The sequence below is a fragment of the Microcaecilia unicolor genome, chromosome 3 (genome assembly GCF_901765095.1).
Source record: "Microcaecilia unicolor chromosome 3, aMicUni1.1, whole genome shotgun sequence".
NCBI classification, from domain to species: domain Eukaryota; kingdom Metazoa; phylum Chordata; class Amphibia; order Gymnophiona; family Siphonopidae; genus Microcaecilia; species Microcaecilia unicolor.
In genome coordinates, this window is record NC_044033.1 from 256,548,410 (window position 1) to 256,608,173 (window position 59,764).

Consider the following 59,764-nt stretch of genomic DNA (forward strand, 5'->3'; position numbering starts at 1 on the left):
CTCGGACTGCCTTGTGGCGAACCACCGACGGAATGGCCCGAGTTTCCAGCTGGTTGATGGACCACTCTGCTTCTGCCCGAGACCACCGGCCTTGAGCTACCTGACCGAGACAATGTGCCCCCCAACCTTGCAGACTGGCATCCTTGACCATTACCAGCCACTGTGGGGACTCCAACGGCATTCCTTTTCCCAAAAAGCGCGGGTTGAGCCACCAACGGAGACTGAGACGAGGGGCCACCGACAGCGGACAACACATCTCCAAGTCCTGCGACAGAGGGGACCAACGACTGAGCAGAGCTGACTGTACCTGACGCATGTGTGCTCTGGCCCACGGAACTACCTCTATGGTCGCCGCCATCAGGCCCAGGACCTGACGATAAGTACGGGCCGTCGGCACCTTCTCTGCAAGGAACCGACAAATCGGACCCTGCAACTTGGAAATAAAAGGCCGCACGAAGGAAAGTGAAGATAAGCTTCCGTCAAATCCAGGGAAGTGAGAAACTCTCCTTTCCGGACCACACCAGTGACCGACCGCAACGTCTCCATCCGGAAAGAGGGCACCTTGAGTGCCGCATTGACCCTTTAGAGATCTAAAATGGGACGAAAAGTGTCCTCTTTCTTGTGGACCACAAAATAGATCAAATAGCACCCCGAGCGTTGCTGATCTGAAGGAACAGGAACCACGGCTCCCAACGCGAGCAGCCACCGCAGAGTGTCCCTCACTGCTGCCCTCTTGCTCCAAGACCGACAGAGGGATTCCAGAAACACTTCGGGAGAACAGCTTTCGAATTCCAGCGCACATCCGCCTCGAAACACCTCGAGAACCCACTGATCTGACCTGATTTGGGCCCAGCTCTGGTAAACCAGACTCAGCCGAGCCCCAACATGCACCAGAGCCTGAGCCCGCACACCTTCATTGGGAATTGCGGCCTGAATACTAACCTCCAGCGGAAAAGCCACGCCCTCCGCGACGACTCTCACGAAAGAACTGTGTGCGCTGGAAAAACCGACCCCTAGAGGTCCTACTACTACTACTACTATTAAACATTTCTATAGCGCTACTAGACTTACGCAGCGCTGTACAAATTAACATGAAAAGACAGTCCCTGCTCAACAGAGCTTACAATCTAAATTGGACAGACGAACAGACAGCTAGGGGTAGGCCCCACTCGATCTGCCCGCCCTATACTGCTGAGCCTCCCTAAACCGTCCCCGAGCGGAACTAGTTCTGGCCCCTGCCTTGAACCGAAAATCTGGAAGCCATAGAACCTTGGTATCACTAAGACCTCACACTAACTTGTCCAAATCTTCTCCAAAGAGCATAGCTTCCTTAAGTGGCAGAGACCCACAACCATAGCCATATTTTTTGTCTGAAGTACGCAACAAATCATAAAATGCCTCAGACAAAAAGGATGAACCCATGTCCAAGTTGGCTAACTCCTGACCCCCAGAAGAACCAACATCTACCGAAACATCCAGGAGCTTCTCGGCCCAACGAAAACATGCCCGAGCTACCAGACCCCCACAAACCGAGGCCTGCAGGGCTAGAGCCGACAAAACAAAACTGCGCTTGAGAAAAGATCCCAACCTCCTATCCTGAGGATCATGGAGGGCCGTTCCTCCATCAACCGGTATAGCCGTAGCTATAATTACTGCCATCACTACTGCATCTACCGTGGGAGCCTTAAAGGAATCCCTATCGCCCTGAGGGAGGGGATAAGGCCTCGCCATTGCCTTTGCCACCTTACACGGCAAATCCCATTCCTGACAAATCATCTCCCGGAGATCCTTGTTCATAGGGAAGGATCACGCCTGACGCTGAATGCCCTTCACCAACGGATCCTGGGCAGTTTCCCCCAAAGCCACCTCAGGACCAAACTGAAGGGTGGACGACACCCGATCTATGAGTTCTGACAGCTCATCTCTATAGAAAATCCGCACTACTGAAGGATCCTCTCCAGGAATCCAACAATCCTGCTCCTGAGAGCCGTCAATTCCATCTGACTCCCCCAGATCACTAAGCGCAGCTTCTGCCGCTACAGGATAAAAACATTGCCTGTCCTCTGACCACTCTAACCGTGGTCTCTCAGCCAGCCAAGACGGAAACAGCCCCCTATTCCAATTGGGGGGGGGGGGGGGGTCCCGATCTCCAGGCCTGATACTGCATCCAGACAAAATCTGGAGGAAAGCCCTTTTGTGCCAAAAAACGGAGGCCGCAGGCCCAAAAACAGCTGGCTCCACGGGCCGCGTCAGACTCAAGATGGCGGCCGTTCCCGCCGAAACTGTTCCCGCTGACAGCGGCCCTGCCTACGCTCCCGCTGACCCGGAGACTCCCACCATCAATCCCTCCGCGGTCAAATCGGGGGGAGTCGCAGCCACCATTATAGGCGCACCGCAAAGCTACACTGAGCGCCCGGCGCCTCTACCCCTCGCCATGAGCACGCGCAACATCGGAGGAGCTGGGCCGCCATAAACCACGAGGGAAGGGAAAAGCTGTTCTGCAAACGCGCCAAACCAAAAACTCACTCACACTGCAAAAGCACTGAAGAAAGCGCTGCTCCCTCGTTCCAGCAAGGAATCGAAACCCCCGTTCGGTCTGCTGAAAATAAAGAAATAAATGCCCTTAAAGGCACAGTACTCCAACTCTGGCAGCTGGAAATTGTAAGGTACTCAAGGCTACAATACTGAGAAAGCAGCCGAGGCAAAAAGCTGCCAAGCAAAACGAAATAGAATAACTGACCTTAAAGGCACAGTACTCTAATTCTGGCATCTGGAAATTGTAAGGCACTCAAGGCTACAATACTGAGAAAGCAGCCGAGGCACAAAGCTGGCAAGCAAAATGAAATAGCATAACTGACCTTAAAGGCACAGTACTCTAACTCTGGCATCTGGAAATTGTAAGGCACTCAAGGCTACAATACTGAGAAAGCAGCCGAGGCACAAAGCTGCCAAGCAAACAGAAATAGAGAGCAGCACAGGGGGAGGGACCCAAACATAGGTGTAACACCCCAGGGGGAAAAACTGGGCCCCACCGGACCCAGGGCCCCAAAGCACTTTTTTTTTTTTTTTTTACACACACGTACAGGGTACTGCAACAGAATAAAGTTTGGAAGGAAAAAATCCTACGACCCAATGACAAACTACCTCACCAGACTATTGGAGACCGCACAGGCTGTCAACTGCTACCTCTGCTGAGACTGAGAAAATACTGGCTAGTGGAGGTTCTGCACAGGTTATATATACAGGCTTCAAAAGCTTAGTGTTTTCTCAGTCTCCCTCTGCTGGTAGGAGGACATAACCCACACGTCTTGACCGGTCTGGAGGGTCGCTGAGGAAGGCCCGTTTCTCAAAGAAATGAAACATAGTAACATAGTAGATGACGGCAGAAAAAGACCTGCACGGTCCATCCAGTCTGCCCAACAAGACAAACCCACATGTGCTACTTTCCGTGTATACCTCACCTTGATTTGTACCTGTCCTTTTCAGGGCACAGACCGTATAAGTCTGCCCAGCACTATCCCCGCCTCCCAACCACTAGCCCCGCCTCCCACCACCGGTTCTGGCACAGACCATATAAGTCTGCCCAGCACTATCCCCGCCTACCACCACCGGCTCTGGCACAGACCGTATAAGTCTGCCCAGCACCATCCTCACCTCCCAACCACCAGTCCCGCCTCCCACCACCGGCTCTGGCACAGACCGTATAACGGGCACTAGCAAGGTTTTCCTCGGAGTGTGTATGTTTGAGAGAGTGTGTGTGAGAGTGACTGTGTGAGAGAGAGAGAGAGAGAGTGAATGTGCAAGTGTGTGCGTGTGACAGTGAGACTGTCTGTGAGAGAGAGAAGAGTGTATGTGAGATTGAGAGTGTGTGCCAGGGTCCCCCTCCCTCCCTCCCAGTTCCAATGTCCCCCCTCCCTCCGTGTTCCAGGGTCGTCGTCCCCCCTTCCTCCGACTTCCAGGGTCGTCCCCCCTCCCTCCGACTTCCAGGGTCGTCCCTCTGACTTCCAGGGTCGTCCCCCTCCCAGTTTCAGGGTCCCCCCTTCTTCCCAGTTCTAGGGTCATCGTCCCTCCCTTCCAGTTCCAGGTCCCCTCCCTCCGATTTTTAAAAGTTATCTTCACTTACTAAGGGTTACGGCGGCCAGCAGCAGCGGTAAAACGCGTGCAGGCTCGGCCCTTCTCTCTCTTTCTCAGCTTTTGTCCCGCCCTTGCGGAAACAGGAAATGAGGACGGGACCACAGCTGAGAGAGATGGGCCGAGCCTGCATGCGTTTTACTGCTGCTGCCGGCCGCCGTAACCCTGACTTGGTAAGTGAAGATGACTTTTAAAAATCGGAGGGAGATGGCCTGGAACTGGAAGGGAGGGACGACGGCACCCTCATGCATGTGATGAGCCCTTCCCTCTTAATGTTCCGCCCTCAATGTCATCACATTTTGACACAAGGATGGGACAGAGAGAGATGATGACAGCAAGCACGAACCCTACAAACCCTTCACTGCCACGGAGTCAGCTTCAGAACGTTGGAGGTGCTTTCTATTATAGTAGATGTGTATTTCTCTGGTTTGGCCAGCAGGTGGTGCATAAGAAATGACTGTTCCTTCTGTAGTTTAACACAAAGTGGAAGTAACCTGCAGTGATGTGGCCAGCTACTTTTTAAAAATGTTGTTCTGGGCTCTGATTGGCCCAGGAGCTCAAATTCAGTATGGAAATACTGGATTTTTCTCCAGTCTCAGTTTGGAAGTAGAGAAAGACCACTTTACTGAGACCCTGTGAGCAGCTATATTTCATGTACTTTCCAGACACTATCCAGGTAGTGATAAAATGTTTAGTTTTTTTAATTGATCCTTATTTGCCATCTGTTTTTATAGCTCACTGTTCAATAATTTTATGACAATAAATTTTTGTTTATTGACTCTGCTTGTCTGGACTAAGAATGCTGCTGGTTTGTGTGTGGGGTCTGTGGGTGCTTTCTAGGAACTGTGGAACCACTGGGAGTGTGGCCCCAGTAACCTAGAAATCACTGGGGATAACTTAAGAGTGGGAGACTCGCCCAGAAGCGGTTATGACCCAGTTGGTGGGAGGAGGGTGCTAGTGTAGAGCACATGCGTAGGTGCAGGTGGGCCTGAGCTGTGCTGGGGATAGACCCTCTAAGTGGCTGCAGGGTTAGCCCCAGGCGAGTAGCTAGGCATTTCATGACATTGATCTTAGGGATTCTATGAACAGGTCTGGTGCAGCTTCTAATAGAAAACTAGGGCAGGAATCCAGTACAGTTAGAAAATGAATATTTCAACAGAAAAGATTTCACCACGGAGAATGAAGAGGGAGAGAATGATGACCAAAATCTATCAGTTTTGATACCAGTGAGGTTATGTGTCAGTTCGGTCATGAATATCATAGGGTCTCCTCTAAACATTATAATGTTATCACTTAATTTTTATGATTTTCTGCTCAAAATATATAGCTGATTGGGTAGCAGATGGCGCAGATTCATTGGAGTTAGTAATAGCCTGGGTATCTACGAGGGTTTAGACTATATTGAAATTATATTTGGTATTGAAAGGATCAGTTGATTAATTATTAGATTTCCATAGTACTTTATTTTCATCTTTTTTATTGTATATTTGTAGAGTCTTAGAGCTGATTTCCATGAATACTTGACTGCCAACTGACTATGGAATGTCAGATAAACAATTTGAGTAAAAAGATCTATTCTAAGCTATGACAACTGAAAGCAATTACATCTCTTTTTCCATTCACATTTTTGTTTTAGTGCAAATGATAATTTTGTCTCAAATAGGTTATTGCAGTGTTTTATATGTAGGAATACATCAAAAGCTAATAAATAGATTACAATTTATGCAGAATACTGCAGCAAAGCTGATATTTAAAGGCAAGAAATTTGGTCGGACAGTCCTTCTACTAAAAGATTTCCATTGGTTGCCGATGAGCACTTGTATCAAGTTTAAGGTGGCATATCTTGGTTTTAAGATCATTAATGGTTGTTTTCTATATTCCCACCTCCAGTTGCTCACTGTTCCTTCTTTTAGATTCTCAACTTATTTTTGCTTTTTATTGAAATTGGGTTTTCTGACTGTTAAAGATGTTCAACTTAAGCACTTTCATGATTGCTCATTTGTTATCAACCTAGTAGGCTATGGAACGTGTTACCAATTCATATTTGGACAGCATTCAATTATCTATCATTTCATAAAGTTTTGAAGACTCACCTTTTTAACAAATATTTTCTCTCTATTTTATAAGAATTTTAATTTAGCTTATGTTGTTCTTATTATAACTGGAGATAAGGGATTATCAATCCATGTGCTATGTAACCCGCTTTGATTGTACAGCTAATATAAGTGGGATATAGATGCTGGAATGGAATTTAAAAGGTGGAACACACTAGATCTGGTGGATGCAGGTGACTGGGTAAAAGCCAGATCCTCAGGATTTAAAGATGGCTAATCTGTTTTTGTTTTGTTTTTCTAAACCAGTCCCACAGAATGGGCCAGGTGCACCTTGCTTTGTAATTGGGAAAAGGATAAAACAGAAAATGTACTCCACCTAGAGGTATGTTTGGATTATCATTCGTCCTTCACTATTATTATTTACAAATTCTTCAGCAATCCTCCAGACCGTTCAAGACGCTTGGGTTATGCACTCCTACCAGCAGAGGGAGACTGAGAACACTAAAACTTCTTATACAAGTAGCCTGTGCAGACCTTCTAACCAGTATTTTCTCAGTCTCAGCAGAGGGTAGATGTGTGCAGCCTGTGCAGTGTACTCAGTCTGGTAGGCCCGTTTGGGGTTTCTAGGTTGGGTTGTAAATGTTAGAGAACCTACACTTGGATCTCTATTACAGGGTGTAAGTCCTAAGGGGCTTCTTATTCCCTGTGGGGTGTCACACCTGGGTGCCCGGATCCCTCCCCCTGTGCTCTTCCTCTGGAGGACTGCTTGACCTCGGCTACAGACCTCGTTCTGTACCCTTGAGGCGTTTAGGCATCAGCAACAAGGTTTAAATAAATAAATAAATAAAGGCGGCTATTTTGGTCGTTCTTGTGGCAATCCAGAGATAAAACGTCTTCAAGGGTGTTCTTGCCTTAGGCGGTTTTGCCTATTAGTCTGTCAGAGCACAAAGCAACTGTTTGTTTTTATTGTGTCTGCAGCCATTATGTCTAAGCCGGCGAGGTGTCGGTTTTGCGCGAAGCGCGGCGTTGAAGTGAAAGGTGGCCAATGTAAATTTTGTGGGGAGCCTACGTTGTCACCGCTCTTGCCCCCCATGCTTTCTTTCCCCTGAGTCGGCGGTGTTGGGCGGCGATTTGACCGCACATTCCGGGCTGGCAACGGCAGGGCCGGTTTTGGCGGGAAACACGGCCATTTTGGCTGCGCATCCCGGGTCAGCCTCGACGGAGCCTTTTTTGGCGGGAAGCGCGGCCCTTTTGGCCGCGCATTCCGTACCAGCACCGGGGGACCCGTGTTTGGCGGGAAGCGCGCCTAGTTTAGCTGCGGATCACGCGATGGACCTGCCACCTCGTGAGCGAGGGGGATCCGTCGCGGAAACTGCGGGTAGTGTTGTTGAGGCTTCAGCAGCATCGGGGGGGGGGGGGGTCTGGTTTCTCCCCTGAGTTTGTTTGGTCTCTGTATAATGCCTGGAGAGCTGGCCCCTCTCAGGCTGTTTGTTCCCCAGAGGCTGCTAGCTCAGTGGGAGTTAAGTGCCCGCGGGTGGATATTTCGGAGCCTACGGAGATACTTTCTCTGCCTGGAGGTTTGGAGTGACCCAGGAGAGGAGGATCTCTTAGATGAGTCTGAGGATCAGAATGGGCTAAGGCCTGGGGAAATTCTTCAGTGGTTCGCATTTTTCATAAGGAGGAGTTGTTAGAGCTCATTGATCAAATGATCTCTACTTTGAAGTTTGCTCCGGCGGCCACTCCCTCTGCAGAGGGACCCCGGGTAGATCCCTTGGTTAAGGGGATTCGGAGAGTCTCCCATTCCTTTCCCATGAATTCAGACATTAGAGACATGGTTTTTTCAGTAATGGTCTGTGCCGGAGGCTGCCTGTAAGGTGTCTAGGGCTATGGTGTGGCTGTATCCCTTGCCTCCGGAAGATTTGGCCCTGCTGAAACCACCTACTGTGGATGCGGTGGTTACGGCGGTTACTAAGGCTATGGCCATTCTGGTGGATGGCAGTACAGCCTTACGGGATCCTCAGGATAGGAAGCTAGAATCCTTTCTGAAGCACAGCTTTGATTTGTCGGCTTTGGCCTTGCAAGCCTCTGTGTGTGGGGGCTTGGTAGCCAGAGCTTATTTCCATTGGGCGGAGAAGCTCTTGGATGAGCTTGCGTTAGATAGGACTGGTTTGGTTCAGGACCTGGCCAAATTGGAGATGGGGTCTTCGTTTTTGGCGGACACCCTTTATGATTTGCTAAGGGCTTCGGCTAAGAATATAGCTCTGGCGGTGATGGCTCGCAGGGCTCTTTGGCTTAGGGGCTGGGTGGCAGATGCGGCCTCTAAAGCAAAGTTGTGTTCTCTACCTTTCAAAGGTTTTATGTTGTTTGGAGAGGACTTGGATAAACTGATGAGTGGTCTTGGGGATACCAAGGTCTCACGGTTGCCGGAGTTACGGCCTAAGGCGGCTAGTCGAGGTGGTTCGGCTAGAGGTCGGTTTAAGGACGCAAGGCGGTATAGGCCGTGCAGATTTGTATCTCCTTCTAAAAGCTGGTTTTTCCAGCGGACGCAGTCCTTTCGAGGGGGTCGTCGAGGAGGTCGGGACTCCTGCGGAGGTGCTAGAAATAGTAATAAGTCCTCCTTATGAAGATGTGCGGGTCCAGCCTCTGGTGAAGGTCGGGGCGTGACTTTGTCTGTTTTATCAGGGGTGGACCCAAATTACTTCAGATCAGTGGGTGCTGGAGGTCGTTCGCGACGGTTATGCGCTCGAGTTCGAGCACCTGCTGCCGGATCCGTTTCTTCCCTCTCCTTGTAACTCTCGAGTCAAGTTAAAGGCTATTCAAGAGACTCTGGGTCGCTTAATCCAGTTCAGAGCTGTGGTACCCATTCCTCGGCACGAGCAGGGAATGGGTTGTTATTCCATTTACTTTGTGGTGCCGAAGAAGGAGGACCAGTTTCGACCCATTTTAGATCTCAAGAGGGTCAGTGGGGCGCTCAAGGTGCCATCCTTCCACATGGAGACTCTGCGCTCGGTCATAGTGGCTGTTCGTCAGGGACAATTTCTCACGTCACTGGATCTCACGGAAGCGTATCTGCATGTGCCGATTCGAGAGGTCCATCAGCGTTTCCTTCGTTTTGCTGTTTTAGGGAGGCACTTTCAGTTCTGTGCTCTGCCTTTTGGTCTGGCACTGGCTCCATGCACCTTCTCCAAGATAATGGTGGTGGTAGCAGCGGCTTTGCGGAGGCAGGGAATTCTGGTGCATCCGTATCTGGACGACTGGTTGATCCGGGCAAAGTCTCGGGCTCACAGTGTTGCGGCGATGGCTCAGGTGGTCGCGTTTCTGGAATCGCTCAGATGGGTAGTGAATGTAGTCAAAAGTCAGTTGATCCCATCGCAGAGTTTGGAGTACTTGGGAGTGCGGTTTGACACGGCATTGGGTCGTGTTTTTCTGCCGGATTCTCGGATCGCCTCTCTTCAGCAGCAGGTCCAGCTGTTAATGTCCGTTCAGAGTCTGACGGTTCGAATGTACCTTCGGGTTCTGGGCCTCAAGGCAGCAACAATAGAGGTAGTACCTTGGGCCAGGACACATATTCGTCAGCTTCAGGCGGCTCTGTTGTCCCAGTGGTCTCCCCAGGTACACAGTTCGGAGTTACGGTTGCCATTGAGGGGGGCTTCTCGGCGCAGTCTCCAGTGGTGGCTGTGCTCGGCCCATCTGAAAAAGGGCATGCCGTTGGAACCTCCTCAGTGGGTGATTCTGGTAACGGATGCCAGTCTGCTGGGCTGGGAAGCTCAGTGTCTCGGTCGGTTCGCGCAGGGGCGGTGGTCGACAGAGGAAGCTCAGTGGTCTATCAACCGGTTGGAGACAAGGGCGATTCGGCTAGCTCTGTTGGCGTTTCGCTCAAGTGTGGTCGGAAAGGCGGTACAAAGAGTCCGCGGTTGGCAATTGAGATGGCTCTGCTCATGAGTTGGGCGGAAAGGCATCTAGTGCAGATTTTGGTGGCGCACGTGGCCGGGGTGGACAATGTGAACGCGGATTTTCTAAGCAGACACATGTGGACCCCGGAGAATGGTCTCTGCACCGGTCGGTGTTCGACCAGATAGTTCTAAAGTGGGGAATGCCAGTAGTGGATGTCATGGCGTTGGCACAGAATGCTCAGGTTCCTCGGTATTTCAGTTGGCGTCGGGATCCGCGAGTGGAAGGGATCGATGCGTTGGTCCTTCCGTGGCCTCAGCGAGTGTTGCTGTACGTGTTTCCCCCGTGGCCCTTGATAGGTCGAGTCCTACAGAGGGTAGAATGTCATGCGGGTCCGGTGTTGTTGGTGGCTCCGAATTGGCCGCGTCGGCCGTGGTTCGGGGATCTGATGCGCTTGTTAGAAGGCGAGCCTCTGCGGCTGGGGGGCTCGGTGCTGTTGTGTCAGGGTCCAATTGTCATGCCGGATCCGGCTCGGTTCTCTCTTACGATGTGGCCCTTGAGAGGGAACGGTTGAGAAGGAAAGGGTTTTCCCCTCAGGTGATTCAGACGATGCTGCAGTCTCGCAAACGTGCGACGTCTTTGGCCTATGTGTTTGTGTGGCGCATATTTGAAGATTGGTGTGGGGGCCGGGCGTGTGTCCCTTCGACAGCTTCTGTGTTGTGCATTTTAGATTTCTTGCAGGATGGTTTTGAGAAGGGCCTTTCATTGTCATCTTTGAAGGTGCAGCTGGCTGCCTTGGCATGTTTTCGGGGTAAGGTGCAGGGCAGGTCGGTTGCGTCTTTCCCGGATGTGGTCTGTTTTTTGAGGGGGTGAAGTTGCTTCGTCCTCCTCAGCGGCCGGTAGTACCTCAGTTGGATCTTAATATCGTTCTTGACTCTTTGGCGGGTTCTCCTTTTGAGCCCTTGGAGTCTTGTTCGATAAAAGACCTTACTGTGACGGTGGTCTTTTTGGTAGCTATATCGTCGGCTCGCAGGATTTCGGAACGTCAGGCTCTTTCATGTAGGCCTCCATTTGGTTTTCTAAGGAAAACTGGACTGCGTCCAGTCCCTTCGTTTTTGCCTAAGGTGGTATCCTCCTTTAATGTCAATCAGGTGATTTCATTGCCGGTTTTGGGGGACCGGACGGGGGATGCTTCTCAGCGTCGTTTGGCGAAATTGGATGTGCGCAGAGTGTTGAAGGTTTACTTGCGCAGGTCGGAGGAATTCAGGTCTTCGGACAGGTTATTTGTCCTTCATGGGGGGCCCAAGAAGGGAGCGGCTGCTTCTAAGGCATCTATAGCTCGGTGGTTGAAGGATGCCAGCTGTTCGGCTTACATATTGCATGGCCGTACGGTGCCGGTGCGACTCAAGGCACATTCCACTAGGGGGATGGCGGCTTCTTGGGCAGAGAGTAGTTTTGTTCCACCGGTGGACATTTGTAGAGTGGCGGTGTAGTCCTCCCTGCATTCTTTTGTCAAACATTACAGAGTGGATGTACAGGCAAGGGAGGATGCCAGTTTTGGAGCTGCAGTCCTGTCCTCTGGGCTTCGCAGGTCCCACCCTTAGATGTGTTTACTGCTTTGGTACGTCCCAAGCATCTTGAATGGTCTGGAGGATTGCTGAGGAAGGTGAAATTAGGCCTTACCTGCTAATTTTCTTTCCTCTAGATCCTCCAGACCGTTCAAGAACCCACCCAGTGTATTGGACAGTTCAGTATGAGATTTTCTTTAGACTTCAGTTGCTGGTATTTCTAGTAGCTCCTGTGATTTGGGTCCTGGAGTTTTACTAAGGGCAGTTTGTGGTACCGTTTGTGCCCATCTGCAGTTGAATTCCCCCGTCTTAAGGGGAGGAGATCTGAGTGTGGATTCAGTGGTTTTGTTTAGGTGGAGGTGTTTTGTTCATCTGCTTTGTTACTGTTTTACTGGTTAGTAGAAGGTCTGCACAGGCTACTTGTATAAGAAGTTTTAGTGTTCTCAGTCTCCCTCTGCTGGTAGGAGTGCATAACCCAAGCGTCTTGAATGGTCTGGAGGATCTAGAGGAAAGAAAATAAGCAGGTAAGGCCTAATTTCACCTTATTAGATGTATAAATGACTGGCATGCTTGTGAAAATAGGGAGGGTGAGATATCCTTACCCATGTTTAATGACACAGAACTGGAACCTTAAACATGGTGAACAGTACAAAAATAAACTGTGTAAACAATCTTTTTCCCTGAGAGGTTGGCTGTAAGTAAAACAGTCTCCACGGTAGGAGTGAGCGCCACAGATTCTCACAGCCATAGTGGCATCACTCCAGAGCCCATTCCTAGCAGCACCATCCCTCTAAGAGGTTTCCTTATTCCTCCACCATTGGACAGCACGGCAGAGACGGCTCAGGCTTGATCAGATATTGACGAGGTAAAGAAGTTAATTACTGGCAATGTTCATCTCTTCAAGAACCTCTGTGATTAATCAATCTCGAAGTTCAGGATGTCCTCTGCAGAAATGATGTTCTCCTGGTGCATAAAACAAAGAACAAAGTACTCAGACAAGAGGGAACTATCCGAGAGTAGATTATTCATTCTAGCAGCTGTTTAGCCCCCTTTTTGAATCTGGTGGCCCTGCCTATGGAGCCAATACTTACCCAGCCTCCTTGCTGCTGCAGCCAGGGGATGAACGTGTCCATATACTGCAGACTATAGCCCATCAGTGTCTGTACGGCATGACTGCTGAATCCTGCCACCTTCCTGGTCAGCTCCATGGTCAGTGCAATTTTCATTAGTTTGGGGCTGACAGCATCTCCTGCCCTGTTTTCTGGTATGTCTGCTTGGCTGGTGAAGGCTTCAGCAAGCCTGCTAAAGCTTCGGTAGGACATTCTGTTCAAAGTATTCCTCAGCAGCGGATTCTCACTGATCTAAACACAGGTACAAACATCATATAATCAATCTGCCTCACGCTCCCAGGCCTTGCCATGGCTTCTAAAGGGAGAGGAGAAGACTCAGTGGTGACGAGGAATCCCAGTCACAGCCCAAGTGGATGGAGATTCATTGTCCCAACAAGGAAAGGAGTTCCAGTACACAAAATGAGAATGAGGGCCCGGAGCAGGAAATCCCAAACCTGTCCTGGGGGAACCCCAGACAGTCAGGTTTTCAGAATATCCAGAATAAATATGCATGAGATAGATTTGCATACCAAGGACGCAGTGTATGCAAATCAACCCATGAGGACCAAGCCATGACCCTCTTTACAATTTTGCTCAACCATTGTATTCTTCTTGTTATATGATTCTTGGTTCGTTTGAAATTTGCATAAAGAAATTTGCATATATATTTTGCTCAAAATGCACCTTGCTTTCTTTGAAATAAGATCTCTTTCAAGTACTAGCTGCGCTGTCTACAGGATCCCTGAGAAATAGCTGAAACATGGCCCATGTTGGGTCATTTGTACCAACGCATCCTGTTTTTACCATTGAAGAATAAATTTTTTTATCTCGATCTGACACAGAGAATCAGTGCAATCTTGATCCATCAACAATGCCAGTTGAATCATGTGCATAAGCCGCCAAAGGCCCAGCTAAATATTAATCCAGCTTCAGCAGCGATTGGGAAAAGCCAGATTAAAACTCAACTTTGCACTGCTAAGCAGGTGTTCACTCCACAAGGCCGTACACTCCTGCTGCCTCTTACCTGCTCATTGATGACTGCAGCCTGCTCCTGCAAAAGCACTACCAGCTTGCGGATAACTTCCTCCTTCGCCTGGGTGCTGCCTTCCGCTGCCACATTATTATTTTCTGCCAACATGGGGGTTGGGGAAAGAAATAAGATTTACACGCATGACTCCAAAAAAACCAAAACAAGACAAAACTGGGTTCACCTGAAAGAATTGAAGGATAAAGCAAACTGTGCAGACCCGGGGCATAAAGCCCTGGGGTGCCAACATTTCCCAGTAGATGTACCCTAGTAACCATTTCATGACCTCCTTGGGACAATGACATATCTCCCAGTAGGCGTGCCCCCTACCCTTTCTATGATCCCCTTATCTACTAACTTCAAAGGCTGCAAGAGGATCCATTAATCAGCTCCAGGATCCTTGTTTATTTTACTCAGACTGCATTTGTCCACACCCTCCCAGCTTACCCTTTTCAGGAAGAGTTTCTCTTTAGCTAGCTAGTGGGGTCTGTGCCACCCCTCATTCTGAATTTCCTTTTACTGCCAGGAAAGGTACAGGTTGGAGGAATTCAACCAGAGCAGGCCCAATCCAAAGACTGAAGGAGAACGAGTGAAGTGGGGACCGTGAGATGTTGAGCACTGGGTGGAGGCGACTGCTAGTTAGCTCACACTGACATCTCTGCTGAGAGGCTGTGGCTCCTCCTGACTCACTACGCAGATCCCCTGAAAGCACAGGGAACTTACTGGACTGAGGAAAGTAGAGCGCGAACTGCATGTTTTAAGAGTTTCTGCCACAATATCAGGGAATGCACAGGGGCAAAAGTGGAACAAGGGCTGGATTCTTTCTCTTCTTCCCAGGGACAAGCCTCTAGGACTGTTCCTGAATTTGCTCCTTGCTTTTCTGGAACTAATGAAGTAGCAGGAGAGACCCCAGTCCAGAACAATTTTTAGAACACCTCTGAATAGTCTCTTTGTGGTTATAAGTGACTTAGGGGGAAGGGTGTTAAGATGAGCGTTAGACTGAGATCTGCTCTCAAGTTTACAAAGCAAGTTTATTTGCATGTGCAGAAAACATGCACCCACATGGCGAATCTCTTCAGAAAGGTGGTTAATATATCCCAATAAATAAAGAATTAAATTCTGGAGACTGCGTTTCCTGGAGCTCCCCTGCCTTTTTCCTTATAATTTGAGCACTTACCAAGCTCGATGTTTTCGCTGGAGGCCACATGGAGCAGACTGTTGGAGGTCACAGGAGACTTCTGCCTCTGCTGCTTTATAAGCGTATCCAGCTTCTTTGCTGCTAAGAAGTAGATCTCCTGATCATTAGGCTCTACCTTCAACCCTAAAGAAAAGGAGTCCTGTGTAACTATCAAAGCCAGCAAAAATAAGCAAGGACCAGCCCTATATCATTAGCAGAGCCCTGCACCCTCTTACCTGGCACTTCTAAGCTGTCGTGGGAGTAGCAAGGAGTCAAAGGCAAGCTGCTGGGCCTCTGAGAGAACAGACACTGGTCTGGATCTCCGTGACATTCCTGTTCCTTGTGTTTGTTTTTCTTCTTTAGGAGAGTCTTGAAGGAGAAAGAGTGTCCCTGCTTCCGGCGAGCCCCGTGAACACAGTGCCCGTCTGCCTCCTGCCCTGATGGCTCCAGGGAAGAAGGGGAGCTTTTCTGTCTCCTGAGGGAATCTGCTTTGCCCGAGGTCTTGCCCTGTTCCTCTCGCTGCTCATCTAGAGACTCAAACTTGATTGCAGTGCTTCCCTTCTTAGATTGGCTTGTACCACGGCTCAAAAGCTGCTTTACGCTTGTCTTAAAATCATGTTTCTTTTCCTCAACACGATTGATCTCTTCGTGCAAAGAGTTCCAGTTGACATTCACCTCCAGCTTCTCTTCGTCTTGCTTCAGGCTCTGCCTTTTCTCATTTCGTAGCTCTTTTCTCTCTTGGCATCTTCTGTTCCTTTTCAATGAGGTGTCAAGACCTCTCTCTTTCAGCGACCTTCACAGAAAGGAAAAATCATAATGCCAAGCGTGTCTGAGTTTTAAAGTTCCTGTCCCCTCTAGATCGGCATATTCCCCTGACATCTCCAATCCAAAAAAGTAAATATTAAACAGTCATACAGAAAAAGGGTAATGTCTGGAAAGCTGGGTATACTGCTGCCCGTAATACAGGAAATAGCGTTCTGGATCTACAGGCTGTGATGGAAGAGACTGATTTGGATTTAATAGTTGGTCACAGAGATGTGGTTCAAGGAGAACCAGGTCTGGGATTAAATTATACTGGGTTAAAATCTATTCGAGAAGAAGAAGGTGGGAAGAAAGGGAGGAAGAGTGGTGTTATATATTTAAAATATTTAAGGATCCAAGACGTGTTTGTTTAAAAGATATGTTAGTGATAGGAGAAAGTGAAAAAATGGAATTGTGGAACTGAGACGTGAGGGGAGGAATGCGTAGAGGCTGATGAGGATAAGTGGAATTGTTTAGGTGTGTGGGATGTCTTAGGGGGAGGAAGAGCTAGCAGATGATATGACCTTTTTATCTGCCGTCCTGTGGGAAGATCGCATAGATCATACAGCCCTTCTCTGCTGTCATGTTATCCCCACAGTCTTTTCTTTTGAATCCCAATTATTTATTACAGGATTACACTAAATGCCAATAAAAGTATGTTGAAACAGAAAGTAAGCAGACATAAACAAGGATTTGAGTCATTCTGCAACTGAAACATGTTACTCTTCCAGTCATCGTAGACTGCTAAATCATTGTAAATGTCAACAAATCAAGCTAAAAAAAGAACAAATCTATACAAGAATTCAATTCATTCTTGCCATTAGAAATGTAACATAGTAAATCTGTCAAAGACAAAACATTTATGACTTGTTGCGTGTCCTGCTTTTTTTTTTTAAGGTTGTAAAGAAATGACTAAACAGAAGGAAGAAACCAATGGATAAATTAGTTCTCCAAAGCCAAAGGCAGCAATGTCTGATTATTTTGTGATGTAATTTATATTGGAAATAGGGGAGGGGTTCTGATGACTTTTCTGCTTCTCTATTACTCCCTACTTGCTGAAACTAACACAGGTGCACTTTTTCTGTATGGAATTCAGTTGGGACCCCTGAGCAGCTCAATTTAGGCTCTGGGACAGCTTCCTTCAAACTAGGAGTAGCCTAGTGGTTAGTGCAGTGGACTTTGATCCTGGGGAACTGAGTTCGATTTCCACTGCAGCTCCTTGTGATTCTGAGCAAGTCACTTAACCCTCCATTGCCCCTGGTACAAAATAAGTACCTGAATATATGTAAACCGCTTTGAATGTAGTTGCAAAACTCTCAGAAAGGCGGTATATCAAGTCCCATTTCCCTTTCCTTTCCCCACAATTGGAGGCCCTCATTCTCTCTTTGCTTTCATTTTATTCCCTCTGTAAGGCAGTGCAACAAATCTCTTGGTAGGATCTCTGTAGGGGTCCTCAGGGGTGCTGTAGGGCAGAAATTAAAGCTTGGGAATGCAGTACTAAGATAACTAGGACAAACGTACAGTACCAAAGGTTTATGCAAGAGGAAACTTTATACCTTTCCAAATCACACCAGGTTGTAATCAGTTTCAAGACCTCCTTACCTATTAATAAACTTATTGGGGTCATGGTAAGTGCGTCCCACATGGCCAACAGTAGTGTTTTCACCAGTGCTTAGGGAACGTCTCAGGAAGACTTCGAGCACTAGTTTGGTGTCCTCCTTCACCTTCAGGCTGATGCCGTTAGATGACTGAGAATGTGTCTCCATTCAGGCAGAGCTCTAAAAACAGAAAGAACTGATGAGTAGGATTATTCCAAATATTTGGATTCGATTCTACCCCAAATAGTGTCCTGTATAAATTATTTGTATTTGGCCAAATTGTGATTTAAATTCAAATATGAATAATCTGGGGCTCTACTGCGCCAAATCCTACTGAAATAACCACTTGATCTCTGATTTCATGTTGCTTCTTTGATTATCTGTTATGTTAAAGCTCAATGCCCATTGATCGTATTCAGCTGTATACTAGTTTTCATTGTTTGTATTCGGTTGAATAGTGCAATATGCTATTTGTTACAGCTGTACATGAGGACTGCCACATCTTCATGCACGCCAGGCTCTAGAAAATAAGGGCTGTGTTTTCAGACTACAGAGGAGATCAAAAGAAGCAACTTGTTCTCAGAAAAGACATGAAATTTCCCAGCGGAGGTGCTGGAGACAATAGAGCAGTTTCTTTATACAGTTGAAGAGGAGGCCTTTGTGGTCTCTAATAGCATCTTGAGACAGTTCTTAAAAAAAACAAACCAAAACCCTGCAGAGAATCCAGCTGAATTGAAGAAGCAGAACAAGGACTTTAGGGAGTAGGTAGTGTACTCTTCATTATATAAGCCCTCTCAGGACAAAGAAATGCCTAGTGTATTTGAACACAACTCACCTTGTGCTACTGCTGAAAAAGTAAAGGAGACGGGCAGTGCAGACAGACTTTGCACCCCCCTCTCTCCAAACAGAAAGACATAGACATGGGGAAGCAACTGCTTGCCGGGATTTGTAGCAAGGAATGTTGCCACGATTTGGGTTTCTGCCATGTACTTGTGGACATAGTAACATAGTAGATGATGGCAGAAAAAGACCTGCATGGTCCACAAGATAAACTCATATGTGCCACTTTTTGTGTATACCTTACCTTGATTTGTACTTGTCTTTTTCAGGGTACAGAACGTATAAGTCTGCCCATCACTATCCCCGCCCCCCCAACCACCAGCTCCCCCCCCCCCCCCCCCCCCCCCCTGGCACAGACCATATAAGTCTGCCCAGCACTATCCCTGCCTGCCACTACCGGCTCTGCCACCCAATCTCGGCTAAGCTCCTGAGGATCCATTCCTTCTGAACAGGATTCCTTTATGTTTATCCCACGCATGTTTGAATTCCGTTACTGTTTTCATCTCCACCACCTCCCGCAGGACGGCATTCCAAGCATCCACTACTCTCTCCGTGAAAAAAATAGTTCCTGACATTTTTCTTGAGTCTGCCCCCCTTCAATCTCATTTCATGTCCTCTCGTTCTACTGCCTTCGCATCTCCGGAAAAGGTTCGTTTGCAGATTAATACCTTTCAGATATTTGAACGTCTGTATCATATCACCCCTGTTTCTCCTTTCCTCCAGAGTATACATGTTCAGGTCCGCAAGTCTTTCCTCATACATCTTGTAATGCAAATCCCATACCATTCTCGTAGCTTTTCTTTGCACTGCTTCAATTCTTTTTACATCCTTAGCAAGATACGGCCTCCAAAACTGAACACAATACTCTAGGTGGGGCCTCACCAACGACTTATACAAGGGCATCAACACCCCCTTTCTTCTGCTGGTCACACCTCTCTCTATACAGCCTAACAACCTTCTAGCTACGGCCACCGCCTTGTCACACTGTTTCGTCGCCTTCAAATCCTCAGATACTATCACCCCAAGATCCCTCTCCCCGTCCGTACCTATCAGACTCTCACCGCCTAACACATACGTCTCCCGTGGATTTCTATTCCCTAAGTGCATCACTTTGCATTTCTTTGCATTGAATTTTAATTGCCAAACCGTAGACCATTCTTCTAGCTTCCTCAGATCCTTTTTCATGTTTTCCACTCCCTCCAGGGTGTCCACTCTGTTACAGATCTTAGTATCATCTGCAAATAGGCAAACTTTACCTTCTAACGGCTTGGCCACTGTTGGAAGCAGGATACTGGGCTAGATGGACCAATGGTCTGACCCAGTATTTATTTTATTATTTATTTGTGACATTTGTATCCCACATTTTCCCACCTATTTGCAGGCTCAATGTGGCTTACATAGTACCGTAAAGGCGTTCACCAACTCCGGTAGAGAACAAATACAAAGTGATGTTGTGGTAGAATAAGGTTCATGTGTTACAGACACATTAGGGAATCGTAGAGAGGAAAAGTTATGTCCATTACGAGCTTTGGTTTCGTTGTGTTGCAGGGTACAGGCAATTAAGTTGGGTCGGTAGGGTATGCCTTTTTGAACAAGGTTAGTTTTTAATGATTTCTGGAAGTTTAGGTGATCATAAGTTGTTTTCACGGCTTTTGGTAATGCGTCCATAGTTGTGTGCTTATGTAGGAAAAGCTGGATGCATAGGTTGATTTGTATTTGAGTCCTTTGCAGCTTGGGTAGTGGAGATTTAGATATGTTCGTGTTGATCCTGTTGTGTTTCTGGTTGGTAGGTCTATGAGGTCCGTCATGTAACCCGGGGCTTCACCGTAGATAATTTTATGAACCAGGGTGCAGATTTTGAAAGCAATACGTTCTTTGATTGGGAGCCAGTGCAGTTTTTCTCGGAGGGGTTTGGCACTTTCAAATCGTGTTTTTCCAAATATAAGCCTGGCTGCCGTGTTTTGAGCGGTCTGAAATATTTCCACAGCACCACAACTTTAGGCTACCCTTTAGCCAGGTTTGTATCCCTAGAGCCCTTGATGCAATCGTAGATCAATTTGTATACAGGGGAGGGGGAGGGGGAGGGATACTTTCCCATAACAGCAACAGTAGTGGAATAAAGACAGAGCTGCCTTACTAGATTGCCAGGGATGGACACCCGTTATATGCCGAGGGCCGTTCGAATGTCAGTATTATGCCTAATGCCATATAACTCACTGCCAAAAAAACTCAATGCGAGGTCCGAATGAACAAAAATTATTACCAGAATGCTCTGTTATCTTATACGTCTGTCTTTCCAAACAGTTGTCAACACTGTCTTGGTCCTGTTGTATCCTTCAGCAGTTCTACTGACAGCAAAACTCAGTTAATGATGTTTTCTATGTATAGTTCCCATGGTCTGGTGAGCTGCAGGTTACCCACTGTCAGTTTAAGCGTTGGCAAACATCAAGGAAATAGCCTCCCTGCCAGAAGTGCCCCACTCTCACTGCTGCAGGTGTGACTAGTGCACCAGGAAGAAGCACTGTTTTTTTAAACTCTGACTTCCTGGTTCTCTTCAGTGGGAGCTTTGATCTTCCAGTTATTGACAGGATCTTTGTCCTTAGGGGTGGGGTGAGCCAGGGGCTTAGGCATAGGATCCAACTTTTCAAAATGATTAAGGTGTTCTAAATCCATCAGAAATTACTCCTCCCTGGTCAGTCAAGGACTTTGCTCAATATTGCAGGTGCTCAGCAGTGGCGTAGACAGACCTGGACATTTTTTTTTTTTTTGGGGGGGGGGGGGGTGGGGTGGGCACTAGGCATATAGGTATGAGCAGTGCTTGGTATATTCCTAAATAATGCCTTAGAGTGCACTTGAAGGATTTCTGTCTTGCATCAACATAAACCAAATGCACACTTACGGAAACTTGGAAGTTCACTGTCATTTTTAAAGAAAGTCGCATTATCTCATAACTTCCAACTTTGCCATTATAGTAGACTTACGTCAACATCTCAACACACATCACAGTATCCTGCAAAATAATTACTACAATGGCACATATTGTTCAACTTTGCTTTATAACAAATATAAGTGCTTTTATTGCTTAGAACTCACCATACAAAAAAAGTTCTGATTATGGTGTAATCTCTGTAAAAATATAAACCCCCCTCTAGTCCCAAGTATATTGTGAATTACCTGTAATACAAAACCTACAAAAATCACTCAGAACCTATAGAGCTAATGTAGTTCACTATAACACAGGTAAGGACCCGACCTAGGAAAAAGAAACAGTAAATATTGCAGTGGGTCCTAGAACATCAATCTGCCTATTGAGAAACTGAACTGAATTATTACAGAGGCTTAAATAGAAACTCCATGCAAAGAGACTACCTGGCCTCAGTCACAAACACTGAACACAAACAGACCCTTCCCAGGTACAGAATAAGTGACCACAAGCATAGAAATTAAACTTAAACCCCAAGAAGCCGCACTGTGCAGCACTAGAGAAAAGAAAGAGAAAAAGTGCCCTGCACTCTGCGAAATATTAATAATGCAGTGTAAGTCTTACACTATATAACTTTGTTTTAAATATTGACAGTTTTGTGTTCCTTATAGTTACTGTGTCCTATATATAACTGATGCATTTCATAATGTTAATATTCTCGAAAATGATTTTTCTCATGTAAGCCACATTGAACCTGAGCCTATCTCGGGATAATGCTGCTACTACTACTACTTATCATTTCTATAGCGCTACTAGACGTACACAGCGCTTTCCTCTGTCTTTTCTTAACTTTCTTTCCAAAGTCTCCAGTCCGTCTGCCACTTCCTCTCTTACATCCATTTCTGACTTTGATATTTTCCTTTCAGCTCGCCTTCATTTATTTTTCTGCTTCTACATCTGCTCAGGCTTCATTTATTCCTCACCTTGAGTCCTTCGTCTTCTCCTTTTCACATCTCATCTACTTTCATGCTTTTCCCATTTCCCTCTCCAGCACTCCCATAGGCCCCTCTTGTCTCGCTCCTTCCCCAGTCTCCTATTTTCCCCTTATCTGTAACCCACTTCTTAGTCCCTCATTTCTATCCTCTGTCTCAGCCCCAGCTCAATCCCTCTCTCCTTTCTTCCCTTGCCTCCAGACCATTCTTCTCTTACCATCTACTCCCATCTCCTATTGCTCTCTTTCACCATCTTTTTAACCCCATTTCTGCCCTCACTCAACCTCTTCAGTGACCTATCCCCTTCCCCTCACATTCCTACCCAGTACCCCCATCCCATTTCAAAGTCTATCTTCTCCCACACTTCATCCCCTCACTCATTTCCCCAACCCATCAACATACCCCACCACCTACCAGTTGCCAAGTACTCACTATCCCCTCAAAATTTCCACTCCATCTCCCCTATCCATAATTCCCTGCTCCTGCTCCCTAACACTCTCCTGTTAAATCACCAAGTCCCAGTCATTTTCTGCTCTATTCTCCCTTTTCCCTCCAGTCCCATCCATCTTGTTCTGTTTCCCTTCTCCTCTTGTCCCATCCATCTTTTGGTCTTTTCCCCTCCCCAAGTCCAATTCATCTTCTGCTCTGTTCCCCTTCTTCCCCCACCCCCGTCCCATCCACCATCTGCTTTTTGCAGGGTCTCCTGTGCATCATCATTCCCTTCATGTCCCTGTGCCTCACTGTGCCCAGCTCCCCCTCTGTTCCTTTTCTCCTGCACTCCCCCCCCCCAGACCCCACCTCTCACTCTTTCCCTCCACTGAAACTCCATCCCAGCATATCTCTCTTACTCCCTCTCCACTCAGTGGGTCCAGGGTCTTTCCCCTTGTCTTCCTCCCCCCATCATTCCAGTTCTTGCTTCCCTCTCCCAGCCCCCACAATTGGCATCTCATATGTTTACCCTTCCATTCCTTGTTCACCTGCCACCCATGGGTTATTTACTGCCTTTTTGAAGGAATTCACTCAAGGCGGTGTACAGCAAGAATAAATCAAACATAAGCAATAGACAATTCCTCAGCGACCCTCCAGACCGGTCAAGACGCGTGGGTTATGCACTCCTACCAGCAGAGGGAGACTGAGAAAACACTGAGCTTTTGATACTGTATATATAACCTGTGCAGTACACCCACTAGCCAGTATTTTCTCAGTCTCAGCAGAGGTAGAAGGACAGCCTGTGCAGTCTTCACTGGTCTGGTGAGGTAGTTTTCCTCATAGGAAGTAGAAAATTGGGTGGTTTGTTCCATTTTGGTTCATTCTGTGTCTCCCTGTACGTGGATAAAAAAAAAAAAAGTGTGCTTCGGGGCCCTGGGTCCGGTGGGGCCCAGTGTTTCCCCTGGGGTGTTACACCTGTGTTGCGGGTCCCTCCCCCTAAGCTGCTCTCCATCTCTGTATAAGTGGCAGCTCTGTGCCTCGGCTGCTTTCTCTGGACTGGAGCCTTGAGTGCCTCACAATTGTCAGCTGCCAGCAGTGTTCTGGCCCTTTAAGAGCCTTTTATTATTTATTTAGTGCGGAACTGAAGAGGAATTCAGTTTCCCTGCACTAGACGGGAGAGCAGTGCGAAGTTGCTTGACAGGGTCAGGAATTAATTAGCGCTAAGGCGGACTGTGTGGGTATTTGATTATGACCGGCAAGCTACTTCGTTGTCGCGCCTGTTCGCGGCGGGGGTTAGAGACGGCGGGCGGTCAGTGTCGCCTCTGTGGCGAGCCTAAACAGTCAATTTCGGCTCCCCCCGTGTTGGCCGCGGAACTTCCGACGGGATCGCCGGTTTTGGTGTCAGCGGGATCGCAGGCAGGCGCGATGTCGGCGGTTGCAGTTTCGGCGGGAACGGCCGCCATTTTGAATCCGCCGCGATCAGCAGATGCGCTGAGTGTGGGGCCAGCTTCCTCCGGTTTAGGCCAGAAAGTTCCCTCGGAGGGCTCAGGATGTGTCGGTTTTCCTCCAGATTTTGTATGGTCTCTGTTCCAGGCCTGGAAGGCCGGGCCTCCTCAGGTGGAGGAGGGGCATGGCTCTATATTAACGAAAAGACCAAGATTGGAATGGTCAGAAGAAGGGGACTGTTTGTCTCAGCTGGGTTCGGAAGAACCAATAGGGATTGAGGAGGAGGTAGAGGGGTTTGAAGACTCTCTTAACCTGATTGAGGCCTTACCTGGGGAGGACCCCTCGGTGGTCAGAATCTTCCATAGGGATGAGCTTGCGGAGCTCATAGACCAAGTCACGGTGACACTTAAGTTTGAGCCTGAGGTGCCCGTGGGTGAATCGGGGCAGGACCCTTTGGTAAAGGGTATTCACAGTAAGGCGCGGTCCTTTCCTATGAACAAGGACCTCCGGGAGATGATTTCCCAGGAGTGGAAGTCACCGGATGCTCCATGCAAGGTCTATAAGGCAATGGCGCGGCTCTATCCTCTTCCTCAGCAGGACAAAGATTCCTTGAAGGCCCCTACGGTGGATGCAGTGGTTACAGCTGTGACTAGAGCGACGGCTATCCCGGTAGACGGCGGAGCCGCTCTCCGCGACCCCCAGGATAGGAGGATTGACGCCTTCCTTAAGCGTACTTTTGATTTGTCGGCGCTCGCGCTCCAGGCCTCGGTATGTGGGGGCCTGGTGACCCGAGCATGTTTTCGCTGGGCCGAGAAACTCCTTGATGAGTCAGTAGAGGTTGGGGCCTCCGGAGTTCAGGAATTAGCCAAGCTCGAGATGGGTTCGTCTTTCTTGTCGGATGCCCTTTATGATTTATTGAGGGCGTCCGCCAAGAACATGGCTATGATAGTTGGAGCGCGTAGGGCCCTATGGCTGAGAGGTTGGGTCGCGGATGCAGCTTCTAAAGCGAAGTTGTGTTCTCTGCCATTTAAGGGAACCATGCTCTTTGGAGAGGATTTGGACAATTTGGTGAAAGGCCTTAGTGATGCTAAGATTCCTCGCCTGCCGGATTTACGTCCCAGGTCGGGCACCAGAGGGGTGTCTTCTCGTGGTCGTTTTGCTGAGGCCCGCCGGTATAGGCCGGGACGGACTAGTGGGGCTTTTAGAGGACGTTTTTTTCAGCGCACCCAGTCCTTTCGAGGGAATCGTCGCGGAGGGCGTGACTATGCCGCGAGAGGACAGGTGTCCGGACGGAATGTGCAATGAAGGTGTGCGGACCCAGGCTCTGGTGCGAGTAGGAGCTCGGCTGAGTCAGTTTTATCAGAGCTGGGTCCAAATCACGTCCGATCGGTGGGTTCTCGAGGTGATTCGAGATGGTTATGCGCTGGAATTCGAAGAGTCGCCTCCCGAGAGGTTTCTGGAGTCCCCATGTCATTCAAGAATCAAGAAAGCAGCAGTTCGAGACACGTTGCGTCGCCTTCTGGCCCTGGGAGCAGTGGTTCCTGTTCCTCCAACGCAGAGATGCTTAGGGTGCTATTCGATCTGTTTTGTAGTACCAAAGAAGGAGGATGCCTGGCGTCCGGTGTTGGATCTCAAGGGAGTCAATTCAGCGCTCAAGGTTCCCTCTTTTCGCATGGAGACGTTGCGGTCCGTTATTGTCGCGGTGCGGCAGGGAGAGTTTCTGACGTCGCTGGATTTGACGGAAGCTTATCTTCACATTCCCATTCGGACGGCGCATCAGCGTTTTCTACGCTTTGCGGTCTTAGGAAAGCATTTTCAATTTTGTGCTCTTCCCTTCGGGCTAGCAACAGCTCCCCGCACCTTTTCCAAGGTGATGGTAGTAGTGGCGGCGGCTTTGCGGAGACAGGGCGTTTTGGTGCACCCGTATCTGGACGATTGGTTGATTCGGGCCAAGTCTCAGGCGGAGAGCGGAGTGGCTACAGCGCGGGTGGTAGCCTTGCTGGAATCGCTTGGTTGGGTAGTGAACCACAGCAAGAGCCATCTCGTCCCGACCCAATCCCTCGAGTATCTAGGAGTGCGCTTCGAGACGCTCAACGGTCGGGTGGTGTTGCCGACTCTTCGGATCCGCAGGTTACAGGATCAGATTCGTCACTTCCTGGCGGGAGACAGACCGACAGCGCGTGCTTACCTTCAGGTTTTGGGCATGATGGCAGCGACTATAGAGGTGGTGCCCTGGGCCAGAGCGCACATGCGGCAGTTACAGTCGGCACTTCTCAGTCGGTGGTCTCCTCAATCGCAGGGGTTGGAGATGCGTTTGCCTCTGACTGCTCATCCGCGTCTCAGCCTCCGTTGGTGGCTAGACGCTCGAAACCTAGTGAAGGGAATGCCATTGGAAGCTCCAGAATGGGTAATTCTCACCACGGATGCCAGCCTGTCCGGTTGGGGGGCTCATTGTCTCGGTCAGGTGGCGCAGGGACGGTGGTCTCAGGAGGAAGCCCAGTGGTCCATCAACCAGTTGGAGACACGGGCCATTCGTTTGGCTCTTCAGTATTTACAGACGCTACTTCAAGGCAGGGCTGTCAGAGTTCTCTGCGACAATGCCACGGCTGTAGCTTACGTCAATCGGCAAGGGGGCACAAAGAGTCGAGCGGTCGCAGAGGAAGCAGAGCTGTTGTGCCAGTGGGCAGAACTTCATCTTCAGGCCTTGTCGGCAGCTCATGTGGCCGGGGTGGACAACGTAGACGCCGATAATCTCAGCAGGCATACTCTAGACCCCGGGGAATGGGCGCTTCATCGCTCGGTTTTCAATCGCATTGTGTCAGTGTGGGGGATGCCTGTGATGGATCTCATGGCAACGGCGGGCAATGCGCAAGTGCGGCGGTTCTTCAGTCGCAGAAGAGACCCGCGGTCGGAAGGGATCGACGCAATGCTGCTACCGTGGCCTCAGGAGTTGCTGTACGTGTTCCCTCCGTGGCCGTTAGTGGGGAGAGTAGTTCAACGCATCGAACGTCACCCGGGGCGGGTGATTATGATAGCTCCAAATTGGCCGCGTCGCCCGTGGTACGGAGACCTAGTCCGTCTGGCGGTGGCGGATCCCCTGCCATTGACAGAGACAGTGTTGTTGTGTCAAGGTCCCATCAGTCTCCCAGATCCGGCTCAGTTCTCGCTTATGGCTTGGCTCTTGAAAGGAGCAAGTTGAGGAAGAAGGGTTTTTCTTCCAGAGTTGTTGCTACGATGTTGAGTTCCCGGAGGCAGTCCACTTCACTGGCGTACGTTCGAGTCTAGAGGCTTTTTGAGCACTGGGGCCTGGCTCGGAATTTGAGGGCTATACATGCTTCGGTCGCGGATGTGTTAGAATTTTTGCAGGATGGTCTGGACAAGGGGCTGGCCTTGTCTACTTTGAAGGTTCAGGTGGCAGCATTGTCCTGTTTTCGTGGCAAGGTTCAGGGTAAGTCGTTGGCTTCGTCTTCGGATGTGATTCGATTTTTGAAGGGAGTGAAATTGCTTCGGCCTCCGCAACGCCGGCTCGTTCCTCCGTGGGATTTGAATCTGGTTTTGGAAGCGTTAATTCGACCTCCGTTTGAGCCTTTGGCTTCGGCTACGGACAAGGATCTAGCCTTAAAGACGGTGTTTTTGGTAGCCATTTCATCAGCGCGCAGAGTTTCGGAGCTCCAGGCGTTGTCTTGTAGAACGCCCTTCTTGTCTTTTTCCAAGGAAAGGGTTTCCCTGCGTCCGGTGCCCTCCTTTTTGCCCAAGGTAGTCTCCGACTTTCATGTGAATCAGGTCATTTCTCTGCCAGTATTAGGGAATCTAGCTGGAGACTCGGAGCAGCGTCGTCTGGCGAAGTTGGACATGAAGCGAGTGTTGCGGTGTTATCTATCTAGAACTCGAGGGTTCAGAACTTCTGATCGGCTGTTCGTTCTTTTTGGCGGTTCTAAAAAGGGAGCAGCTGCGTCCAAGGCAACGATAGCTCGGTGGTTGAAGGAGGCGATTGCGTCTGCTTACGTTTTGAAGGGTCGTGCGGTACCTAAGGGTTTTTCGGCTCATTCCACCAGGGGAGTAGCAGCCTCTTGGGCGGAAAGTAGTATGCTTCCTCCTCTAGAGATTTGTCGGGCGGCAGTCTGGTCCTCTCTGCATTCGTTCGTTAAACATTATCGGATTGATGTTCATGCTAAAGAGGAGGCAGGTTTTGGGGCTGCTGTGTTGACCTCTGGCCTAAGGGGGTCCCACCCGTAGAGATTTACTGCTTTGGTACGTCCCACGCGTCTTGACCGGTCTGGAGGGTCGCTGAGGAAGGTGAAATTAGATCTTACCTGCTAATTTTCTTTCCTCTAGACCCTCCAGACCGGTCAAGAGCCCGCCCGGTGGTTTTCTGTAGGCCAGGAGGTAGACTTTAGTAATTGGATATCTCTTGGCAGCTGATGATTGTAGTTTACATAATTCAGACTCTTAGGTTTTTCAGATGATTGTTACTATGAGTCTGAGTCAGGTGTGGTTGGATGGCCCACCTATGGAAGCACTAACAGAATTCAGTGAGTAAAACAGTTAAAAAGAATATACAGTGGTTCTTCCATTTGGCATTGTCCACGTACAGGGTTGATAGTTTTGTTTAGTGTTTTAGTTTCTCTGCTTTGTTAAGGTTATACTGGCTAGTGGGTGTACTGCACAGGTTATATATACAGTATCAAAAGCTCAGTGTTTTCTCAGTCTCCCTCTGCTGGTAGGAGTGCATAACCCACGCGTCTTGACCGGTCTGGAGGGTCTAGAGGAAAGAAAATTAGCAGGTAAGATCTAATTTCACCTTACAGCAGTAAAAATATTCAAATAACAATACAAAGTGCGGCATAATCTCTATATATAAAAAGCACCACCAACGTTCTAAATGAAGCCTCCAGCCGGAAGTGTGAAGGGGGAGAGAGATCCGGTTTCTCCATGTGTGTCTGCCCCACCCTCACTCTCTCTGTAACACAAACAGTGAAGGAAAACACAGCAAAGCACAAAATCAAATCACTCTCTCTGTAACAGTGAAGGACTCAGAGGGGGGAGGGGAGAGAGGGCAGAAGCTCTCACTATCTCTGTAACATAAACACAGCACAGCAGGAAACAACACTGAAGGACTTGACTCCGAGGGGGGAGGGGACAGAGAGGACAGACAGCACAGGGGAAGGGAGAGAGGACAGAAGGCAGGGACACACACACTCCCACATGCACACAGAAGAAAACCTTGCTAGCCCCCCGTTTCATTTGCATCAGAAACGGGGCTTTTTTACTAGTAAGTACATAAGTAATGCCACACTTGGAAAGACCAAGGGTCCATCGAGCCCAGCATCCTGTCCACGACAGCGGCCAATCCAGGCCAAGGGCACCTGGTAAGCTTCCCAAACGTACTAACATTCTATACATGTTATTCCTGGAATTGTGGGTTTTTCCCAAGTCCATTTAGTAGTGGTTTATGGACTTGTCCTTTAGGAAACCGTCTAACCCCGTTTTAAACTCTGCTAAGCTAACCGCCTTCACCACGTTCTCCGGCAACGAATTCCAGAGTTTAATTATGCGTTGGGTGAATAAATATTTTCTCCGATTTGTTTTAAATTTACTACACTGTAGTTTCATCACATGCCCCCTAGTCCTAGTATTTTTGGGTTTTTTTTAAAATATTTATTCATTTAATCAATATTTACAAGAAACATCTTGCTTAGGAAAGTGTTAGTTAATTAGGAATTTTTACATAGGTAAATAAGAAAAAAAAAAAGAGTAAATAAATCTTTACACTTTCAAAATCCTAAGACACTCAAGTCCATAAATGGAGATCCAAGATTTAAATAATCTATGGGAGAAATATAACATAGGAACAAATTATAAGGTAATTCTTTCTCTGCTAAGATATTGTACACCTTCTTTAATGCTTCTCCATTTTAACTGAGGCTATTAGTGATGATACATGAGCAGGTTCAGTAAACACATACTTCTTACCCCCAAGCCTTACTATGCACTTGCAGGGGTATCTTAAAAAAAAGGTGCCCCCCAGGTGCAAAATCTCTGGCTTAAGGAGCAAAAATTGTTTCCTCCGTTGTCGTGTCTCCTTAGAGACATCAGGGAATAACATTATTCTAAAATCCCAAAAGGGTTTCTCCTTATTTCGGAAAAACAGACAGAAAATCCAATTTTTATCAGGCATTAATGCGACAGTCGCCACCAGAGTAGCGGCCGTCGCTAACTCAAGAGTCAGAGGTCTCAAGCAAAAGAGAAATGTCCATCGATTTTTCAGTCTCTTGATTCAAATTCTTCTCTGGGACATAGTATACTTGGGAAAAGGGTGGAAAATCCTTTTCCAAGATATTCAAAACTTCACAGAAATAACGTTTCAACATCTCAAGAGGAAGAACATTTTGTATCCTAGGAATGTTGACAAATCTCAGGTTATGATTTTTAGTGAAATTATCAAACACCTCCATTTTTTGCCTGAGATTCGTCACATCTTTTAACATCGTAGTTTGTAACTTTCCAACTTCATAATCCTTTGGTCAATTTTTTCAACTTTTTCATTTAAAACTTTAGTCTCTTCCTCCTTTTTTTGTAAGTCAATTTTAATAAGCTTTACTTTTGGTAAAACCTCGTTAATCTGCTTAAGAAAAAGTTGCCCCAGATTAGACATTAAGTCCCACAAAACGTCTAGGGTCACTTCCTTTGGTTTGACCGCTAGGAAGTTCAAACCTTGCTGAAGACTGTTCACGATCCTCACTTTGTCTCTCAGTTTCTCTCCCCTCATTCTGTGTCGGCTCTGTGGGCAAACTGCCCTCCTCCATTCCTTCCTCAGTTAGAAGTGACGCTTCTCCCCAATGTTCTTCTGGGCCTGTACCTTCTTCCGAGGGGGACCCTGTCGGGTCAAAGAGGGAGGAGCTTGCGCAGAGCGGCTGAGGAGGTGGAGTACGCACTGTGGGGCTCAAAGTTGTTTCTAAACCGGGAGAAGTCAAAATCTCCCTTTCGCCGGCGTTCCCTACCGGAGGCGTTCCGCCTTGTACAACTATCCGTGGCCTCATAAATCGGTCAATAGGACCCGGTAAAGGGGATGAAAGTGGGGAAGCTCTGCCCGCTACTCTCCCTCTGCGTTTAGGCATCTCTATAGGAGCGAGGTTCGCAGCCATCTTGGATCTATCCCCATCAACTTCAGTCCTAGTATTTTTGGAAAGCGTGAACAGATGCTTCACATCCACCTGTTCCATTCCACTCATTATTTTATATACCTCTATCATGTCTCCCCTCAGCCGTCTCTTCTCCAAGCTGAAAAGCCCTAGCCTCCTTAGTCTTTCTTCATAGGGAAGTCGTCCCATCCCCGCTATCATTTTAGTCGCCCTTCGCTGCACCTTTTCCAATTCTACTATATCTTTCTTGAGATGCGGCGACCAGAATTGAACACAATACTCAAGGTGCGGTCGCACCATGGAGCGATACAACGGCATTATAACATCCTCACACCTGTTTTCCATACCTTTCCTAATAATACCCAACATTCTATTCGCTTTTCGAGCCACAGCAGCACACTGAGCAGAAGGTTTCAGTGTATTATCGACGACGACACCCAAATCCCTTTCTTGGTCCATAACTCCTAACGTGGAACCTTGCAGGACGTAGCTATAATTCGGGTTCTTTTTTCCCACATTCATCACCTTGCACTTGCTCACATTAAACGTCATCTGCCATTTAGCCGCCCAGTCTCGTAAGGTCCTCTTGTAATTTTTCACAGTCCTGTAATTTAACACAATCCTGTGTTACTTAACACAATCCTGTGTTACTTAACACAATCTGAATTACGGGAACCACTGGTTTTAATCTAATTACTTATTCTATTTCCCAGTTGGTAATTGAGTATTGCTCTCCCAACAGGTATCTAAGTTACTACTTTTATCCAATTGGACCTCAACGCTTCCAAGCTTGGCTGGTCTCAAAGAGATCACACTTTGCTCAATATTTAAATGAGCTGCCACGTTATTAATGGAGCTAATCTTATTATTGGTCCATTTTCAGAAGGACCCGGTGCTCACTGGTCAATGTAAAAAAAAAAAAAACCCAAAACCTAGGAGGAAAAACCATTAACCACGAGCCCTATGTCCATAAATGTATCTTACTATTGAGAGAACAATATTCAACAAACAAATTAATAGAAATCTGTCACCTGTTGACTTTTCTTATTTTGTTAATATTTTCACTGACTTTCTTATTTATATCCACATCACTCAGTAACACTTCTGTAGAGAATATTCAAACTTGCCAATACTGCACAGCTACAAGTACACTTATCTTATTCTGTAGTTCTTCTTTTTTCTGGCAGGTTATTATATAGATGGTGAGTGGTAATTTCTCCTCCCAGCTAGCTTTCTGATTCCATTCTTATCAGTTGTTCCTGGCGAATTCTTCAGCTAACTAAGCTAACTAACCAGTATCGTTAACATCAGCTGTCTCTGCCGTTTTTTTCCTTTAGTCATTGAAATCAAAACCCTCAACTGTTCCTGCCAGCTCCTGCTGGTATTTTCTCTTTCTTTTCCACTTTTCTAGCAGGCTCTTATATATGTGGTAAGTGGTAATTTCTCCTTTCAGTTAGCTCTCCCATACCTTTCTTCTCAGCTGTTCCTGCCCCTTTCTTTTGCTAGCCTTTTCTTCGAACACTCTCAAGCCTCTATCATTCTGCCGTTTTTTTTCCCTTTTTTGCAACCGTGCTGTGAAAGATTTTCTCCAGATTCTCGTCCTCACTTTCTCCTCCGGGAACAGCTGATAAGAATGGTATCAGAAAGTTAGCTGGGAGGAGAAATTACCACTCACCATCTATAACCTGCCAGAAAAAAAGAACTACAGAGTAGTACCCCTCACTCTCTCCTCAAACACTAGCTGACTACTTCCGCAATAAGGTGCAGAAGATAAACCTTGAATTCACTTCCAAGCCTTCTCCTCCCTGTGACTTCTTAACCCACTCCCCCAACCAACCTAGCCTGGCCTCCTCCTCCTTCTCCTCCTTCCCTGAGATCACCGAAGAAGAAACTGCTTGCCTTCTCTCTTCCTCTAAGTGCACCACCTGTTCCTCTGATCCCATTCCCACCAATCTGCTTAACAACATCTCTCCTACAGTCAACCCCTCAATCTGTCACATCCTCAACCTCTCTCTCTCCACTGCTACTGTCCCTGACACCTTCAAGCACGCTGTAGTCACACCACTTCTCAAAAAACCATCACTTGACCCCACCTGTCCCTCCAACTACCGCCCCATCTCTCTTCTACCCTTCCTCTCCAAATTACTTGAACGCGCTGTCCACAGCCGCTGCCTTGATTTCCTCTCCTAGCAGGCCGTCCTCGATCCCCTCCAATCCGGCTTTCGCCCACTGCACTCGACAGAAACAGCACTCTACAAAGTCTGTAATGACTTGTTCCTCGCCAAATCCAAAGGTCACTATTCCATCCTCATCCTCCTCGACCTATCTGCCGCCTTTGACACCGTCAATCATAATTTACTGTCCTCATACGGGTTCCAGGGCTCCGTCCTCTCCTGGTTCTCTTCGTATCTTTCCCATCGCACCTTCAGAGTATATTCCAATGGCTCTTCTTCCACCCCCATCCTGCTCTCTGTTGGGGTTCCTCAAGGTTCTGTCCTTGGACCGCTTCTTTTCTCGATCTACACCTCTTCCCTGGACTCGCTGATCTCATCACATGGTTTCCAGTACCATCTCTATGCTGATGACACCCAGCTTTATCTCTCCACTCCCGACATCACGGTCGAAACCCAGGCCAAAGTTTCGGCCTGCCTTTCAGACATCGCTGCCTGGATGTCCAACCGGCATCTGAAACTGAACATGGCAAAGACTGAGCTCCTTGTCTTTCCACCCAAACCCTCTTCTCCTCTTCCCCCACTTTCCGTCTCTGTTGACAACGCCCTCATCCTCCCCGTCGCTTCAGCCCGCAATCTCGGAGTCATCTTCGACTCCTCCCTCTCCTTCTCTACCCATATCCAGCAGACAGCTAAGACCTGTCGCTTCTTCCTCTATAATATTAGCAAAATTCGCCCATTCCTCTCTGAACAGACCACCCGAACCCTCGTCCACTCGCTCGTCACTTCTCGTCTTGACTATTGCAACCTTCTTCTCACTGGCCTCCCGCTTAACCATCTATCTCCCCTTCAATCTGTCCAAAATTCTGCCGCACGTCTTATCTACCGCGTGAACCGATACTCTCATATCACCCCTCTCCTCAAGTCACTTCACTGGCTCCCGATCCGCTACCGTATACAGTTCAAGCTTCTCCTTTCAACCTTCAAATGCACTCAATCTGCAGCCCCCCATTACCTCTCTACCCTCCTCTCCCCGTATGTTCCCACCCGTAACCTCCGCTCTCAGGACAAATCACTCCTATCTGTACCCTTCTCCACCACCGCTAACTCCAGACTCCACCCATTCTGCCTCGCATCACCATATGCCTGGAACAGCCTTCCCGAGCCCATATGTCATGCGCCCTCCCTGCCCATCTTCAAGTCCTTACTCAAAACCCATCTCTTCTCCCTTGCTTTTGGCGCATAACCACCTTCCCCACTCTTGATACCTACACTAACTACATAGTTTGTAACCTTTAGATTGTAAGCTCTTTTGAGCAGGGACGGTCCTTCCCCGTGTTAAACTTGTACAGCACTGCGTAACCCTGGCAGCACTATAGAAATGCTAAGTAGTAGTAGTACTTGTAGCTGTGCAGTATTGGCAAGTTTGAATATTCTCTACAGAAGTGTTACTGACTGATGTGGCTATAAATAAGAAAATTAAAAAGTCAGTGAAAATATTAACAAAATAAGAAAAGTCAACAGGTGACAGATTTCTATTAATTTGTTTGTTGAATATTGTTCTCTCAATAGTAAGATACATTTATGGACATAGGGCTCGTGGTTAATGGTTTTTCCTCCTAGGTTTTGGGGTTTTTTTTACATTAACCGGTGAGCACCGGGTCCTTCTGAAAATGGACCAATGATAAGATTAGCTCCATTAATAGCATGGCAGCTCATTTAAATATTGAGCAAAGCGTGATCTCTTTGAGACCAGTCAAGCTTGGAAGAGTTGAAGTCCAATTGGATAAAAGTAATAACTTAGATACCTGTTGGGAGAGCAATACTCAATTACAAACTGAGAAATAGTATATTATTTACAATGTCAACACAGTATGTAAGGTGAAATTAGATCTTACCTGCTAATTTTCTTTCCTCTAGACCCTCCAGACTGGTCAAGACGCGTGGGATATGTCCTCCTACCAGCAGAGGGAGACTGAGAAACACTGAGCTTTTGAATACTGTATATATAACCTGTGCAGTACATCCACTAGCCAGTATAACCCTGACAAAGCAGAGAAAACCAAAACACCAACTACAACTAACCACCCTGTACGTGGTCACTGCCAATACGTGGTCACTGCCAACTGGACACTTTCTTCATATCTTTCATTGTGCCCTTTTTATTGTGTGTGCTTCCACAGGTGGACTCTCAAACACGGTCACACCTGACCAGACTCATACCAACAAAAGTCTGAAACCATAGAAACCACACTCAACAGCTGCCAAGATAGAACAACAGAGAGACCAGACCAAACAGACCTCCTGGCCTAAAGTACAGACAGGGCGGGCCTTGACCGGTCTGGAGGGTCTAGAGAAAAGAAAATTAGCAGGTAAGATCTAATTTCACCTTCCTCCACGACCCTCCAGACCGGTCAAGACGCGTGGGAAGTACCAAAGCAGTAAACATCCTAAGGGCGGGATCCACGAAGGCCAGAGGTCAACACTGCAGCCCCAAAGCCTGCCTCGTCCTTGGCATGCACATCAATCCTGTAATGTTTAACAAACGAATGCAATGACGACCAAACCGCCGCTCGACAAATATCTAACGGAGGAATCATACTACTCTCCGCCCAGGAGGTCGCCATTCCCCTGGTAGAATGAGCCGAAAGTTCCTTAGGGACCACGCAGCCCTTCAGCAAATACGTCGACGCAATTGACTCCTTCAACCATCTAGCTATCGTAGCTTTGGAAGCTGCCGCGCCCTTTCTTGCACCACCATGGAGAACGAACAAGCGATCAGAAAGTCTATAGTGCCGAGTTCTGGAAATATAACAGCGCAAGACTCTTCGCACATCTAACTTGGCCAGTCGACGCTGCTCCGCATCCCCCGCAAAATCACCCAAAACTGGCAAGGAAATAACTTGATTCACATGGAACTCTGAAACCACCTTGGGCACAAAGGACGGCACCGGGCGCAACGAAACCCTCTCCTTGGAAAAAGACAAAAAGGGTTCTCTACAAGACAAAGCCTGAAGTTCCGACACCCGCCGGGCTGAAGTAATAACCACCAAGAACACCGTCTTTAGGGACAGATCCTTATCCGAAACAGAAACCAAGGGCTCAAACGGCGGCCTCACCAACGCATCCAGCACGAGATTCAAATCCCACGGAGGCACCATCCGCCGCCGGGGCGGTCGCAGTAACTTAACACCCTTCAAAAATCGAACCACATCAGGACTAGAAGCTAACGACTTCCCCTGGATCTTCCCACGAAAACACGACAAAGCTGCCACCTGCACCTTCAAAGAAGACAAGGCCAGACCCCTGTCCATACCATCCTGCAAAAACTCCAAGACATCTGTCACCGACGCTCGAAAGGGAAGAACTTGTCTACCTGCACACCAATGCTCAAATACTCTCCAGACCCGGACATACGCCAACGAAGTGGACTGCCTACGCGAACTCAACATCGTATCGATAACTCTGGACGAAAAACCTTTCTTCCTTAACCTGTGCCTCTCAAGAGCCAGGCCGTAAGCGAGAACCGATCCGGATCCGGCATAACTATCGGTCCCTGACACAACACCACTGACTCTGACAACGGCAGAGGGTCCGCTACTGCCAACCGAACCAGATCTCCATACCACGGCCGACGCGGCCAATTCGGGGCTAACAAAATCACTTGACCGGGGTGCCGAGCAATGCGCTGAACCACTCGACCGACCAACGGCCATGGAGGAAACACATACAGCAACTCCTGCCGCCAAGGCATCAGGAGCGCGTCTATGCCTTCCGCTCGAGGATCCCTCCGTCGACTGAAAAACCTCTGAACCTGAGTATTGCGGGCCGTTGCCATGAGATCCATCACGGGAAGTCCCCAGACCGACACAATGCGATTGAACACCGCCCGATGAAGCGCCCACTCTCCTGGGTCTAGAGAATGCCTGCTTAGGTAATCTGCCTCCACGTTGTCTACTCCAGCCACATGTGCCGCGGAGAGCGCTAGAAGATGAACCTCCGCCCATTGACACAACAGCGCCGCCTCCTCCGCGACCGCCTGACTCTTTGTGCCCCCCTGACGGTTGACATAAGCCACGGCGGTGGCGTTGTCGCAGAACACCCGGACTGCTTTCCGCAACAGCACACTCTGAAACGCCAGAAGCGCCAGCCGAATGGCCCGAGTTTCCAAACGATTGATGGACCACTGAGCTTCTACCTGAGACCAGCGACCTTGAGCTACCTGACCGAGACAATGAGCTCCCCAGCCCTGAAGACTGGCGTCTGTGACGAGGACCACCCACTGTGGAGCCTCCAACGGCATTCCCTTGTCCAGATTTCCTGGGTCTAGCCACCACCGGAGACTGAGGCGTGGGCTTACCGGCAGCTGAAGGCACACGTCCAACCCCTGCGACAGAGGTGACCACCGACTGAGAAGAGCGGACTGCAACTGCCGCATGTGCGCCCGGGCCCACGGAACTACCTCTATGGTGGCCGCCATCAACCCCAGGACTTGCAGATACTCCCGGGCCGTCGGAGCCGCCTCCGACAGGAATAGACGAATCTGACCCTGCAACTTGCGAATCCGAGGGCCCGGCAGGAAGACTCGACCGTTCCTGGTATCGAAAAGAACCCCCAGATACTCCAGCGACTGCGACGGCACCAGGTGACTCTTGCCGAAGTTCACTACCCAGCCCAGAGACTGAAGAAACTGCACCACCCGAGCAGTAGACACCTCGCTCTCCGACTGGGACTTGGCCCGAATCAACCAATCGTCCAGGTACGGGTGCACCAGAATACCCTGCTTCCGCAAGGCCGCCGCCACTACAACCATGATCTTGGAAAATGTTCGAGGAGCCGTTGCTAATCCGAAAGGCAGAGCACAAAACTGAAAATGCTTCCCTAAAACCGCAAAGCGCAGAAATCGCTGATGAGCGGCCCAAATGGGGATGTGCAGATAAGCCTCCGTCAAATCCAAAGACGTGAGAAACTCCCCTTCATGCACCGCGACAATGACCGACCTCAATGTCTCCATGCGAAAAGAGGGGACTCTGAGAGCTGCATTGACCGCCTTCAGATCTAAGATAGGCCGAAAGGCATCCTCCTTCTTCGGGACCACAAAATAGATTGAATAGCAGCCCAAGCGGCGCTGAGCGGGGGGAACAGGGACCACCGCCCCCAGACTGATCAAGCGAACCAGTGTGTCCCGCACCGCTGCCCGCTTGAGCCTCGAATGACAAGGAGACTCCAGAAACCTTTCGGGAGGCGAGCCGTCGAACTCCAGAGCGTATCCGTCTCGCACCACCTCGAGAACCCACTGATCTGAAGTGATTTGGGCCCAGTCCTGGTAAAACAGACTCAGCCGAGCCCCTACCCGAACCAGAGCCTGGGCCCGCACACCTTCATTGCGAATTACGCCCCGACACCTGTCCTCCTGCGGGAAAATCACGCCCTCCGCGCCGATTGCCCCGAAAGGACTGAGTGCGCTGAAAGAACCGACCTCTAAAGGACCCACTAGTCCTCCCGGGCCTATACCGGCGAGCCTCCTTAAACCGACCTCGGGAGGAAGTACCCCTGGAAGCCGCCTTAGGACGAAAATCCGGAAGACGAGGGGCCTTGGCATCGCTGAGCCCGCGCACCAACTTATCCAAATCCTCACCAAAAAGCATGGACCCCTTAAAAGGAAGCGAACAAAGCTTGGCTTTGGAAGCCGCGTCTGCGACCCAACCTCGCAACCACAGTGCCCTACGTGCCCCCACCAGCATAGCCATATTCTTGGCCGAGGCATGGAGCAAATCATAAAGCGCATCCGACAAAAAGGACGATCCCATTTCCAATTTGGCTAATTCCTGCACCCCGGAGGTCCCAACCTCCACCGAATCATCAAGCAGCTTCTCGGCCCATCGGAAACACGCCCGCGCAACCAGCCCCCCACAAACCGAGGCCTGCAGGGCCAGGGCCGACAAATCGAAACTCCGCTTGAGGAAGGACTCAAGCCTCCTATCCTGGGATCCCGGAGAGCAGTCCCCCCCGTCCACCGGAATAGCCGTGGCTTTTGTAACTGCTGTCACCACCGCATCTACTGTGGGTGCCTTAAAGGAATCTCTATCTTCCTGTGGGAGCGGGTACAGTCTAGACATTGCTTTAGACACTTTACAGGGAGAATCCGGCGAATGCCACTCTTGAAACACCATATCCCGGAGGTCCTTATTCATGGGAAAAGACCTAGCCTGCCGCTGAATCCCCTTAACCAAGGGGTCCACCTGTCTAGCCTCCCCCAAAGCCGCCTCTGGCTGTTCAAACTTAAGGGTGGAAGAGACCTGCTCAATGAGCTCCGCAAGCTCCTCCCTGTGAAAAATCCGCACTACAGAGGGATCCTCCCCAGGAACCACCAACTCCGGATCCTGAGGACCCTCAAATCCCTCAGGGTCCCCTATATCACTAAAAGCACCTTCGGATCCTACAGGAGAGAATCCCTCCTCGTCGTCCCACTCAACTCGAGGCCTCTTAGTCACTGCCGAACTAGACCCCTCCCCTAAAGGTGGGGGTCCCGCCTTCCAGGCTTGATAGAGGGTCCACACAAAATCCGGAGGAAAACCAACGCCTCTTGTACCCTCAGGGACCACCTTCGGAGCCGATCCGGGAGCAGCAGGGGCCAAAAACAGCTGATTCCGCGGGACGCGCGGGATCCAAAATGGCGGACATTCCCGCCAAAACTAAATTCGCCGAAACCGTCCCTGCCGATGCTCCTGCCGCCCCCCGACACCCCCGAACTCGCTGGAACCCTCCGCACTCAACACCGGGGTGCCGCCATCGGCGAGGCCTGCTTCGGTTCGCCGCACAACCGGCACTGACCTCCCGGAGCTTCTACTCCTCGGCGCGCGACAGCAGAGGAGTTTGCCTGCCATGACCCCGAAGCTCCCAACACACTGTGCAAAACGGCGCAAAAAAAACAAAACTTCTCACTCACCGCTTCCCCAGCACAAGCACAAGCACTCGCACTGCTCTAACTCGCTACTAACAGGGAACGAACCTGCCGTCCGTTCCTATGTAGAAATAGCTTCAGATAGCTCTTAAAGAGACATCACCCAAATTTTGGCAGCTGAGAAGTGAGGGGCTCTCAAGGCTACAATATTAGAAAAGCAGCCGAGGCACAAAGCTGCCAGAGTCCCCAAAGAGAGCAGCACAGGGGAGGGACCCGCACACAGGTGTGACACCCCAGGGGGGAAAAACTGGGCCCCACTGGACCCAGGGCCCCGAAGCACTTACTTTTTTTTTTTTTTTTTTAACCACGTACAGGGAATAGTCAAAACAAATTAAATTTGGCAATAAGAGAATAAATCCCTTAACCGTATAATCAAGCTACCTCACCAGACTATTGAAGACTGCACAGGCTGTCCATCTACCTCTGCTGAGACTGAGAAAATACTGGCTAGTGGATGTACTGCACAGGTTATATATACAGTATTCAAAAGCTCAGTGTTTCTCAGTCTCCCTCTGCTGGTAGGAGGACATAACCCACGCATCTTGACCGGTCTGGAGGGTCGTGGAGGAATAGAACATTTTAATAGATGGCGTAGGGTATAAGCAAAGATGGAACATATAGATAGGTAAGAGATTAAGAGGAGTTAGAAAGTAAGGGACAAATTTAAAGAAAGTTACATGAGGTCAGAGAGATGGTTAACATGTAGATAGATAAGAGAGTAAGAGAAAATAAAGTGACTAAATTAAAGAAAGGTGCACATGAGGTCAGGAAGGAAAGAGATTCCAGACAGGAAAAATAGGGGAGGAAGGAGGAGGGGGGGCAGGCCGGTCAGGTGCTCACACCCTTGGGGGGAGGGGTCTGTGGGCTTAGGCTGCTGAGACTAGTCCATCCTGACATGGGGGCAGGAAGGGATATGCACAGCACGTTGATGTGAACTGGGAAAATACTTTCAGGGTTTCATTCATTTCTTCTGACATTAATGGCTTCAACGCGCCTTAGATAGAATTTGCGTGTGCTAAAGTCTTTAAGGCTCATCAACCAATACCCAGCGTCGGCTCTTCTCGGAGGATGACCCGGGAGGCTCCTGATTCTTCCTCCCGACCTCACATAACACTTTCCCAGCACCAACAGTTATTTATTACAGCAATACCCCGAGCCTCCACCCCGCTGACCGGTCCTACCGGACTTCACTCACCCCGCTCCCGAGAGCAACCCGTGACATCACGCACCCGGAAAAGATCGCACGCATGCGCAAGACAGATCGAGAGAACAGGGAATGGCATAACGTCAAAAAGCTGAAACCAAGTAGGGTGATCTCCCTTTTCCTCTCCTCCCCGCAGCCGTCATCCCATTTCACTCAAAGCAAGCAAATCTATGAACTGCTCTTTCCATGTTGTCCTTCTTTATTGTTGGTGTCATTTTTATTTGCTCTCACTTATATATTTTTAAACATGCAGCATAGGCATGTGCACAAAGTATCAGTTTAATTGGTTAGAGTAGTAATTAGTTCTAAATTGTAAATCATGTCATTTGGAGGGGCTGGTTATAGGCACTGCCTGTCAGGGGCGGGCGGACACCCCCCTGCTACCCCTGCTGCAGCATCTGACGCACCCACTTCCCCAGTCCTACCTGAGGGGTCCTGGTAGTCTGGTGGCCTCTGCAGGGGACTTGTTCTTTCCTGCCCACTGTGCTGCTGCTATTCCCCTGCCTGCCTGCCCCGCTGTGTTTTCAAAATGACGACCAAGTAGTCGCAAGTCTCGACAGTCCCATGAGACTTCTGCAGGGAGTCTCGGCCACCATTTTTAAAATATGGTGGTGCTGGGAGGGGGGAATAGCGGCAGCCAGGCAGGAAAGAACATCCCCCCCCCCCCCCGCCACTGAGGCCACTAGATCACCAACCTGCATACTGACCATACTCCCACTTCCCATTGCACTAATAGTAACAATAGTGAAAATGCTTCTTTACTTTGGAAAACATTTACTGAACTGAAAACAAGCTTTGATATTCCCTACTCCTTTTTTTTAATCAATTACTCCAAATCTTACACTCTGGGGCCCTTTTGCTAAGCCGTGTAAGTGTCTACATGCGCCCAACGCATGCCAAAATGGAGTTACCGCATGGCTACTGCATGGCTCTTGGGGTAATTTCATTTTTGGTACACGTCTGATACGCGTGGCTGAAAAATAATTTTTATTTTCTGCCATGCATATCAGACGCGTGCCAAGTGGTATTTGGTGCTCGTAGGTCATTACCGTCTGGTTACTGAGTGAGACTTTACCGCTAGGTCAATGGCTGGCGGTCAGGTCTCAGACCCAAAATGGACGCGTGGCAATTTTCATTTTGGCGCACGTCCATTTTTTGCAAAAAATGTTAAAAAGGCATTTTTGTAGGTGCACTGAAAAATAATTCTGCACATGCCCAAAACACGCATCTAAACTACCGCAGGCCATTTTTCAGCGCACCTTAGTAAAAGGACCCTTTAATTAAAAAATCAGTTACTCTTCTGTGTGTCCTTCTCTGTTAACCCACTGCAGCAATTTTCAAGCTTTGGGCCACACTGCTTCCCATTTCTACAACTTGCTCAAACATATTAAACACAAACATTTATGTGGGTTGCAAAGGTCATGGCAAGAAAATGTAAAGTCACTTTTCAAGATAGAGATTGGAACATATTCTGGTCTATGTTTTTTCTTCTTCTAGATCTCTGACTATAACACAGTCCACGTTCTTTCTAGCTATAGATTTTATTGGACACCTGTTAAATCACATCATATTGATCTGAATATTTTTCCAGATTGCTAGTCTTGTGGTAAAGAAAAGGGTACCTTGCAACATATATTTTTTAATTGTAATTGCTCTCAAAATTAGTGGCATTCTATTTGGTCCACTATATGTAAAGTCTTTCCTATTCAAGACCCTCTTCAATATAAACTTATTATATTGAGGTCATTATGTTTTTCAACACACTTTGAATTCACATGAAACTTCTTAATTAGATACCTTGGGGCCCTTTTACTAAGGCGAACAGGCGCCTATGCGCGTCCAACACTCATCAAATTGGAACTACTGCCTGGCTACTGCGTGCCCTGAGCAGTAATTTTATTTTTGACGTGCGTCCAAAACACACGGTAGAAATTTTCTAGCGCATGGCACTTACCCGGCGGTAATCGACAGTGTACACACACTGACGATTACCACCTGGTTAACGTGTGAGACCTTACCAGTAAGTCAATGGATGGCGGTAAGGTCTGACGCCAAAAATGGATATGCGCTGGTTTTAATTTTGCTGCACTTCCATTTCCCCCCCCCCCCCCCCAAGGCCTTTTTTGCAGGCACGCTGAAAAATGTACCTGCATGTGTCAAAACACGCCTATACCAGCGAAGGCCATTTTTCGGCGTGCCTTAGTAAGTACATAAGTGTTGCCATACAGGGACAGACCGAAGGTCCATCATGCACAGCATCCTGTTTCCAACAGTGGCCAATCCAGGTCACAAGTATCTGGCAAGATCCCAAAACAGTACAATACATTTTATGCTGCTTATCCTAGAAATAAGCAGTAGATTTTCCCTAAGTCCATGGCTTATGGAATTTTCTTTTAGGAAGATATCCAAACCTTTTTTAAACCCTGCTAACCTAACTACTTTTACTACATTCTCTGGCAATGAATTCCAGAGTTTAATTACACGTTGAGTGAAGAAATGTTTTCTCTGATTTGTTTTAAATTTATTACTTTGTAGCATCATTGCGTGTATTCTTCCTGGTGGAATTCTGTATATGAAGCATATATTGCCAGAAAATCTCATCTTTTGCACAAATTTCAGTCCAAATGGTCACCTTTATCAACATATGTAGAGCGTACTACTTGATTTCCTTGCTGTCATTTCTTGCTGTTTGTTGTTCTTATTAGCATCAACTGTTAAAACCTGTTCATGCATACAAAGTTAATTATGTTCAGTGGAAAATAAATCTGTTGTCTCAGGCTGCTTGCTATGTGAATATTCCATCACTGTTTCATTGTTGCTACTAAGTATTACATATTATAAGAGCATTTGCTTTAAGCTTTGTTTTAATTCATTTATTCAGTCCTTACATGTACATGGTTTTGCTTTTTAAACCCAAAGGTGAATCCTAAGGGTGGTTAAACAATTGGGTGTTTTTTTTTTTTTTCTGATTTTACTTGTTTTGGATTGCTTTGGGTCCTGCTGATCTGTACATCTGCTGTCTAGAATTTTGGAAATGGAAATGAGAAAATAAAAATTAAGGGCCCCTGTTTACTAAGGTGCACTAGCGTTTTTAGTGCACGCTAAACAATGGATACACCCATATATTCCTGTGGGTGTCTCTAGCGTTAGAATGCGCTAATTTTTAGTGTGCAGTAAAAACGCTAGTGCACCTTAGTAAACAGGGCCCTAAGTTTTGTATGTACTCTGTAGAAGTTGTTGTTTACTTTGCAATAGGTGTATGGATGCCTGTTCTGGTGTTTTTGGGCGTGTCCCCAGCATCCAAAAATTCTGAACTCACTTACAGTTGACCTCCAAGATGTGGGGGGCAACTTGGAAGAAGAGGCCTCAGATGTTGTTTGGGAGGCCCGCGTTGGTGCGCTCAGCCCTGGCAGGGTTCAAGAGCTTCACCCATAGGGCTACAATGACTGTTAAAAAGATAATACTTACTGAGTGGATTACAAATAAAGTGCCAATTTTACAACAGTGGCGTGGTCTGATGATAGATTATATGAGGTTCGAAAAGAGAATGGCAGATTACAAAGATGATCGGAGATTCACAGAAAAAGACTTTTGCAAGATTTGGACCCCATTTTGGCAGACCATACCCTTGGGGGGGGGGGGGAGGGCACATCCTGAATATGTAACTGGATGAATGGACATGTAAAAAAATGTAACTTTCAATGGTCTTTTCCCTTGGGGAGGGTGGACAGGGGTGGGAGAAGGGATGGGGGGGGGGGATAGGAGCTAGGGAGGGAGTTTATATAGGCCAGTTAGGAGCTGTCACCAAATAGCTCATAGCAAAACTTTCAGTCAGTTTGGAGATTCAATCAAGAATTAGACAATTGTAGCCAAGGTCGCTGGATATACTCATAGTTTTTGTGTTTAGCTGCAACTGTAGACGACCCCACCTATAGGATTGCTGATGTCTAGGGGCAATTGTATTTCTTGTTATGCTATGTGAAAACCAATAAACAAATTTGAAAATAAATGTCTATACTTATGGCTATGATTTCTGAACATGCAGCATCATTAAAGGACAGACTTTTAAATGCCCGGCTGGGTATATATGCTAATTTCAACTTTGTTAAATGTTTCAGACATATCTATCTATTTGCTCCCATGATATAACTGAATTCTATTATTCTGTCTTACTGTATTTTCAAATGTAAGCCGACTGAACCTGAGTTTGTTTGGGGTAATGTGGGATATAAATGAAAAAAGAAAACACACATAAATATCATTTATCCTCCACCTTTTAAGACACAGCCTATCCAGCTGGATGGTGATGGCATAAGGAAAGCAAGTTTGATCCAGTGAAGACTATCTGAAAATAACCTTGTTCCTTAGCTGGGTCCTAGTATTACCATATTGAAAATGCAACCATACCATGCCTCTGTGGTTGTGTTCCACTAATAAGTTAAACAATTAACTGGTTTTTCTTGAAGGATTATATAAGCTTTGGATGCATGACTAGGAACAAAAACATATACTTATTTATTCAATATCACAATTCCTCATGTACAGCCACAAAACAACCTTTTAACCTTTTAGGGTGGCTAGTGTTCACAATGAGCTGCTTTTATTATCGACCAGATAGAGATAAGAGTTTTCATTTTTTGCACAGTATAAGTCATCACAAGAACAAAATGTAAGAAAATCAACGGACTGCATTAGAGGCTTATAGCCCATTTAGTTATTTTTAAACAAAAGAGATCTGCATGAAACAAAATATTTATTTTTATTTTGAGTTATAAAACCACTTGTACCCTGAAACATGCTCAAAACAGAATAACATTTGTGTACCTACAAGAGAGGTGAGGTGAAGATGTGATTCCATCTGCCCCAATTAAAGGAGAGTTTAATTTTACTTCCATTTAATTTAAATAAATTCCATCTTTATAACACCAGGTTTCCCAAGGCAGATTACAACAGTTATGATGAACCTATCAGGAAACAGGATATCCTCTCTGAAATTTGGCCATGTATTACTGTATTCTATAGAACAGTGTAGAAAATTTAGCACAAAATACAGTGTGTTTATTACTGCTACATCTACCATCTAAAGTAATTTTTAATGCCGTGTTAGTGCTTTGTAATTTTATTTCATGGGAAGCTTTCAAATAAATTAAAAAGTTGTAAAAAAAATCCACACATAGGCAATCATAAGCGTTTGCTATTGTTTTAATATAGAAATATCTTTATTGTCAGCTTAAGCAAAAATAAAGGCATATAGCTCAGCACTGAAACCCACAATACAGCATTGCAAATAACAAAGCAAACTATAGAGCACTGGCAAACACATTTTGAATATAACCCTCCTCCCCTTCAGAGACCCCTCAAACTCCTCAAAGCCCCCCCCCCCCCCCCCCCAATCACCTCTTAAAATAAAGAATGCAAAACCGAGGTTTAAAACAATAGAAACCGGAAGAGTTTTCAATCGCATCTGTGAATGTTTTGCATCCCTCAGTATAGTGGCAAGCTTGGCCTACTGGGTTTGGTCTAGACAGGCTCATGCCATCTCCTGTCATTAAACCTCCTTGACTTCGTCCTAGTACTCACTGTTACTAACAGAACACTGTGCCCCAACTCCAGTTATTACTGGCAGAATACTGCACCCCATCTCCAGAATACCATACACCCCAATACTGATTATTACTGGTATAGCACTGCTTCCCGATGCTCACTATTACTGAGAGCATACTGCACTCCGATTCTAATTAATACTGGCAGGATGGTTTAGTTTGATTTTCACCAAATTAAAGTCTGATTGACATCCAGCATGGGTTTATTTGTCCCATGGAACCTCACGTGTTCAGGTACTGTGACCCTCCCCTGCTCCCTTCTGTTCAGTGTCAGGAGACCATTCCTTTGCCCTTCACACAGGACACAGCGGCCTCTGCCCAGTGACACACTTGGAAGTCACATAGTGCCAAGTTCTGCAAGCTCCAGCTGAGCTGAAAGTTTGCTTGTGTGCTGTTCATCGGCTGCTCATACTGGTGGGCTCAGGGTACAGGCTGGAGCGGTCATGAATCTGCTGGTTCACACAAACCAGACAAGAAAGGTAATATCTTTCTCCATCAAATCCCACCTCTCTTCCTTTACCACACTTTGCATCCAAGGCTGAATGGGTTATTGCAAACCTGCAACACTTTATACTCTGCAGTGTGTGTGTGTTCTTGTACTCAGGGTTAGGTAGATCCAGAAGACATCCCTCGCCTAATGAGCTGAGGGCTCTTGATATGTCTTTCTGGAGGCATAGGACACTCTCAAGTCTTCCCTGCACTCTGAGAGCCAATACAAGAGGCACAATGCTGTCTCTGCAAGACGTCCTGTTATTTCACAGCACCTGAAGGATGTCCTGGATTTGCCCTCTCGCTGTTTCTGGGCAACAGGACAGGAGTGCAAAATGGAGCTGAGCACCCAATGCCTTGTCCTCCCTTCAACACACACCTACTGGATTCAGGTCGTTCTAAGCTCTGGGTCCTGGCTTTCAGCTTCACCAAACTCTAAGCTAGCTGTTAAAGTTTGTGGCCCATTACTAGGAAAAAGCAAGCCTGTCTATGGTCTGTGAGAAAACCAAGACACAAGCTAGCTAATTGCCCTGCTAGATCAACAGAAAGGAATGTTATACAAAGCTGACTGATCTGAAAAACCAAACAGCTCTATACATAGCCAAAGTGCAAGTTATTTTTAGATTTGATGATTCACCTGGATCTGAAGATCTCAAAGGAAAGTACAGTTAATACAATAATACGCTGTTACACTAATACAGTCCCAAAGAATTAACATATTTCATGCAGATGATACAGATACAGAACTTCCCCAATTACTGCCCTTAAAATAGAGCAGAGCCCCCCCCCCCCCCCCCCCCCCCCGGTCACATTGTGGTCAGTTTTCCAAACACTGCTCAGTGTCTATGGTTTAGGAAGAATTTCAGCAGAACGTAAGACCCTAAATTTACAACAGAAAAGTCCAGTGAAATGGAGGATCCTAAACCTCAGACACAAGCAATACGATATAAGTTTAGAGAGGTTCAGGGCTAAAAATATATGCTAAGTGCTTAACCTTTTCTCCACTCCACAGATTCCCTGAGGCTCTCTAGGTTCCTGGATGTAGGGGTCTTGCATTTTGCTCATAATTTTGTTGTAGTCTCTTAAGGCAAGTTATATCATCTAAATTAGAGGAGGGTTAAGTGACTTGCCCAAGGTCACAAGGATCAGCAGTGGGATTTGAACCCTGGTGGTACTGGTTCTTGGCCTGTTGCTGTAACCATTAGCCTCCCTGTCCATGATGCCACCTTACGTTCAAGAGACACTGATATGGGCATGTAAGTCCCTTTTATACCTGACCTTTTGATGTCTGCCCTGTGCTATCCTCACAAGTGGGAGAAGAGAGGAAATACTGAGGTCTCCTGACAGGCCTTCTGGATCTCTGACACGACCGCTGAGCAGTGCTGCACCATAAGGACCACAAAACCCTTTTTAATATGCCGTGCCCTGTATGAGCAGTCCATTTTCCTATGGATAGAAAAAAACTCTTTGTTTTAGGCAGTGCCCTCGCCTGCCTATAATCTCTGTCTGTACTTCTCTACTCTTCTCGTTGCCACAGTTCAGCATCACTCGGACAGCGCTCTGCCTTTCCCTGCTCCTCACGATGTGCGCTGAGCTGTCTTGGACTCGCTGCACCACGTCCCATTCCCGGGAGATGCTGTGCGGGGCTGAGCTAGTCGACGTTCTGCAATTCATCTGTGGCCCCACCGGCTTCTATTTCAGTAAGGCTTGTTTGATTTCTTGTGCTTTTAAGAACAGCAGCCATTTCTTCAGAGAAAATGGGTAAGTTAGCTGGAGAAGGGCTGAAAAAAATGCAGCTTTCTGGAAATCTAGGGCATCTTTCCAGCTGGTGTCCAGTGAAAGTTGTTATAGCCTTAAAAAGATACAGAAGATGAGGGGATGAGAGAAAGGTCGGGGTGCTAACGGGGAGACAGAGGACAGGAGGGGAGTGTGGGAACATACGCCCCTAATTTAAGAAAGTTACGCACGTAGTTGGCACATGGAAAGTTATAGAATAAGATCAATTACGCACATAAAGGCATCTAATAATGAGCCTGCTAATTAGTGTTAACTTGCAATAATTGACAGTTTATTTGACATGCCACCTCTTTTGTGCACATAACTGCCATTAGTCAATATTCTATAAGTTGTGCACTCTTCAAATGGAGAGCATGGACCTGGACAGGACAGGGTGCGGCAGGACGCGGCAGGCAGTTATGCACGCTGGTTAGAGAACTAGTAGCATTTACACTCCTATCTGTGGTTAGATGCAGGGCTTTACACCTGTGATTCAGCTGTATACTCATGCTCATGCCTGTATAGTCCTGCCATTCAGCTAGTGCACATGCTCGCGCCTGTGTACTCCTGCCATTCAGCTGGCATATGTGCTCATGCCTGTGTACTCCTGCCATTTAGCTGTTGTACGTGCTCATACCTGTGTACTCCTGCCGTTGAGCTAGCGTACGTTCTCATGCCTGTGTACTCCTGCCATTTAGCTGGCGTACGTGCTTGCGCCTGTGTACTCCTGCTGTTGAGCTAGCTTACTTGCTCGTGCCTGTGTACTCCTGCCGTTGAGCTAGCGTACATTCTCATGCCTGTGTACTCCTGCCGTTTAGCTGGCGTACATTCTCATGCCTGTGTACTCCTGCCGTTGAGCTAGCTTACTTGCTTGTGCCTGTGTGCTCCTGCCGTTGAGCTAGCGTACGTTCTCATGCCTGTGTACTCCTGCCGTTGAGCTAGCTTACTTGCTTGTGCCTGTGTATTCCTGCCATTGAGCTAGCGTACGTTCTCATGCCTGTATACTCCTGCCGTTGAGCTAGCTTACTTGCTTGTGCCTATGTACTCCTGCCGTTGAGCTAAAGTATGTTCTCATGCCTGTGTACTCCTGCCGTTGAGCTAGCATATGTTCTCATGCCTGTATACTCCTGCCGTTGAGCTAGCATATGTTCTCATGACTGTATACTCCTGCCATTGAGCTAGCTTGCTTGCTTGTGCCTGTGTACTCCTGCCGTTGAGCTAGCGTACGTTCTCATGCCTGTATACTCCTGCCGTTGAGCTAACGTATGTTCTCATGCCTGTGTACTTCTGCTGTTGAGCTAGCTTACTTGCTTGTGCCTGTGTACTCCTGCCGTTGAGCTAGCGTATGTTCTCCTGCCTGTGTACTCCTGCCGTTGAGCTAGCGTATGTTCTCATACCTGTGTACTCCTGCCGTTGAGCTAGCTTACTTGCTTGTGCCTGTGTACTCCTGCCGTTCAGCTAGTGTATTTTCTCATACTTGTGTACGCCTGCCGTTGAGCTAGCTTACTTGCTTGTGCCTGTGTACTCCTGCCGTTGAGCTAGCATACGTTCTCATGCCTGTATACTCCTGCTGTTGAGCTAGCGTATGTTCTCATGCCTGTGTACTCCTGCCATTGAGCTAGCGTATGTTCTCATGCCTGTATACTCCTGCCGTTGAGCTAGCTTACTTGCTTGTGCCTGTATACTCCTGCCGTTCCGCTATTGTACGTGCTCGCACCTGTAATTGTGGTCTTGCATGTGCAATTGTTGATATCTCTTATTTTATTTATTTGTTACACTTGTATTCCACATTTTCCCACCTATTTGCAGGTGCAATGTGACTTACTTAGTACCTTAAAGGCGTTCGCCAATTCCGGTATGAACAAATACAGTAATGTTGTGGTAGAATAAGCTTAGCACATGTCATCCCAGTGCCTATGGTTAAGCCAACCTTAAAGAAACAGCCCTGGGGTTTGTCTTACACGGAGGTGATTGAATTTCAGGGAACTCAGCCTCTGTCCAGAAGAGATCACATAAGGGGATAGTGGACGAATGCTGCTTTTGCAGGTGCAGTGTGACCGTCCTGGAGTCGTACTGCGCAGTTCCCCTTGCCAACACTTTACTCCGTGGAGGTAAGTGCTGTATTCCCCGGGGAGGGTGGGGTGCTGCTGAGGTCAGACCTCTTCTACTGAAGCCGTCTGCCTGTTCCTCTCTGCACTTTTCAGGCAGACTGGAAGGGATAGATGGCTCTCATTGGTGCACATTTCTCATTCATGTGGGCTGGGGTTTATTTTCCATCCTAGATGTGCCACAGCAGAGATAAGAGGCCTCTTACGATGCCCGAAAACGTCACATCGGTGCAAAGCAGAAATCCTGATCCCTGTGAAAACTGCGCCAGGTGGCCCTCTTGGAAGTGAGTGCCAGAGCACATAACTTTTCACTGTCCCTCATCCCACCCTGCTCCCCACAGGATCTACCCAACCATCTCCAACAGCTTCAGCTGCAGATATTGACCACGAACTGCACAAAGAAGACCCACTGAATGACTCTTTCCCTTTGAACAATGTACAGAAGAATTGCTTCGCCCTTCACAAACATAGAAATAATGATTTTATTTCCCTTGCCTGAGTTTGAACTGGAGGTTAGGGACAGGCTCTTCCCTGTGGTACTGTTGAGCAGTTAGAGACAGCTTTTGGGGAGGCCAGAAAGACACAGGATCCCCCACTGTTATCTTCTAGATATGTGAAGGGGGCAGAAAGTTTTCCATTTCATATCCTGTCCCTATTGTCTCTCTGTATAGTGCTTTCCAGATGTGGCAGTGCTGTAATATGGGAGGGAGGTATAAAGTCATGCGTCCAGGACAAGGCTCAGCCTCTCAGTTTTGCTGCTCTGGTGCAGGAGCATCATGACATTACATTAAAAGATTTGTATCCTGCATGTACCTGAAAAGTTCAATGCGGCTTAACAAATAAAAAGCTGGAAATACCTAGGAATTCATAGCTTATCTCGAAAATTATGGCATGTGTAATACAAATTCTCCGAGGACAAGCAGGCTGCTTCTTCTCACTGATGGGTCGGCGTTCACTGCGGCCCAGGAACAGAGATTTTTCCAGCAAAAATCAAAAACTTTATGACAGCTTCCGGAGCGCGGGATAGACGCACTGTGCATGCGCGGCCATCTTTCAACCCGCGCGCGCGTCCGTTCCCGCCTCAGTTTTTCTTTTTTCGCGGTGGAGAGAGGCTGCATGTCGGTTTCTCTCCCTCAGGCCCAGAGAAAGACTTTGGCGTCTTCAGCGCTGTTATTTTGCACTTTCTTTTTGTTTATCGTTGCCTCTTGTCTTTCTTTTTCCAGTTTAAAAAATAAAGTCCTTATTTTCTTGGTTTTTTTCCCTTTTTTAAGTTTCCTTTCACTTCCGAGGCGGCCTTATTAGGCCGCGCGTACGCAGTTCCCATTTTTGTGCCCCTTGGTTGGCACAATCGAGCCTTTTGATTTCACCACTGCGATTTTTCCACTCATGTCCTCGAAGTCTCCCAGCGGCTTCAAAAAGTGTGCTCGGTGCTAGCAGTTGATCTCGGGCACTGACCCGCATGCATGGTGCATCCAGTGCCTTGGGCCCGACCATTGCCCAGACGCCTGTAAGTTGTGTCTGAGCTTGAAAAAGCGGACACAGGCGTTGAGAAGAGCTCTTCGGGACCGTCTTTTTGGAGCTCTGACTGATTCCTCGGCGTCAACGTCGACATCGGTACCGAGGTCAGCGACGTCAACATTGGCACCAGGGATGGCATCGACATCGGGAGACAAGGTAATGGCTGTCCGGACTTCACCTCTAGCTGGGAGTAGTGAGCCGTCGAGCGGGTCTCCACCTGTCTCGAAGGCTCCTGCTATGCAGGCCCATCGGGACCGACTGCTGTCAGATCTGACCCCGAGGAGGCGTGTGGATTCCACATCCTCCTCGTCGGTACTGAGGAGTGCTGGTGATGTGCTTCGAGCGAAGGCAAAGAAGCATTGTCATCGGTCTCCTTCGAGACACAGTACCGGGAGCTCTGGGGCGTCGAAGGGTTCGGCACCTGAGAAGCATCGATGCTGGGAGGACTGCTCACTCTCCATATAAGAGGTGGCGGTGCGTAGATCTTCGGACAGCCCGGTGCCGCCTCCCAGGCTTCCACAGATTCTGCCGTCGATTTCTGCACCGGCCCCCCAGCCTTCCTTGACAGCAACTCTGGACGAGCGCATCCGAGCCATTCATCCAGGTCTCCTGGAAGGGCTGCTGCGTCAATCTCTTTCGGTACCGGGGGTGCTTGCGCCCTCGGTACCGTCAATGGAAGCGGCGGCTGACTCTGTGCCTGTGGTGAGGTCCCCAACACCGGTACCGCTTGCGGCATCGGCCTCGGCTGCCACCCAGGTCGACTCGACGTCGCTGGAGGGAGCTTTATCGCCTCCGGCATGGGAGTGGCCTTTCATTACCTCCAACCGGTGGGTTCTTCAAATAGTTCGGTTAGGGTACTCCCTCAATTTGATCTCCAGACCTCCAAATTGCCCACCGGGAGCTCAGTCCTTTACCTTCCAGCGCAGGCAGGCACTTGCGGAGGAACTCTCCGCCCTTCTCAGCACCAATGCGGTCGAGCCCATTCCACCAGGGCAAGAAGGGCTGGGATTCTATTCCAGGTATTTTCTTGTGCAAAAGAAAACAGGGGGGATGCGTCCCATCCTAGACCTAAGGGCCCTGAACAAATTCCTGGTCCGAGAAAAGTTCAGGATGCTTTCCCTGGGCACCCTTCTTCCCATGATTCAGAAAAACGATTGGCTATGCTCTCTGGACTTAAAGGATGCTTATACACGCATCCCGATACTTCCCGCTCACAGGAAGTATCTTCGATTTCGTCTGGGAACACAGCATTTTCAGTATTGTGTGCTGCCCTTTGGTCTGGCGTCTGCACCCAGGGTATTTACCAAATGCCTAGTGGTGGTTGCAGCATTGCTATGCAGACTGGGAGTGCATGTGTTTCCTTATCTTGACGATTAGCTGGTGAAGAACACCTCGGAGGCAGGAGCTCTATAGTCCATGCAGATGACTATTCAACTGCTGGAGCTACTCGGGTTTGTGATAAATTATCCGAAGTCCCATCTTCTTCCAGTTCAAAAGCTAGAATTTATAGGAGCTCTGCTAGACTCCCAGACGGCTCATACCTATCTCCCCGAGGCGAGAGCAGACAATCTTCTGTCTCCATGGCCAGAGTGTCTCAGCAGATCACAGCTCGGCAGGTGTTGAGAGTTCTAGGCCATATGGCCTCCACAGTTCATGTGACACCCATGGCCCGTCTTCACATGAGATCATCTCAATGGACCCTAGCTTCCCAGTGGTATCAAGCTGCAGGGAATCTAGAGGATGTGATCCAGCTGTCCACCAATCTTCACAATTCCTTTCAGTGGTGGACAATTCAATCCAATTTGATTTTGGGACATCCCTTCCAAATTCCTCATCCTCTCAAAGTGCTGACTACAGATGCATCTCTCCTGGGGTGGGGAGCGCATGTAGATGGGCTCCACACTCAAGGAGCTTGGTCCCTCCAGGAATCAGGTCTTCAGATCAATCTCCTGGAGTTCTGAGTGGTCTGGAACACTCTAAAGGCTTTCAGAGATCGGCTGTCCAATCAAATTATTTAAATTCAGACAGACAATCAGGTTGCCATGTATTACATCAACAAGCAGGGGGGCACCGGATCTCGCCCCCTGTGTCGGGAAGCCGGGCTCACCGTCACGGTATGTTTCTCCAGGCTACATCTCTGACAGGCGTAAACAACAGTCTGGCCGACAAGTTGAGCAGGATAATGCAACCTCACGAGTGGTCACTCAACATGGGCGTTGTTCACAAGATCTTCCGAGAGTGGGGCACCCCCTCGGTGGATATTTTTGCCACTCAGATCAATCACAAGGTCCCTCAGTTCTGTTCCAGACTTCAGGCCCACGACAGACTAGTGTCAGATGCCTTTCTCCTGCATTGGGGGAAGGGCCTTCTGTATGCATATCCTCCCATACCTCTGGTGGGGAAGACTTTGCTGAAACTCAAGCAGGATTGTGGAACCATGATTCTGATTGCTCCCTTTTGGCCGCGTCAGATCTGGTTCCCTCTTCTTCTGGAGTTGTCCTCCGAAGAACAGTGGAGATTGGAGTGTTTTCCAACCCTTATCACTCAGAACGAGGAGGCACTTCTACATCCCAACCTCCAGTCTCTGACCCTCACGGCTTGGATGTTGAGAGCATAGAATTTGCCTCTTTGGGTCTTTCTGAGGGTGTCTCCCGAGTCTTGCTTGCTTCCAGGAAAGATTCCACGAAGAGGTGTTATTCTTTTAAATGGAGGAGGTTTGCCATCTGGTGTGACAGCAAGGCCATAGATCCTCGCTCTTGTCCTACACAGACCCTGCTTGAATACCTTCTACAGTTGTCAGAGTCTGGTCTCAAGACCAACTCTGTAAGAGTTCATCTTAGTGCGATTAGTGCTTACCATCAATATGTAGAGGGTCAGCCTATCTCTGGACAGCCTTTAGTTGTTCGCTTTATGAGAGGTTTGATTTTGTCAAAGCCCCCGGTCAAACCTCCAATAGTGTCATGGGATCTCAACGTCGTTCTCACCCAGCTGATGAAACCTCCTTTTGAGCCACTGGATTCCTGCCATCTGAAGTACTTGACCTGGAAGGTCATTTTCTTGGTGGCTGTTACTTCAGCTCGTAGAGTCAGTGAGCTACAAGCCCTGGTAGCCCATGCTCCCTATACCAAGTTTCATCATAACAGAGTAGTCCGCCGCAAGCACCCTAAGTTCTTGCCGAAGGTGGTGTCGGAGTTCCATCTGAACCAGTCAATTGTCATGCCAACATTTTTTCCCCATCTTCATACCCGCCCTGCTGAACGTCAGTTGCATACATTTGACTGCAAGAGAGCATTGGCCTTCTATGTGGAGCGGACAAGCCCCTTCAGACAGTCCGCCCAAATGTTTGTTTCTTTCGATCCTAACAGAAGGGGAGTTGCTATCAGGAAACACACCATTTCCAGTTAGCTAGCAGATTGCATTTCCTTCACTTATGCCCAAGCTGGGCTGACTCTTGAGGGTCATGTCACGGCTCATAGTGTTAGAGCCATGGTAGCATCAGTGGCTCACTTGAAGTCAGCCACTATAGAAGAAATTTGCAAGGCTGCGACGTGGTCATCAGTCTACACATTCACATCTCATTACTGCCTTCAGCAGGATTCCCGACGCGAGAGTCGGTTTGGGCAGTCGGTGCTTCAGAATCTGTTCAGGGTTTAGAATCCAACTCCACCCCCCAGACCCATTTTAGTTCTGTTCCAGGCTGCATAAGTACATAAGTACATAAGTAGTGCCATACTGGGAAAGACCAAAGGTCCATCTAGCCCAGCATCCTGTCACCGACAGTGGCCAATCCAGGTCAAGGGCACCTGGCACGCTCCCCAAACGTAAAAACATTCCAGACAAGTTATACCTAAAAATGCGGAATTTTTCCAAGTCCATTTAATAGCGGTCTATGGACTTGTCCTTTAGGAATCTATCTAACCCCTTTTTAAACTCCGTCAAGCTAACCGCCCGTACCACGTTCTCCGGCAATGAATTCCAGAGTCTAATTACACGTTGGGTGAAGAAAAATTTTCTCCGATTCGTTTTAAATTTACCACACTGTAGCTTCAACTCATGCCCTCTAGTCCTAGTATTTTTGGATAGCGTGAACAGTCGCTTCACATCCACCCGATCCATTCCACTCATTATTTTATACACTTCTATCATATCTCCCCTCAGCCGTCTCTTCTCCAAGCTGAAAAGCCCTAGCCTTCTCAGCCTCTCTTCATAGGAAAGTCGTCCCATCCCCACTATCATTTTCGTCGCCCTTCGCTGTACCTTTTCCAATTCTACTATATCTTTTTTGAGATACGGAGACCAGTACTGAACACAATACTCCAGGTGCGGTCGCACCATGGAGCGATACAACGGCATTATAACATCCGCACACCTGGACTCCATACCCTTCCTAATAACACCCAACATTCTATTCGCTTTCCTAGCCGCAGCAGCACACTGAGCAGAAGGTTTCAGCGTATCATCGACGACGACACCCAGATCCCTTTCTTGATCCGTAACTCCTAACGCGGAACCTTGCAAGACGTAGCTATAATTCGGGTTCCTCTTACCCACATGCATCACTTTGCACTTGTCAACATTGAACTTCATCTGCCACTTGCACGCCCATTCTCCCAGTCTCGCAAGGTCCTCCTGTAATCGTTCACATTCCTCCTGCGACTTGACGACCCTGAATAATTTTGTGTCATCGGCGAATTTAATTACCTCACTAGTTATTCCCATCTCTAGGTCATTTATAAATACATTAAAAAGCAACGGACCCAGCACAGACCCCTGCGGGACCCCACTAACTACCCTCCTCCACTGAGAATACTGGCCACGCAATCCTACTCTCTGCTTCCTATCTTTCAACCAGTTCTTAATCCATAATAATACCCTACCTCCGATTCCATGACTCTGCAATTTCTTCAGGAGTCTTTCGTGCGGCACTTTGTCAAACGCCTTCTGAAAATCCAGATATACAATATCAACCAGCTCCCCATTGTCCACATGTTTGCTTACCCCCTCAAAAAAATGCATTAGATTGGTGAGGCAAGACTTCCCTTCACTAAATCCGTGCTGACTTTGTCTCATCAGTCCATGTTTTTGTATATGCTCTGCAATTTTATTCTTAATAATAGCCTCCACCATCTTGCCCGGCACCGACGTCAGACTCACCGGCCTATAATTTCCCGGATCTCCTCTGGAACCCTTCTTAAAAATCGGAGTAACATTGGCTACCCTCCAGTCTTCCGGTACTACACTCGATTTTAGGGACAGATTGCATATTTCTAACAGTAGCTCCGCAAGTTCATTTTTTAGTTCTATTAATACTCTGGGATGAATACCATCAGGTCCCGGTGATTTACTACTCTTCAGCTTGCTGAACTGACCCATTACATCCTCCAAGGTTACAGAGAATTTGTTTAGTTTCTCCGACTCCCCCGCTTCAAATATTCTTTCCGGCACCGGTGTCCCCCCCAAATCCTCCTCGGTGAAGACCGAAGCAAAGAATTCATTTAATTTCTCCGCTACGGCTTTGTCCTCCTTGATCGCCCCTTTAACACCATTTTCGTCCAGCGGCCCAACCGACTCTTTGGCCGGTTTCCTGCTTTTAATGTATCTAAAAAAATTTTTACTATGTATTTTGCTTCCAACGCTAATTTCTTCTCAAAGTCCTTTTTTGCCCTCCTTATCTCCGCTTTGCATTTGGCTTGGCATTCCTTATGATCTATCCTGTTACTTTCAGTTGGTTCTCTTCTCCACTTTCTGAAGGATTGTTTTTTGGCTCTAATGATTTCCTTTATCTTACTGTTTAGCCACGCCGGCTGACGTTTAGTCTTTTTTCCCTTTTTTCTAATACGTGGAATATATTTGTCCTGAACCTCCAGGATGGTGTTTTTAAACAGCATCCACGCCTGATGCAAGTTTTTTACTCTGCGAGCTGCTCCTTTCAGTCTTTTTTTCACCATTTTTCTCATTTTGTCGTAATCACCTTTTCTATAGTTAAACGCTAGCGTACTTGATTTCCTAGTTTCACTTCCTTCAATGCCAATATCAAAACCGATCATATTATGATCACTGTTATCAAGCGGCCCTCGTATCGTTACCCCCTGCACTAGATCATGAGCACCACTAAGGACTAAGTCTAGTATTTTTCCTTCTCTTGTCGGCTCCTGAACTAGCTGTTCCATGAAGCTGTCCTTGATTTCATCAAGAAATCTTATGTCCTTTACGTGTACAGATGTTACATTAACCCAGTCTATATGCGGGTAATTGAAATCCCCCATTATTATTGTGTTGCCCAGTTTGTTTGCGTCCCTGATTTCCTTTAACATTTCCGCATCCGTCTGTTCGTCCTGGCCAGGCGGACGGTAGTACACTCCTATCACTATCCTTTTCCCCTTTGCACATGGAATTTCAATCCACAGTGATTCCAAGGAGTGTTTTGCTTCCTGCAGAATTTTCAATCTATTTGATTCAAGGCTCTCGTTAATATACAATGCTACCCCTCCACCAATCCGATTCACCCTATCACTACGATATAATTTGTACCCCGGTATGACAGTGTCCCACTGGTTATCCTCCTTCCACCAGGTCTCAGAGATGCCTATTATATCTAATTTTTCATTTAGTGCAATATATTCTAACTCCCCCATCTTATTTCTTAGGCTCCTGGCATTCGCATATAGACATTTCAAACTATGTTTGTTGTTCCTAAGTACATCATGCTTAGTACTTGACAGTATTAACTGGCAATCTTTTGTCTGATTTTTATTGTTATTTAAAGATACCCGATCTACTACAATCTCTTTTGCAACCTCACT

At 47.8% G+C, this 59,764-nt stretch overlaps 2 protein-coding genes across 4 annotated transcripts; one reads left to right on the top strand and one right to left on the bottom strand.

The window, feature by feature from the left end:
• Nucleotides 1-12,158: 12,158 nt before the first annotated feature.
• BCL2L12 (BCL2 like 12) lies at nucleotides 12,159-41,496 on the bottom strand. Of its 3 annotated transcripts, none has more exons than XM_030197998.1 (7): nucleotides 41,460-41,496; nucleotides 17,361-17,536; nucleotides 15,194-15,750; nucleotides 14,958-15,101; nucleotides 13,778-13,881; nucleotides 12,736-13,005; nucleotides 12,159-12,607 (listed from the first exon to the last, which is right to left on the bottom strand). In XM_030197998.1, the coding sequence occupies exons 2-7, from the start codon at nucleotides 17,522-17,524 to the stop codon at nucleotides 12,560-12,562; spliced, it is 1,287 nt and encodes a 428-aa protein (XP_030053858.1). In that variant the 5' UTR covers nucleotides 17,525-17,536; nucleotides 41,460-41,496; the 3' UTR covers nucleotides 12,159-12,559. The 3 variants fall into 3 exon arrangements, with proteins under 3 accessions (XP_030053858.1, XP_030053860.1, XP_030053859.1); XM_030198000.1 differs by lacking the exon at nucleotides 41,460-41,496 and adding an exon at nucleotides 32,160-32,212; XM_030197999.1 differs by lacking the exon at nucleotides 41,460-41,496 and adding an exon at nucleotides 31,669-31,688.
• A 5,867-nt stretch (nucleotides 41,497-47,363) lies between these two features.
• LOC115465029 (insulin-like growth factor III) lies at nucleotides 47,364-52,301 on the top strand. The gene is made up of 4 exons (XM_030195427.1): nucleotides 47,364-47,549; nucleotides 49,097-49,259; nucleotides 51,318-51,446; nucleotides 51,618-52,301. Exons 1-4 carry the CDS (start codon nucleotides 47,514-47,516, stop codon nucleotides 51,635-51,637), a joined length of 348 nt encoding a protein of 115 aa, XP_030051287.1. The 5' UTR covers nucleotides 47,364-47,513; the 3' UTR covers nucleotides 51,638-52,301.
• The last annotated feature ends 7,463 nt before the right edge of the window (nucleotides 52,302-59,764 follow it).

Coding starts and splice junctions, on each gene's coding strand:
- BCL2L12 (XM_030197998.1), bottom strand. CDS start 17,524: ATGGAGACACATTCTCAGTCATCTAACGGCATCAGCCTGAAGGTGAAG. Junction 13,882..14,957: donor CAGCGAAAACATCGAGCTTG/GTAAGTGCTCAA, acceptor CCATGTTGGCAG/AAAATAATAATGTGGCAGCG. Junction 13,006..13,777: donor CTGCAGTCATCAATGAGCAG/GTAAGAGGCAGC, acceptor ACCTGTGTTTAG/ATCAGTGAGAATCCGCTGCT.
- LOC115465029 (XM_030195427.1), top strand. CDS start 47,514: ATGAATCTGCTGGTTCACACAAACCAGACAAGAAAG. Junction 47,550..49,096: donor ACACAAACCAGACAAGAAAG/GTAATATCTTTC, acceptor TCGTTGCCACAG/TTCAGCATCACTCGGACAGC. Junction 51,447..51,617: donor CAACACTTTACTCCGTGGAG/GTAAGTGCTGTA, acceptor TTTCCATCCTAG/ATGTGCCACAGCAGAGATAA.